Consider the following 71,020-nt stretch of genomic DNA (forward strand, 5'->3'; position numbering starts at 1 on the left):
AATTATAAAAGCAATGTTTTTTTAAACTTTTAAATAAAGCTTGTTAGCATCCCCAGCACACTGTATATGCTGGGAGATGTAGTTCTCAATATGAAAACATTTAATTACTGTATGAACTCTAATCCCACAACTGAAACCTGGATGGTGCTCCTGGCAAGTGACATCCTGGCCAAGGGGTAGATACGCCCCTGAGGGTCAGGGCCAGCAACAGAAATCTTGGGCCCCAGTACACTGATATCTCTGGGGCCCCCTTAAGCCCCCCTTAACTTGGCAGAGGGATCTTTAAAAAAAAAATGGAGCCTTTGACTCGGACCGTCAGTGAGGCCGGCAGGTGGTTTTCATACTGGGCTATCCAGCTCTTCGGTGGCGGTGGCAGGGACATTCAGAAAAGGGCCAGCACAGCAACATGCATAATAATGGCAATACAGTATGGACAACAGGGACTGGACAAAGTGATGGGGTAAAAGGAGGGGGGAGGGTTTAGTTGGCCTGTTGACACTGCAGCATACTTACGACTGCAAGGGATATAGGACTCTTGAGTTCACGGGCCAATTTCATGGCAGTCTCGGATAGGAGGGCATTGTGGATTCACCAAGGGAATGCTGATGCTGACTCCAAGAAGAAAGGGAGTCTCTTCCCTATGAAGGTGAAGCCTTGTTTGGCGACGGCCTAGTTAATTTGATCTCGGCAGCTCCCGCAGGTAAGCCAACCTTCTTGCCCTATGTTCCCTCTCAACGGATGAAGACGCATCATTATCTACCGCAGTCATTTTGGCCCAATAGATATGCAAGAAGTTAAGATTCCCCTTTCTTTGCAGGTAGAGGAAGGAGAAGGAAGAGGTCTGTAGCCTCTTCAAGATCGCAGGAGCAGAGATTGTCCTCTGCTTCTGCCAAATCCACTGCGTGACGCTGGGGCTTTCTTGCAGGAGCCCACACCAGTGGGGGCACGTCTAAAACTCTTCAGTCAGTTCTGGATTCATTCGGACCTGGACTCGTGGGTTTTACAAATAGTGTCCCAAGGGTACAAACTGGGGTTTCAAGACGTTCCCCCTCACCGATTGTTCAAATCGGCCTTAGTCAGCAGGGAGAAGGTTTTTATTCAAGCCTCTTCGTGGTCCCGAAGCCGGACGGCTCAGTCAGACCAATCTAAATTCTGAAATCCCTCAATTTCTTCCTAAAGAAATTCAATTTCAAGATGGAATCTCTCAGGGTAGTGATCTCCAGTCCGGAGGAAAGAGATTTCATGGTTTTGGTAGACATAAAGGATGCCTACTTACATGTTCCCATTTAGCCACTGCATCAAGCTACCTAAGGTTTGCAATTCAGGATTGTCATTACCAATTTCAGACATTGCCGTTTGGTCTGTCCACGGCTCCGAGGATTTTCACCAGGGTGATGGCGGAAATGATGGTTCTCCTTCGCAAGCAAGGAGTCACAATTATCCCGTACTTGGATGATCTCCTGATAAAGGTGAGATCCAGGGACCAGTTGGTGCAAAACATTGCACTCTCCCTGACAGTTCTTCAACAACATGGTTGGCTCCTACACTTGCCAAAATCGCAGTTGGTCCCAATGACGCGGTAGTTGTTTTTGGGAGTCATACTGGACACAGAAGAGGTTTTCTTCCAGGGGAAAGGCTATGGAGATCCAGAGTCTGGTCAAACAAATTCTGAAACCAGCAAGAGTGTTAATCCATCAATGCATTCGGTTGCTGGGGAAGATGGTTGTGGCCTACGAGGCCATTCAGTTTGGCAGGTTCCATGCTAGAGTGTTCCAGTGGGACCTGTTGGACAAGTGGTCCGGATCCCACCTACACATGCACCGGAGGATAATCCTGTCTTCCAAGACCAGAATCTCACTCCATTGGTGGCTGCACAGTTCTCACCTCCTAGAGGGGCGATGGTTCGGGATCCAGCACTGGATCCTACGGACCACAGATGCAACCCTCCGAGGCTGGGGAGCAGTCACACAGGGGGAAAACGTCCAAGGAAGATGGTCAAGTCAGGAAAGTTGTCTCCACATAAATGTTCTGGAGTTAAGGGCCATTTAATAACTGCAGACACAGTACGCACTGGGACGGGTGCCCAGCATCCTCTACAGACTATGAGAAAAGGATTTACCGGTAGGTATTAAAATCCTAGTTTCTCTAACGTCCTAGAGGATGCTGGGGACTCCGTAAGGACCATGGGGATAGACGGGCTCCGCAGAGTTCATGATCTTCACTGAGGTAACGCACAGCACTGCAGCTGTGCGCCATTGCTCCCATACACCTCACATACTCCGGTCACTGTAAGGGTGCAGGGCGCAGGGGGGGCACCCTGGGCAGCAATATAAACCTCTTTTTGGCAAAAATATAACATATATACAGCTGGGCACTGTATATATGTATGAGCCCCCGCCAATTTTACAGTTTAAGCGGGACAGAAGCCCGCCGCCGAGGGGGCGGGGCTTCTCCCTCAGCACTCACCAGAGCCATTTTTTCTCCAGAGCACCGCTGAGAGGAAGCTCCCCGGACTCTCCCCTGCTTATACCACGGTAGAGAAGAGGGTTGAAAAGAGGGGGGGGCACAAAATTCGGCGCAAATTACATACAGCAGCGCTACTGGACAAACATTAAGTTATTGTGTTATTCCTGGGTTATATAGCGCTGGGGTGTGTGCTGGCATACTCTCTCTCTGTCTCTCCAAAGGGCCTTGTGGGGAAACTGTCTTCAGAAAAAGCATTCCCTGTGTGTGTGGTGTGTCGGTACACGTGTATCGACATGTCTGAGGAAGAAGGCTATATTAGAGAGGAGCGGGAGCAAATGAATGTGGTGTCTCCGCTGACACCTGATTGGATGGATATGTGGAATGCTTTAAATGCTAGTGTAAACTCATTGTACAAAAGATTAGACAAGGCTGAAGCTTTGGGACAGTCAGGGTCTCAACCCATGCCTGATCCTATGTTGCAGGGACTGTCAGGGTCTCATAAGCGCCCACTATCCCAGATTGTTGACACAGATACCGACATGGATTCTGACTCCAGTGTCGATTACGATGATGCAAAGTTACAGCCAAAATTGGCAAAATCCATTCGATATATGATTATGGCAATAAAAGATGTTTTGCACATCACAGAGGAACCCCCTGTCCCTGACAAGAGGGTACATATGTACAAGGGAAAGAAGCCTGAGGTAACCTTTGAGGGGGTCACACGAGCTGAACGAGTTATGTGAAAAAGCTTGGGAATCTCCAGATAAAAGACTGCAGATTTCCAAAAGGATTCTTATGGCGTATCCTTTTCCATCAACGGATAGGTTACGATGGAAATCCTCCCCTAGGATGGACAAAGCATTAACACGCACAGCTACAGTTGGAAAATCAAATTTTTTACCTTATGTTCCCTCAAAGCATAAGAAAGCTCCGCATTATCAAATGCAGTCCTTTCGGTCACAAAGAAACAAGAAAGTGCGAGGTGCGTCCTTTCTTGCCAGAGGTAGGGGCAGAGGAATAAAGCTGCACAACACAGCTAGTTTCCAGGAACAGAAGTCCTCCCCGGCCTCTACAAAATCTACCTCATGACGCTGGGGCTCCACTGGCAGAGTCCGGCCCATGTGATGTCATGCAGCTGCTCTGACCACACCTCCTGTTTCTCCGTTGCCGACCCCATTTTGAAACCATGCCCCCGCACCGCTCCATCTCCGACTTGGAAATGGAGTGTTGTTGACCCCCCTCCCACCCCCCCCTTCACCGATTCACAGACAGAGGCGATCGCATTATCTGCGGGGTGTCGCAGAAAATGCAGGCGGATGCGTATGCTCTTAGCAGTTTTTGCAGTTGGATTGCGATCCAACCTGAATCAGGCCCCATTACCTATCACAATGCACTGCGGGTAGTACAAAATGGGGTTAATATAGGAGAAAAAACCCCAACCTTAACTGTCCCTGGTGGCTAGTGGAGCGGCTGCCCAGTAATCAGTGTCCACGCCAGTGCGCACACGGCCCGCCCCCATCAGCGGCCTCGTGATCCCGGAGGGCGGTGTGTGTGTGTGACTGACCTTAGGAAGAAACCGGAGCCTCCGCTGCAGTGACCCAGCAACCGGGGCACGGGAGTATACTGCGCCATTGGGAGTGATGGAGCTGCAGTAAAGAAGTCTATTAGACCTAGCCTGCTGCAGCCCTTGTAGATTCTTATAAAAAAAGTTCTTCTTTTCTTGCCAAAATTAATAGCTAAGAATAGGCTGCCTGAGGCATCCCCCTGTTAAGTGGCCTGCTACTGAAGGCACCAACTACAAACTGAGCTCCCTGTTCATGGAAGCGAGGTTATAGAGGAGGGGGCGCTGAGCATCTTGGGAACAGTCAAAAGCTTTGAGCCTGTTGGTGCCTCAGATCAAGATCCTACTCTACACCCCAATGTGAATCCTTGTGGAGTCCAGTGTACCCCACAGAAGAAATTAATGTGTCACACCCATTGGCAGCAACATTAGAATAGCTGCTGATGGGCACAATTGAGAAAGGAAGGGGGGAAAACATTTGAATCCAGCACATATATGTAATTTGAATATGTAATTTGTACCTTCCTACTTTAAAATGTAATGGATGAACCTCACCCTGTGAGAACTATCTTCATGATCAAGAGACCTCATATGCAAGATAAGTATGTGTTGGGATAGGGCTGTGGAGGGCGGCTGCTCGGGCACACCCCTGTCAAGTTAAGGAGATTCAACAGAGGCAGCACAAGGGAACTCTCATCTGGGGACAACAACTGCAGGGAGAACACATTTTCAGACGAATGTGGGAGGGCAGAAGGCTGCCTAATACTGAAGCACCCCCAAACAACAAACCAAATGCAGCAACTAGTGCAAGCATTCCTGGGGGAAGGCCTGCAGCAGATGGATTTGAATATGGTGATGTCATCCAAGCAGTGGGCATAGTTGGCTGCAACCCTCGTCTGCATATGAAAAGAGAAAAGGGTCACGCAGGGCATGGCGGCCTTTGTGGGGTTGCGCTTGGATGACGCCTAAATCGCTTTATACACCCCCACCCCCCATCAGTGTGGGCTCATGTTGGCCATGCCCCAGCCCCTGAAGCATTCAAGCTGATTTCTTGCAGCAGCTGGACCCAGTAACAGCTCCAGAGTTGCTCTACAAGACAAGTAAAAGGGTGTGAGCCCTGCAGCACCACCTGTAGTTTGCATACACACATATATAGGACAGCATCTCTTATATGCCCCAGGGTCAATAAAATAGTATCCTTATCTAGGGTATCCATCCCCTCAGATAAGGTATCCGTCCATGCCGCTACAGCACTACACACCCAGGCCGACGCAATTGCCGGTCTGAGTAAGGTACCTGAATGTGTATAAATGGACTTCAGGGTAATCTCCTGTTTGCGGTCAGCAGACTCTTTGAGGGTAGCCGTATACTGGGACGGGAGGGCTACCTTCTTGGATAAGCGTGTTAATGCTTTGTCCACCCTAGGGGAGGATTCCCATCGTAACCTATCCATTGATAGGAAAGGATACGCCATAAGAATCCTTTTGGAAATCTGCAGTCTTTTATCTGGAGATTCCCAAGCTTTTTCACATAACTCGTTCAGCTCGTGTGACCCCCTCAAAGGTTACCTCAGGCTTTTTTCCCTTGTACATATGTACCCTCTTGTCAGGGACAGGGGATTCCTCTCTGATGTGCAAAACATCTTTTATTGCCATAATCATATATCGAATGGATTTTGCCAATTTTGGCTGTAACTTTGCATCATCGTAATCGACACTGGAGTCAGAATCCGTGTCGGTATCTGTGTCAACAATCTGGGATAGTGGGCGCTTATGAGACCCTGACAGTCCCTGCAACATAGGATCAGGCATGGGTTGAGACCCTGACTGTCCCAAAGCTTCAGCCTTGTCTAATCTTTTGTGCAATGAGTTTACACTAGCATTTAAAACATTCCACATATCCATCCAATCAGCTGTCGGTGGAGACACCACATTCATTTGCTCCTGCTCCTCTCTAATATAGCCTTCTTCCTCAGACATGTCGACACACGTGTACCGACACACCACACACACAGGGAATGCTTTTTCTGAAGACAGTTTCCCCACAAGGCCCTTTGGAGAGACAGAGAGAGAGTATGCCAGCACACACCCCAGCGCTATATAACCCAGGAATACACAGTAACTTAACGTTTGCCCAGTAGTACTGCTGTATGTAATTTGCGCCGAATTATGTGCCCCCCCCCCCCTCTTTTCAACTCTCTTGTCTACTATGGTATAAGCAGGGGAGAGTCCGGGGAGCTTCCTCTCAGCGGTGCTGTGAAGAAAAAATGGCGCTGGTGAGTGCTGAGGGAGAAGCCCCGCACCCTCGGCGGCGGGCTTCTGTCCCGCTTAAACTGTAAAATTGGTGGGGGCTCATACATATATATAGTGCCCAGCTGTATATGTGTTATATTTTTGCCAAAAAGAGGTTATATTGCTGCCCAGGTGCCCCGCCCCCCCCTGCGCCCTGCACCCTGCAGTGACTGGAGTGTGTGAGCTGTATGGGAGCAATGGCGCACAGCTGCAGTGCTGTGCGTTACTTCAGTGAAGATCATGAAGTCTTCTGCCACCTCTGAAGTCTTCTTTTCTTCTCATACTCACCCGGCTTCTATCCTCCGGCTCTGCAAGGGGGACGGAGGCGCGGCTCTGGGACGGACGGCGATGGTGAGATCCTGCGTACCAATCCCTCTGGAGCTAATGGTGTCCAGTAGCCTAAGAAGCAGGACCTTGCAACTCAGAGTAGGGCTGCTTCTCTCCCCTCAGTCCCTCGATGAGGGAATCTGTTGCCAGCAGTGCTCCCTGAAAATTAAAAACCTAACAAAATACTTTCTGTCAGAAAGCTCAGGAGAGCTCCTGAAAGCATCCAGTCTCCACTGGGCACAGTATCAAACTGAGGTCTGGAGGAGGGGCATAGAGGGAGGAGCCAGTGTACACCAAGAACTAAAGTCTTTCTTAAAGTACCCATGTCTCCTGCGGAGCCTGTCTATCCCCATGGTCCTTACGGAGTCCCCAGCATCCTCTAGGACGTTAGAGAAAATAGGATTTTAATACCTACCGGTAAATCCTTTTCTCTTAGTCCGTAGAGGATGCTGGGCACCCGTCCCAGTGCGTACTGTGTCTGCAGTTATTAAATGGCCCTTAACTCCAGAATATTTATGTGGAGACAACTTTCCTGACTTGACCATCTTCCTTGGATGTTTTCCCCTGTGTGACTGCTCCCCAGCCTCGGAGGGTTGCATCCGTGGTCCCTAGGATCCAGTCCTGGATCCCGAACCATCGCCCCTCTAGGAGGTGAGAACTGTGCAGCCACCAATGGAGTGAGATTCTGGTCTTGGAAGACAGGATTATCCTCCGGTGCATGTGTAGGTGGGATCCGGACCACTTGTCCAACAGGTCTCACTGGAACACTCTGGCATGGAACCTGCCAAACTGAATGGCCTCGTAGGCCGCAACCATCTTTCCAAGCAACAGAATGCATTGATGGATTAACACTCTTGCTGGTTTTAGAATTTGTTTGACCAGACTCTGGATCTCCATAGCCTTTCCACTGGAAGAAAGCCTCTTCTGTGTCCAGTATGACTCCCAAAAACAACAACCGCGTCATTGGGACCAACTGCGATTTTGAATAGAACCTCACCCTGGGAGAACAATCTTCATGACCATGGTATCTCCTATGCAAAATAAGTATGATTTGGGATAGGGCTGGGGAGGGCCGCTGCTCAGGCACATCTCTGTCAAGTAAAGGAGATTCAACTGAGGCAGCACAAGGGAACTCACATCTGGGGACAACAACTGCAGGGAGAACACATATTTTCAGATGAACATGGGAGGGCAGAAGGCTGCCTAATACTGAAGCACCCCCAAACAACAAACCAAATGCAACAACTAGTGCAAGCATTCCTGGGGGAAGGCCTGCAGCAGATGGATTTGCATATGGTTGTGTCATCCAAGTAGTGGGTCAAAGTTGGCTTCAACCCTCGTCTGCATATGAAAAGAGAAAAGGGGCGTGCAGGGCATGGCGGCCTTTTGCGGCGCTTGGATGACCCCTAGTTCACATTAAACACCCCCACCCTCCTTCGGTGTGGGGCTCATGTTGGCAATGCCCCAGCCCCTGAAGCATTCAAGCTGATTTCTTGCAGCAGCTTGGCACTGTAACAGCTCCAGAGCTGCTCTGTAAGGCAAGTAAAAGGGTGTGGGCCCTGCAGCACTACCTGTAGTTCGCATTGTGCGTTGGAAGGCACAAAGTAAGCAGACAGGAGGAGAAGTCAGGATAGTGCACAAGGGTATAGAAGGGAGGGGCTCAAAAAAAAAGAAGTGGAAACAGACAGCAAACTAGGCTGGAGAGAGACCTGAGACAAAGAGATCTGAATTATATGAAAGCCGACCAGTGGAAACACAAATTATGCAGTCAAGTGTCCCACATTTGGGGAAATCGCAGTAGCAGCACACCCAGAGTGCAATGGGTGAGCCTTGCCCTGGGAGAAGCACCTTCCTGATCATAGTATCTCACCTGGCAGGTAAGTAGGAGTTGGGCTAGAGCTGGGGAGGGTCGCTGCTCGGGCACCCCCCTGTCAAGTGAAGGAGATCCAACTGAGGCAGCGCAAGGGAACTCTCGAAAGAAGAACAAGGCTAGAGGAAGATCTGAGACAAAGAAATCTGACTTTTACCAGAGCTGACCAGAGGAAAGCACAAACACAGTCCCCCACTACCACAAATAATGCAGTCGAGTTTCCCACATTTGGGGAAATCACAGGGGTCAGCATACCCAGAATGCAATGAATGAACCTCACCCTGGGAGAAGAATCTTCATGACCATGGTATCTCCTATGCAAAATAAGTATGATTTGGGATAGGGCTGGGGAGGGCCGCTGCTCAGGCATATCTCTGTCAAGTAAAGGAGATTCAACTGAGGCAGCACAAGGGAACTCTCATCTGGGGACAACAACTGCTGGGAGAACACATATTTTCAGATGAACATGGGAGGGCAGAAGGCTGCCTAATACTAAAGCACCCCCAAACAACAAACCAAATGCAACAACTTGTACAAGCATTCCTGGGGGAAGGTTTGCAGAAGACGCATTTGCATACAGTGATGTCATCCAAGCAGTGGGACAAAGTTGGCTGGAACCCTCATCTGCATATGAAAAGAGAAAAGGGGTATGCAGGGCATGGCGGCCTTTTGCGGCGCTTGGATGACCCTTAGTTCGCATTAAATACCCCCACCCTCCTTTGGTGTGGGGCTCATGTTGGCAATGCCCCTGCCCCTGAAGCATTCAAGCTGATTTCTTGCAGCAGCTTGGCACTGTAACAGCTCCAGAGCTGCTCTGTAAGGCAAGTAAAAGGGTGTGGGCCCTGCAGCACTACCTGTAGTTCGCATTGTGTGTTGGAAGGCACAAAGTAAGCAGACGGGAGAAGTCAGGATAGTGCGCAAGGGCATAGAAGGGAGCGGCTCAAGAAAAGAGAAGTGGAAACAGACAGCAAACTAGGCTGGAGAGAAACCTGAGAAAAAGAGATCTGAATTATACGAGAGCCGACCAGGGGAAACACAAATTATGCAGTCAAGTGTCCCACATTTGGGGAAATCGCAGGAGCAGCACACCCAGAGTGCAATGGGTGAGCCTTGCCCTGGGAGAAGCACATTCATGATCATAGTATCTCACCTGGCAGGTAAGTAGGAGTTGGGCTAGAGCTGGGGAGGGTCGCTGCTCAAGCACCCCCCTGTCAAGTGAAGGAGATCCAACTGAGGCAGCACAAAGGAACTCTCGAAAGAAGAACAAGGCTAGAGGAAGAAATGAGACAAAGAAATCTGACTTTTACCAGAGCTGACCAGAGGAAAGCACAAACACAGTTCCCCACTACCACAAATAATGCAGTCAAGTTTCCCACATTTGGGGAAATCACAGGGGTCAGCATACCTAGAATGCAATGAATGAACCTCACCCTGGGAGAACAATCTTCATGACCATGGTATCTCCTATGCAAAATAAGTATGATTTGGGATAGGGCTGGGGAGGGCCGCTGCTCAGGCACATCTCTGTCAAGTAAAGGAGATTCAACTGAGGCAGCACAAGGGAACTCTCATCTGGGGACAACAACTGCAGGGAGAACACATATTTTCAGATGAACATGGGAGGGCAGAAGGCTGCCTAATACTGAAGCACCCCCAAACAACAAACCAAATGCAACAACTAGTGCAAGCATTCCTGGGGGAAGGCCTGCAGCAGATTGATTTGCATATGGTTATGTCATCCAAGCAGTGGGTCAAAGTTGGCTTCAACCCTCGTCTGCATATGAAAAGAGAAAAGGGGCGTGCAGGGCATGGCGGCCTTTTGCGGCGCTTGGATGACCCCTAGTTCGTATTAAACACCTCCACCCTCCTTCGGTGTGGGGCTCATGTTGGCTATGCCCCAGCCCCTTAAGCATTCAAGCTGATTTCTTGCAGCAGCTGGGCACTGTAACAGCTCCAGAGCTGCTTTGTAAGGCAAGTAAAAGGGTGTGGGCCCTGCAGGACTACCTGTAGTTTGCATTGTGCATTGGAAGGCACAAAGTAAGCAGACGGGAGAAGTCAGGATAGTGCGCAAGGGCATAGAAGGGAGCGGCTCAAGAAAAGAGAAGTGGAAACAGACAGCAAACTAGGCTGGTGAGAGACCTGAGACAAAGAGATCTGAATTATACGAGAGCCGACCAAGGGAAACAAAAATTATGCAGTCAAGTTTCCCACATTTGGGTAAATCGCAGGAGCAGCACACCCAGAGTGCAATGGGTGAGCCTTGCCCTGGGAGAAGCACCTTCATGATCATAGTATCTCACCTGGCAGGTAAGTAGGAGTTGGGCTAGAGCTGGGGAGGGTCGCTGCTCGGGCACCCCCCTGTCAAGTGAAGGAGATCCAACTGAGGCAGCGCAAGGGAACGCTCGAAAGAAGAACAAGGCTAGAGGAAGATCTGAGACAAAGAAATCTGACTTTTACCAGAGCTGACCAGAGGAAAGCACAAACACAGTCCCCCACTACCACAAATAATGCAGTCGAGTTTCCCACATTTGGGGAAATCACAGGGGTCAGCATACATAGAATGCAATGAATGAACCTCACCCTGGGAGAACAATCTTCATGACCATGGTATCTCCTATGCAAAATAAGTATGATTTGGGATAGGGCTGGGGAGGGCCGCTGCTCAGGCACATCTCTGTCAAGTAAAGGAGATTCAACTGAGGCAGCACAAGGGAACTCTCATCTGGGGACAACAACTGCAGTGAGAACACATATTTTCAGATGAACATGGGAGGGCAGAAGGCTGCCTAATACTGAAGCACCCCCAAACAACAAACCAAATGCAACAACTAGTGCAAGCATTCCTGGGGGAAGGCCTGCAGCAGATGGATTTGCATATGGTTCTGTCATCCAAGCAGTGGGTCAAAGTTGGCTTCAACCCTCGTCTGCATATGAAAAGAGAAAAGGGGCGTGCAGGGCATGGCGGCCTTTTGCGGCGCTTGGATGACCCCTAGTTCGCATTAAACACCTCCACCCTCCTTCGGTGTGGGGCTCATGTTGGCTATGCCCCAGCCCCTTAAGCATTCAAGCTGATTTCTTGCAGCAGCTGGGCACTGTAACAGCTCCAGAGCTGCTCTGTAAGGCAAGTAAAAGGGTGTGGGCCCTGCAGCACTACCTGTAGTTCGCATTGTGCGTTGGAATGCACAAAGTAAGCAGACGGGAGAAGTCAGGATAGTGCGCAAGGGCATAGAAGGGAGCGGCTCAAGAAAAGAGAAGTGGAAACAGACAGCAAACTAGGCTGGAGAGAGACCTGAGACAAAGAGATCTGAATTATACGAGAGCCGACCAGGGGAAACACAAATTATGCAGTCAAGTGTCCCACATTTGGGGAAATCGCAGGAGCAACACACCCAGAGTGCAATGGGTAAGCCTTGCCCTGGGAGAAGCACCTTCATGATCATAGTATCTCACTTGGCAGGTAAGTAGGAGTTGGGCTAGAGCTGGGGAGGGTCGCTGCTCGGGCACCCCCCTGTCAAGTGAAGGAGATCCAACTGAGACAGCACAAGAGAACTCTCAAAAGAAGAACAAGGCTAGAGGAAGATCTGAGGCAAAGAAATCTGACTTTTACCAGAGCTGACCAGAGAAAAGCACAAACACAGTCCCCCACTACCACAAATAATGCAGTCGAGTTTCCCACATTTGGGGAAATCACAGGGGTCAGCATACCCAGAATGCAATGAATGAACCTCACCCTGGGAGAACAATCTTCATGACCATGGTATCTATTATGCAAAATAAGTATGATTTGGGATAGGGCTGGGGAGGGCCGCTGCTCAGGCACATCTCTGTCAAGTAAAGGAGATTCAACTGAGGCAGCACAAGGGAACTCTCATCTGGGGACAACAACTGCAGGGAGAACACATATTTTCAGATGAACATGGGAGGGCAGAAGGCTGCGTAATACTGAAGCACCCCCAAACAACAAACCAAATGCAACAACTAGTGCAAGCATTCCTGGGGGAGGGCCTGCAGCAGATGGATTTGCATATGGTGATGTCATCCAAGCAGTGGGTCAAAGTTGGCTTCAACCCTCGTCTGCATATGAAAAGAGAAAAGGGGCGTGCAGGGCATGGCGGCCTTTTGCGGCGCTTGGATGACCCCTAGTTCGCATTAAACACCTCCACCCTCCTTCGGTGTGGGGCTCATGTTGGCTATGCCCCAGCCCCTTAAGCATTCAAGCTGATTTCTTGCAGCAGCTGGGCACTGTAACAGCTCCAGAGCTGCTTTGTAAGGCAAGTAAAAGGGTGTGGGCCCTGCAGCACTACCTGTAGTTTGCATTGTGCATTGGAAGGCACAAAGTAAGCAGACGGGAGACGTCAGGATAGTGCGCAAGGGCATAGAAGGGAGCGGCTCAAGAAAAGAGAAGTGGAAACAGACAGCAAACTAGGCTGGAGAGAGACCTGAGACAAAGAGATCTGAATTATACGAGAGCCGACCAAGGGAAACAAAAATTATGCAGTCAAGTTTCCCACATTTGGGGAAATCGCAGGAGCAGCACACCCAGAGTGCAATGGGTGAGCTTTGCCCTGGGAGAAGCACCTTCATGATCATAGTATCTCACCTGGCAGGTAAGTAGGAGTTGGGCTAGAGCTGGGGAGGGTCACTGCTCGGGCACCCCCCTGTCAAGTGAAGGAGATCCAACTGAGGCAGCGCAAGGGAACTCTCGAAAGAAGAACAAGGCTAGAGGAAGATCTGAGACAAAGAAATCTGACTTTTACCAGAGCTGACCAGAGGAAAGCACAAACACAGTCCCCCACTACCACAAATAATGCAGTCGAGTTTCCCACATTTGGGGAAATCACAGGGGTCAGCATACCCAGAATGCAATGAATGAACCTCACCCTGGGAGAACAATCTTCATGACCATGGTATCTCCTATGCAAAATAAGTATGATTTGGGATAGGGCTGGGGAGGGCCGCTGCTCAGGCACATCTCTGTCAAGTAAAGGAGATTCAACTGAGGCAGCACAAGGGAACTCTCATCTGGGGACAACAACTGCAGGGAGAACACATATTTTCAGATGAACATGGGAGGGCAGAAGGCTGCCTAATACTGAAGCACCCCCAAACAACAAACCAAATGCAACAACTAGTGCAAGCATTCCTGGGGGAAGGCCTGCAGCAGATGGATTTGCATATGGTTCTGTCATCCAAGCAGTGGGTCAAAGTTGGCTTCAACCCTCGTCTGCATATGAAAAGAGAAAAGGGGCGTGCAGGGCATGGCGGCCTTTTGCGGCGCTTGGATGACCCCTAGTTCGCATTAAACACCTCCACCCTCCTTCGGTGTGGGGCTCATGTTGGCTATGCCCCAGCCCCTTAAGCATTCAAGCTGATTTCTTGCAGCAGCTGGGCACTGTAACAGCTCCAGAGCTGCTCTGTAAGGCAAGTAAAAGGGTGTGGGCCCTGCAGCACTACCTGTAGTTCGCATTGTGCGTTGGAATGCACAAAGTAAGCAGACGGGAGAAGTCAGGATAGTGCGCAAGGGCATAGAAGGTAGCGGCTCAAGAAAAGAGAAGTGGAAACAGACAGCAAACTAGGCTGGAGAGAGACCTGAGACAAAGAGATCTGAATTATACGAGAGCCGACCAGGGGAAACACAAATTATGCAGTCAAGTGTCCCACATTTGGGGAAATCGCAGGAGCAACACACCCAGAGAGCAATGGGTGAGCCTTGCCATGGGAGAAGCACCTTCAAGATCATAGTATTTAACCTGGCAGGTAAGTAGGAGTTGGGCTAGAACTGGGGAGGGTCGCTGCTCGGGCACCCCCCTGTCAAGTGAAGGAGATCCAACTGAGACAGCACAAGAGAACTCTCAAAAGAAGAACAAGGCTAGAGGAATATCTGAGACAAAGAAATCTGACTTTTACCAGAGCTGACCAGAGGAAAGCACAAACACAGTCCCCCACTACCACAAATAATGCAGTCGAGTTTCCCACATTTGGGGAAATCACAGGGGTCAGCATACCCAGAATGCAATGAATGAACCTCACCCTGGGAGAACAATCTTCATGACCATGGTATCTCCTATGCAAAATAAGTATGATTTGGGATAGGGCTGGGGAGGGCCGCTGCTCAGGCACATCTCTGTCAAGTAAAGGAGATTCAACTGAGGCAGCACAAGGGAACTCTCATCTGGGGACAACAACTGCAGGGAGAACACATATTTTCAGATGAACATGGGAGGGCAGAAGGCTGCCTAATACTGAAGCACCCCCAAACAACAAACCAAATGCAACAACTAGTACAAGCATTCCTGGGGGAAGGTCTGCAGAAGACGCATTTGCATACAGTGATGTCATCCAAGCAGTGGGCCAAAGTTGGCTGGAACCCTCATCTGCATATGAAAAGAGAAAAGGGGTATGCAGGGCATGGCGGCCTTTTGCGGCGCTTGGATGACCCTTAGTTTGCATTAAACACCCCCACCCTCCTTCGGTGTGGGGCTCATGTTGGCTATGCCCCAGCCCCTTAAGCATTCAAGCTGATTTCTTGCAGCAGCTGGGCACTGTAACAGCTCCAGAGCTGCTTTGTAAGGCAAGTAAAAGGGTGTGGGCCCTGCAGCACTACCTGTAGTTTGCATTGTGCATTGGAAGGCACAAAGTAAGCAGACGGGAAAAGTCAGGATAATGCGCAAGGGCATAGAAGGGAGCGGCTCAAGAAAAGAGAAGTGGAAACAGACAGCAAACTAGGCTGGAGAGAGACCTGAGACAAAGAGATCTGAATTATACAAGAGTCGACCAAGGGAAACAAAAATTATGCAGTCATGTTTCCCACATTTGGGGAAATCGCAGGAGCAGCACACCCAGAGTGCAATGGGTGAGCCTTGCCCTGGGAGAAGCACCTTCATGATCATAGTATCTCACCTGGCATGTAAGTAGGAGTTGGGCTAGAGCTGGGGAGGGTCGCTGCTCGGGCACCCCCATGTCAAGTGAAGGAGATCCAACTGAGGCAGCGCAAGGGAACTCTCGAAAGAAGAACAAGGCTAGAGGAAGATCTGAGACAAAGAAATCTGACTTTTACCAGAGCTGACCAGAGGAAAGCACAAACACAGTCCCCCACTACCACAAATAATGCAGTCGAGTTTCCCACATTTGGGGAAATCACAGGGGTCAGCATACCCAGAATGCAATGAATGAACCTCACCCTGGGAGAACAATCTTCATGACCATGGTATCTCCTATGCAAAATAAGTATGATTTGGGATAGGGCTGGGGAGGGCCGCTGCTCAGGAACATCTCTGTCAAGTAAAGGAGATTCAACTGAGGCAGCACAAGGGAACTCTCATCTGGGGACAACAACTGCAGGGAGAACACATATTTTCAGATGAACATGGGAGGGCAGAAGGCTGCCTAATACTGAAGCACCCCCAAACAACAAACCAAATGCAACAACTAGTACAAGCATTCCTGGGGGAAGGCCTGCAGCAGATGGATTTGCATATGGTGATGTCATCCAAGCAGTGGGTCAAAGTTGGCTTCAACCCTCGTCTGCATATGAAAAGAGAAAAGGGGTGTGCAGGGCATGGCGGCCTTTTGCGGCGCTTGGATGACCCCTAGTTCGCATTAAACACCTCCACCCTCCTTCGGTGTGGGGCTCATGAGTGCTATGCCCCAGCCCCTTAAGCATTCAAGCTGATTTCTTGCAGCAGCTTGGGCACTGTAACAGCTCCAGAGCTCCTCTGTAAGGCAAGTAAAAGGGTGTGGGCCCTGCAGCACTACCTGTAGTTCGCATTGTGCGTTGGAATGCACAAAGTAAGCAGACGGGAAAAGTCAGGATAGTGCGCAAGGGCATAGAAGGGAGCGGCTCAAGAAAAGAGAAGTGGAAACAGAGAGCAAACTAGGCTGGAGAGAGACCTGAGACAAAGAGATCTGAATTATCTCAGAGCCGACCAGGGGAAACACAAATTATGCAGTCAAGTGTCCCACATTTGGGGAAATCGCAGGAGCAACACACCCAGAGTGCAATGGGTAAGCCTTGCCCTGGGAGAAGCACCTTCATGATCATAGTATCTCACTTGGCAGGTAAGTAGGAGTTGGGCTAGAGCTGGGGAGGGTCGCTGCTCGGGCACCCCCCTGTCAAGTGAAGGAGATCCAACTGAGACAGCACAAGAGAACTCTCAAAAGAAGAACAAGGCTAGAGGAAGATCTGAGGCAAAGAAATCTGACTTTTACGAGAGCTGACCAGAGAAAAGCACAAACACAGTCCCCCACTACCACAAATAATGCAGTCGAGTTTCCCACATTTGGGGAAATCACAGGGGTCAGCATACCCAGAATGCAATGAATGAACCTCACCCTGGGAGAACAATCTTCATGACCATGGTATCTCCTATGCAAAATAAGTATGATTTGGGATAGGGCTGGGGAGGGCCGCTGCTCAGGCACATCTCTGTCAAGTAAAGGAGATTCAACTGAGGCAGCACAAGGGAACTCTCATCTGGGGACAACAACTGCAGGGAGAACACATATTTTCAGATGAACATGGGAGGGCAGAAGGCTGCCTAATACTGAAGCACCCCCAAACAACAAACCAAATGCAACAACTAGTACAAGCATTCCTGGGGGAAGGCCTGCAGCAGATGGATTTGCATATGGTGATGTCATCCAAGCAGTGGGCCAAAGTTGGCTGGAACCCTCATCTGCACATGAAAAGAGAAAAGGGGTATGCAGGGCATGGCGGCCTTTTGCATTGTGCGTTGGAATGCACAAAGTAAGCAGACGAGAGAAGTCAGGATAGTGCGCAAGGGCATAGAAGGGAGCGGCTCAAGAAAAGAGAAGTGGAAACAGACAGCAAACTAGGCTGGAGAGAGACCTGAGACAAAGAGATCTGAATTATACGAGAGCCGACCAAGTTCAATCCCACCCAGGAACGTAATTGACCTTGTTATCAGATTTTGGTGATCTTTAAGTAGACAAGTCAAAATTTCAAACCCCCTCTTATGGTGTAGGGTACCTGGCCTTCTCTGATGTAATCAGAGTTAGATTTGATTCAGTGATTTTATAAAAACAGCTAGGAAGCACAATTTAGCAGTGGGTTGCAGAGAAAAAGAAATATGCTGGCAAAAAAATCCAATTGAGTGATTAAACAGCTCTTCATTTTCTGGCTTTATTTTTATGCTAACAAATTTGTTCTCCTGAAAAGTGTCCACAAAGCCAAGTCTCTGATTAACACCTTTGTAAGGATGGTTTTTCACCTATTACTAAATTAAACTTGCTTCATTGGAAAGGCAGCAAGATGCATCCTCATTTCAATGTCTACTGAAATAATACGGGTTGACACCAGGAAACATTAACGCCACTGCATCCTTGCTGCTTTCTCATGTGGAAGTCTGTTTAATGTGAAAACAAGGTGATATCTAATTAGCACACAGGTAAGGAATTAAGAAAATCTTTATTTAAGGGTGAAGATGTTGCTAACAAAATCGTTGCCCCAATGCATCATTGAAATTCAAGCTGAAAAGATGATTTTAATATATCACTTGTACATTTTGTATTGCTCTTCTGGTGACAATGTAGTTTGTTTTTGTCAATTACCATTTTAATAATAGGGTAAAGAAAATTAAGTGGATTTTTGAAAGAAAACAATACTGTCAATATACTATTAAAACAAATAAAAATGGTAAAAGTTATTGTACTTTAAGTAAAAATAAAAGAACCAAAATATCAATCCCAGTTTTGGATTACTTTAATTAACAAAAAAAAAATGCATATAGCAAAGGATAGTTTCAATCTGCCTACCTCTGGGTTATGGGCCCAGCATGCTTCCATTGCAGTACTCTGCTGCACATGTAAGTGCAAGAGAACCTGAAGCACTCACTCATCATGGAAAAGTACCAATGTGTTTCTTCGTTGGTTGGTGGAAGAAACATCTTACAAAAACTCTCCAGATTATTGACTTTTTAAAGTTTTTCTAGGAAACGTTCTAGATAAATGCTTATTAGCCTTTGTCAGTATGTACTTTTTGCAAAGTGTCTCTGTGGCGCAATCGGTTAGTGTGTTCGGCTATTAACCAAAAGGTTGGTGGTTCAATCCCACCCAGGGACGTAATTGACCTTTTGATCAGATTTTGGTGATCTTTAAGTAGACAAGTCAAAATTTCAAACCCCCTGTTATGGTGTAGGGTACCTGGCCTTCTCTGATGTAATCAGAGTTAGATTTGATTCAGTGATTTTATAAAAACAGCTAGGAAGCACAATTTAGCAGTGGGTTGCAGAGAAAAAGAAATATGCTGGCAAAAAAATCCAATTGAGTGATTAATAGAGATGAGCGGGTTCGGTTCCTCGGAATCCGAACCCGCCCGAACTTCAGCTTTTTTTACACGGATCCGAGCGACTCGGATCTTCCCGCCTTGCTCGGTTAACCCGAGCGCGCCCGAACGTCATCATGACGCTGTCGGATTCTCGCGAGGCTCGGATTCTATCGCGAGACTCGGATTCTATATAAGGAGCCGCGCGTCGCCGCCATTTTCACACGTGCATTTAGATTGATAGGGAGAGGACGTGGCTGGCGTCCTCTCCATTTAGATTAGAAGAGAGAGAGTGAGATTGAGACAGAGACACTTGATTTACTGGAGCTTAGGAGTACTAGAGAGTGCAGAGTTTACTAGTGACTGACCACTGACCAGTGACCACCAGTGCAGTTTTATTTAATATAATCCGTTCTCTGCCTGAAAAAAAACGATACACAGTGACTCAGTCACATACCATATCTGTGCTCAGCCCAGTGTGCTGCATCATCTATGTATAATATCTGACTGTGCTCACACAGCTTAATTGTGGGGGAGACTGGGGAGCAGTTATAGGTTATAGCAGGAGCCAGGAGTACATACATATTATTAAAATTAAACAGTGCACACTTTTGCTGCAGGCAGGAGTGCCACTGCCAGTGTGACTGACCAGTGACCTGACCACACTGACCACCAGTATAGTATACTATATTGTGATTGCCTGAAAAAGTTAAACACTCGTCGTGTGACTTGTGTGGTGTTTTTTTATTCTATAAAAAACTCATTCTGCTGACAGACAGTGTCCAGCAGGTCCGTCATTATATAATATATACCTGTCCGGCTGCAGTAGTGATATATATATATTTTTTATATCATTATTTATCATCCAGTCGCAGCAGACACAGTACGGTAGTTCACGGCTGTAGCTACCTCTGTGTCGGCACTCGGCAGTCCATCCATAATTGTATACCACCTACCCGTGGTTTTTTTTTTCTTCTTTATACATACTACATCTCATTATCATCCAGTCTATATTAGCAGCAGACACAGTACAGTACGGTAGTCCACGGCTGTAGCTACCTCTGTGTCGGCACTCGGCAGTCCATCCATAATTGTATACCACCTACCCGTGGTTTTTTTTTCTTTCTTCTTTATACATACTACATCTCATTATCAACCAGTCTATATTAGCAGCAGACACAGTACAGTACGGTAGTCCACGGCTGTAGCTACCTCTGTGTCGGCACTCGGCAGTCCGTCCATAATTGTATACCACCTACCCGTGGTTTTTTTTTCTTTCTTCTTTATACATACTACATCTCATTATCATCCAGTCTATATTAGCAGCAGACAGTACAGTACGGTAGTCCACGGCTGTAGCTACCTCTGTGTCGGCACTCGGCAGTCCGTCCATAATTGTATACCACCTACCCGTGTTTTTTTTTTCTTTCTTCTTTATACATACTACATCTCATTATCAACCAGTCTATATTAGCAGCAGACACAGTACAGTACGGTAGTCCACGGCTGTAGCTACCTCTGTGTCGGCACTCGGCAGTCCATCCATAATTGTATACCACCTACCCGTGGTTTTTTTTTCTTTCTTCTTTATACATACTACATCTCATTATCAACCAGTCTATATTAGCAGCAGACACAGTACAGTACGGTAGTCCACGGCTGTAGCTACCTCTGTGTCGGCACTCGGCAGTCCATCCATAATTGTATACCACCTACCCATGGTTTTTTTTTCTTTCTTCTTTATACATACTACATCTCATTATCATCCAGTCTATATTAGCAGCAGACACAGTACAGTACGGTAGTCCACGGCTGTAGCTACCTCTGTGTCGGCACTCGGCAGTCCATCCATAATTGTATACCACCTACCCGTGGTTTTTTTTTTCTTCTTTATACATACTACATCTCATTATCATCCAGTCTATATTAGCAGCAGACACAGTACAGTACGTTATTCCACGGCTGTAGCTACCTCTGTGTCGGCACTCGGCAGTCCATCCATAATTGTATACCACCTACCCGTGGTTTTTTTTTCTTTCTTCTTTATACATACTACATCTCATTATCAACCAGTCTATATTAGCAGCAGACACAGTACAGTACGGTAGTCCACGGCTGTAGCTACCTCTGTGTCGGCACTCGGCAGTCCGTCCATAATTGTATACCACCTACCCGTGGTTTTTTTTTCTTTCTTCTTTATACATACTACATCTCATTATCATCCAGTCTATATTAGCAGCAGACACAGTACAGTACGGTAGTCCACGGCTGTAGCTACCTCTGTGTCGGAACTCGGCAGTCCATCCATAATTGTATACCACCTACCCGTGGTTTTTTTTTTCTTCTTTATACATACTACATCTCATTATCATCCAGTCTATATTAGCAGCAGACACAGTACAGTACGTTATTCCACGGCTGTAGCTACCTCTGTGTCGGCACTCGGCAGTCCATCCATAATTGTATACCACCTACCCGTGGTTTTTTTTTCTTTCTTCTTTATACATACTACATCTCATTATCAACCAGTCTATATTAGCAGCAGACACAGTACAGTACGGTAGTCCACGGCTGTAGCTACCTCTGTGTCGGCACTCGGCAGTCCATCCATAATTGTATACCACCTACCCGTGGTTTTTTTTTCTTTCTTCTTTATACATACTACATCTCATTATCAACCAGTCTATATTAGCAGCAGACACAGTACAGTACGGTAGTCCACGGCTGTAGCTACCTCTGTGTCGGCACTCGGCAGTCCATCCATAATTGTATACCACCTACCCGTGGTTTTTTTTTCTTTCTTCTTTATACATACTACATCTCATTATCAACCAGTCTATATTAGCAGCAGACACAGTACAGTACGGTAGTCCACGGCTGTAGCTACCTCTGTGTCGGCACTCGGCAGTCCATCCATAATTGTATACTAGTATCCATCCATCTCCATTGTTTACCTGAGGTGCCTTTTAGTTGTGCCTATTAAAATATGGAGAACAAAAATGTTGAGGTTCCAAAATTAGGGAAAGATCAAGATCCACTTCCACCTCGTGCTGAAGCTGCTGCCACTAGTCATGGCCGAGACGATGAAATGCCAGCAACGTCGTCTGCCAAGGCCGATGCCCAATGTCATAGTACAGAGCATGTCAAATCCAAAACACCAAATATCAGTAAAAAAAGGACTCCAAAACCTAAAATAAAATTGTCGGAGGAGAAGCGTAAACTTGCCAATATGCCATTTACCACACGGAGTGGCAAGGAACGGCTGAGGCCCTGGCCTATGTTCATGGCTAGTGGTTCAGCTTCACATGAGGATGGAAGCACTCAGCCTCTCGCTAGAAAACTGAAAAGACTCAAGCTGGCAAAAGCACCGCAAAGAACTGTGCGTTCTTCGAAATCCCAAATCCACAAGGAGAGTCCAATTGTGTCGGTTGCGATGCCTGACCTTCCCAACACTGGACGTGAAGATCATGCGCCTTCCACCATTTGCACGCCCCCTGCAAGTGCTGGAAGGAGCACCCGCAGTCCAGTTCCTGATAGTCAGATTGAAGATGTCAGTGTTGAAGTACACCAGGATGAGGAGGATATGGGTGTTGCTGGCGCTGGGGAGGAAATTGACAAGGAGGATTCTGATGGTGAGGTGGTTTGTTTAAGTCAGGCACCCGGGGAGACACCTGTTGTCCGTGGGAGGAATATGGCCGTTGACATGCCTGGTGAAAATACCCAAAAAATCAGCTCTTCGGTGTGGAAGTATTTCACCAGAAATGCGGACAACATTTGTCAAGCCGTGTGTTCCCTTTGTCAAGCTGTAATAAGTAGGGGTAAGGACGTTAACCACCTCGGAACATCCTCCCTTATACGTCACCTGCAGCGCATTCATAATAAGTCAGTGACAAGTTCAAAAACTTTGTCCGACAGCGGAAGCAGTCCACTGACCAGTAAATCCCTTCCTCTTGTAACCAAGCTCACGCAAACCACCCCACCAACTCCCTCAGTGTCAATTTCCTCCTTCCCCAGGAATGCCAATAGTCCTGCAGGCCATGTCACTGGCAATTCTGACGAGTCCTCTCCTGCCTGGGATTCCTCCGATGCATCCTTGCGTGTAACGCCTACTGCTGCTGGCGCTGCTGTTGTTGCTGCTGGGAGTCGATGGTCATCCCAGAGGGGAAGTCGTAAGCCCACTTGTACTACTTCCAGTAAGCAATTGACTGTCCAACAGTTCTTTGCGAGGAAGATGAAATATCACAGCAGTCATCCTGCTGCAAAGCGGATAACTGAGGCCTTGACAACTATGTTGGTGTTAGACGTGCGTCCGGTATCCGCCGTTAGTTCACAGGGAACTAGACAATTTATTGAGGCAGTGTGCCCCCGTTACCAAATACCATCTAGGTTCCACTTCTCTAGGCAGGCGATACCGAGAATGTACACGGACGTCAGAAAAAGACTCACCAGTGTCCTAAAAAATGCAGTTGTACCCAATGTCCACTTAACCACGGACATGTGGACAAGTGGAGCAGGGCAGGGTCAGGACTATATGACTGTGACAGCCCACTGGGTAGATGTATGGACTCCCGCCGCAAGAACAGCAGCGGCGGCACCAGTAGCAGCATCTCGCAAACGCCAACTCTTTCCTAGGCAGGCTACGCTTTGTATCACCGCTTTCCAGAATACGCACACAGCTGAAAACCTCTTACGGCAACTGAGGAAGATCATCGCGGAATGGCTTACCCCAATTGGACTCTCCTGTGGATTTGTGGCATCGGACAACGCCAGCAATATTGTGTGTGCATTAAATATGGGCAAATTCCAGCACGTCCCATGTTTTGCACATACCTTGAATTTGGTGGTGCAGAATTTTTTAAAAAACGACAGGGGCGTGCAAGAGATGCTGTCGGTGGCCAGAAGAATTGCGGGACACTTTCGGCGTACAGGCACCACGTACAGAAGACTGGAGCACCACCAAAAACTACTGAACCTGCCCTGCCATCATCTGAAGCAAGAAGTGGTAACGAGGTGGAATTCAACCCTCTATATGCTTCAGAGGTTGGAGGAGCAGCAAAAGGCCATTCAAGCCTATACAATTGAGCACGATATAGGAGGTGGAATGCACCTGTCTCAAGTGCAGTGGAGAATGATTTCAACGTTGTGCAAGGTTCTGATGCCCTTTGAACTTGCCACACGTGAAGTCAGTTCAGACACTGCCAGCCTGAGTCAGGTCATTCCCCTCATCAGGCTTTTGCAGAAGAAGCTGGAGACATTGAAGGAGGAGCTAACACGGAGCGATTCCGCTAGGCATGTGGGACTTGTGGATGGAGCCCTTAATTCGCTTAACAAGGATTCACGGGTGGTCAATCTGTTGAAATCAGAGCACTACATTTTGGCCACCGTGCTCGATCCTAGATTTAAAACCTACCTTGGATCTCTCTTTCCGGCAGACACAAGTCTGCTGGGGTTGAAAGACCTGCTGGTGAGAAAATTGTCAAGTCAAGCGGAACGCGACCTGTCAACATCTCCTCCTTCACATTCTCCCGCAACTGGGGGTGCGAGGAAAAGGCTCAGAATTCCGAGCCCACCCGCTGGCGGTGATGCAGGGCAGTCTGGAGCGACTGCTGATGCTGACATCTGGTCCGGACTGAAGGACCTGACAACGATTACGGACATGTTGTCTACTGTCACTGCATATGATTCTCTCAACATTGAAAGAATGGTGGAGGATTATATGAGTGACCGCATCCAAGTAGGCACGTCACACAGTCCGTACTTATACTGGCAGGAAAAAGAGGCAATTTGGAGGCCCTTGCACAAACTGGCTTTATTCTACCTAAGTTGCCCTCCCACAAGTGTGTACTCCGAAAGAGTGTTTAGTGCCGCCGCTCACCTTGTCAGCAATCGGCGTACGAGGTTACATCCAGAAAATGTGGAGAAGATGATGTTCATTAAAATGAATTATAATCAATTCCTCCGGGGAGACATTGACCAGCAGCAATTGCCTCCACAAAGTACACAGGGAGCTGAGATGGTGGATTCCAGTGGGGACGAATTGATAATCTGTGAGGAGGGGGATGTACACGGTGATATATCGGAGGATGATGATGAGGTGGACATCTTGCCTCTGTAGAGCCAGTTTGTGCAAGGAGAGATTAATTGCTTCTTTTTTGGGGGGGGTCCAAACCAACCCGTCATATCAGTCACAGTCGTGTGGCAGACCCTGTCACTGAAATGATGGGTTGGTTAAAGTGTGCATGTCCTGTTTTGTTTATACAACATAAGGGTGGGTGGGAGGGCCCAAGGACAATTCCATCTTGCACCTCTTTTTTCTTTTATTTTTCTTTGCGTCATGTGCTGTTTGGGGAGGGTTTTTTGGAAGGGACATCCTGCGTGACACTGCAGTGCCACTCCTAGATGGGCCCGGTGTTTGTGTCGGCCACTAGGGTCGCTTATCTTACTCACACAGTCAGCTACCTCATTGCGCCTCTTTTTTTCTTTGCGTCATGTGCTGTTTGGGGAGGGTTTTTTGGAAGGGACATCCTGCGTGACACTGCAGTGCCACTCCTAGATGGGCCCGGTGTTTGTGTCGGCCACTAGGGTCGCTTATCTTACTCACACAGTCAGCTACCTCATTGCGCCTCTTTTTTTCTTTGCGTCATGTGCTGTTTGGGAAGGGTTTTTTGGAAGGGACATCCTGCGTGACACTGCAGTGCCACTCCTAGATTGGCCCGGTGTTTGTGTCGGCCACTAGGGTCGCTTATCTTACTCACACAGTCAGCTACCTCATTGCGCCTCTTTTTTTCTTTGCGTCATGTGCTGTTTGGGGAGGGTTTTTTGGAAGGGACATCCTGCGTGACACTGCAGTGCCACTCCTAGATGGGCCCGGTGTTTGTGTCGGCCACTAGGGTCGCTTATCTTACTCACACAGTCAGCTACCTCATTGCGCCTCTTTTTTTTCTTTGCGTCATGTGCTGTTTGGGGAGGGTTTTTTGGAAGGAACATCCTGCGTGACACTGCAGTGCCACTCCTAGATGGGCCCGGTGTTTGTGTCGGCCACTAGGGTCGCTTATCTTACTCACACAGTCAGCTACCTCATTGCGCCTCTTTTTTTCTTTGCGTCATGTGCTGTTTGGGGAGGGTTTTTTGGAAGGGACATCCTGCGTGACACTGCAGTGCCACTCCTAGATGGGCCCGGTGTTTGTGTCGGCCACTAGGGTCGCTTATCTTACTCACACAGCTACCTCATTGCGCCTCTTTTTTTCTTTGCGTCATGTGCTGTTTGGGGAGGGTTTTTTGGAAGGGACATCCTGCGTGACACTGCAGTGACACTCCTAGATGGGCCCGGTGTTTGTGTCGGCCACTAGGGTCGCTTATCTTACTCACACAGCTACCTCATTGCGCCTCTTTTTTTCTTTGCATCATGTGCTGTTTGGGGAGGGTTTTTTGGAAGGGACATCCTGCGTGACACTGCAGTGCCACTCCTAGATGGGCCCGGTGTTTGTGTCGGCCACTAGGGTCGCTTATCTTACTCACACAGCGACCTCGGTGCAAATTTTAGGACTAAAAATAATATTGTGAGGTGTGAGGTATTCAGAATAGACTGAAAATGAGTGGAAATTATGGTTTTTGAGGTTAATAATACTTTGGGATCAAAATGACCCCCAAATTCTATGATTTAAGCTGTTTTGTAGGGTTTTTTGAAAAAAACACCCGAATCCAAAACACACCCGAATCAGACAAAAAAAATTCGGTGAGGTTTTGCCAAAACGCGGTCGAACCCAAAACACGGCCGCGGAACCGAACCCAAAACCAAAACACAAAACCCGAAAAATTTCCGGCGCTCATCTCTAGTGATTAAACAGCTCTTCATTTTCTGGCTTTACTTTTATGCTAACAAAGTTGTTCTCTGAAAAGTGTCCACAAAGCCAAGTCTCTGATTAACACCTTTGTAGGGATGGTTTTTCACCTATTACTAAATTAAACTTGCTTCATTGGAAAGGCAGCAAGAAACACTAGACTAATTGGAGGTGCGCCCTAAAGCAAATTACAATGTTAGGATTAGGGGGTTCGGAAAGACCTCTAGTGTATACTGTCACGATCCGGGTATCTGGACGCCATAACTTACCTTTCAGATGCCTCCTAAGGCTGGCTCAGCGCTCCAGGACCGGATCCCATCTGTTATTCTGATGTCCCCATTCCTGCCTCCTCTCCTGTCACTCTGAGACGCTGTCACAGCGGCGCCATGTTACATCTTGAATGGCATCTCCCGCGGCCTCCGCCGCCGTCCCTGAGTTTCTGCATGCAGGATGTCAGAGTGGCGCTTATGTCAGCCGCGGCCTCCGCTGTTGCCCGCGTGGTTCAAATGTGCACTCATCAGTCTGGCGTCTCCTGTTTACTGTGGCCGGCGCCGCCATTGCTGTTAAAGTTCCCACATGGATTATCAAACCAATCTTCCCTCCAAGTGTCTGCATGGGCGCAGCCATGTTGGATTCTGTCACCTGTTCATTTCCACCAATCCGATGTTTCCATTGTAATCTGCATAATTGCCTAGCCAATCCCTTCCTTGCTGCAGGTATAAGTATTCTGTGCCTGAGCAAGGAAGGCGTCAGTGATTTGGTTGTCAAACCTAGTTCCAGTTTGTCTCTCTCCCGTGGTTGTTTTCCAGGTTCCAGTTACCATCTCCAAACCTCCACTAAAGAGACCCGCTCTAGTCTACCACCTGCGGTGCAGCCTGACTCTCCAGTCCTCTGGGACTCATCTGTTTCCAGTTACAGATTTACCTGCTTCCAGCAGAGATCAGCTCTTCTTAAAGTGCCGGTATCATTTCCGCAGATTACCACTCACCACCGGCACTATTATTTCACCGCTCTCAAACTCCATATATCAATCATATTTCATCGCTCTCAAGCTTCATTTATTATTTGGCTGGTTCCATCCAGCAATCCACTCCGTGCTTACATCAGTCTGGTTTCAGCCAGTACCCACAGCAGCCATTTTATCCACAGCAGCCCAGCTTTTCCTGGAACACCAGCTAGTATGATCCTGGGCTATCTCCATTGCTACAGTCGGGCCTAGTAAGGACTTTCCAACTAGAAGATAATAAGAACTGTCTCATACTACCAGAGCCCTGTGGTCCTTGCCCTCCTGTAGTACCCAGGAACTGTATTATTTCTCTGCTGATTTTATGTTTCTCTTTTATTACTGCTGTGATGCATGGAGTTTGTCAAAATAAACATCATTGACTTTTATCCTGGTTGTCGTGGGCACGCCTTCGGGCAATTCTTCTACATTTAACTTACATGTCCAGGGGTCTGATACAACCTCCCAGGTTCCACTACACCTCAGCCCCTACAACTGAGGCTGCCTCCAGTCAGCTCAGGCCCTCAGTTGTGACATATACACTGTATATACATTTTAAGATAGGAAGGTACAAATTACATATTCACATTGCATCTATGGGCTGGATTCAAATGTCCCTTTCCTCCCTCAATCGGGCCCGTCAGCAGCTATTCTATTCTATATAAGGAGCCACGCGTCGCCGCCATTTTCACTTGTGCATTGGAGATGATAGGGAGAGGACGTGCAGCGTTTTCTCAGTTTCTGTGTTCAGTGTGCTGCAAATATCTGTGCTCAGTGTGCTTGCAAATATCTGTGCTCAGTGTGCTTGCAAATATCTGTGCTCAGTGTGCTGAAAATATCTACGTTCTCTGCCTGAAAAATGCTCCATATCTGTGCTGCATTGTATTATATAGTATGAGGACAGGGCAGAATTTTGCTGACCACCAGTATATAATAATTAGCAGTACGGTACAGTAGGCCACTGCTCTACCTACCTCTGTGTCGTCAAGTATACTATCCATCCATACCTGTGGTGTATTTTAGTAGTTGTGCGCAGTATATATAGTAGGACAGGGCAGAATTTTGCTGACCACCAGTATATAATATATAGCAATACGGTACAGTAGGCCACTGCTCTACCTACCTCTGTGTCGTCAAGTATACTATCCATCCATACCTGTGGTGTATTTTAGTAGTTGTGCGCACTATATATAGTAGGAGGACAGTGCAAAATTTTGCTGACCACCAGACTTCTACTTAAGTCCAATGGTGTAGGATGTGCAAAGCTGTTTGGCTGTGCATTTATTGATCTAAGCATGCATTTTTATCAAAGCGTGATAAAATTGACACATAACGCAGCGTTCAATCAGCGTTAATTTATCTTCAGCTGATATCGATTGTGAATTGACGTTTCTTCTCTTCTTGTCACCTACAGGTAATTACAATTGACTACAACCACCAATCTATTCTGCTGCACTATATCTATATATGCAAAGCTAATTCTGCTGGGTAATTACAATTGACTACAACCACCAATCTATTCTGCTGCACTATATCTATATATGCAAAGCTAATTCTGCTGGGTAATGCAAATTGAAACATTATTGCATAGTATGTGATTTTGAAGTACTTTTTTAAAGTTTTGAATGATATAGACCCAGTTTAATCTTTGTGGAATGCCTGGTTGTTGTTTTTAAGGTAATTTATTGCCTGGCATTTGAGGGGGTGGGGTGTGGTTACAGATTTCAATTATTGGTTTCACTTGTAATAGTCTTCTACTAAAGTCCAATGGTGTAGGCTGTGCAAAGCCATTTGGCTGTGCATTTATTGATCTAAGCGTGCATTTTTATAAAAGCGTGATAAAATTGACACATAACAGCAGTGTTCAATTAGCGTTCAATCGAAGTGAAAAAGAAGGAAAACAGAAGCACACCAATCTAACAAAACAAAGAAAACTGAAGAACTAATAACAAATGTGAGTCACTTACTCCTCAGATCACTCACCTCCTGATTGTTGCATCTGATTACATAGCACAGAACTACCTTACTTGGACATTTCATAAACCATCCATTTCACCTACAAATGCCTGTATCTGTATTATTGTAATTTTGTTTTTTAAGCACAGCTGCACCAATGCAATTTTACCTGCAAACACTTAAAACATCTAACATAATTACCATTGCTTCTTAAACCTCACACAATCCTTTCATTTCTTACACTCCAAATACATTTCTGCACCCACTTTATCTACGCTTTTGACTCATTTCATACTAAATCTACACCCCTTGAGCCTACACTGCTTTTCTCACCTGCATTTCTACAATTCTTCTGCTCGGATTCCCTTACAGTCTCCTCTCCTACTTCCACTTTCCCTCAACCTATTTACCTACTTAACACTATGTCAATGCTTTCTTATACTCCCCACATCACTCAGTGTCTACCTAATAATGTATCTTTATCCTTCCCCCCTAGTCTCCTCCACCTCCTCCTCTGTCTCCCCTCCATCCCTCTGTTTCCTTCCCCCACCTTTCCTGTTACCCCACTTTCATTCACCTCTGCCCCATGGTCCTGCTACCCCACAACTCAGCCCTGCTCCCTCTCTCCCTTCCCTGTCACCTCCCCACACCCCCATCCACATCACACTGACCTCCCTCCCTGCCCACCTCCTGCAGTTTCCCCTCCTATCTCAGGCACCCGTACCATCACTACTCTCTCATCCCTGCCCTCAAAGTTAATCCCACCTCATCGCTACAGCAACCCTGAAAATCTAATTCACATCTCTCCCACAAACTCATACCCCCTATCCTGTGCCCTCTGGAATGCCAGATCCGTTTGTAACAAACTGGTCCCCACTCATGACCTTTTCATTTCCAACTCCCTACACCTACTAGCCATTACTGAAACTTGGATTACGCCCTCTGACACTACTTCTGCTGCTGCTCTCTCTGCTGGGGGCCTTACATTCACACACACACCCCCCGACCTGGGGGTCGCCATGGGGGTGGTGTTGGAGTCCTTATACCTTCTAGTTACTCCTACCAACTCATACCACCAGAACCATCCCTTATATTATCTACATTTGAGGTCCACTCCATATGTCTCTTCCAACCAGTCCATCTTAGAGTAGCTGTCATTTACCGCCCCCCTGGCACTGCTTCCAAATTCATCGACAACTTTGCTTCCTGGCTTCCTCACTTCCTCTCTTCTGACATTCCCACCATTATCCTAGGCGATTTCAACATCCCTATTGACATCCCCACACAATCCCCTGCCTCTAAACTCCTTAACCTCACCTCTTCACTTGGTCTCTCCCAGTGGACCTCCTCACCCTCCCATGTGAATGGGAGCTCACTGGATCTGGTCTTCACTCACCGCTGTGATATTTCTGATTTTTCCAACTCCCCATTTCCCCTCTCTGACCACCACCTGCTCTCCTTCAACCTATCTCTCTCGACTTCCCCATCTCAACCTCCTAAGGCTACCATCACTAAGCGTAACATTGAAGCTATTGACACCACATTCCTTTCCTCCCTGTTTGACTCACTTCTCTCTCCTATTCTCTCTCTCTCTCATGCCCTGAACAAGCCACTTCCTCATACAATGCTTCCCTTACTTCTGCTCTTGACTCTGTTGCTCCACCAACCACTGTTCACCCTCGCAAATTAACACCTCAACCCTGGCACACCAAATGCACCAGATATCTGCAAAAATGCTCACGTACTGCTGAGCGACACTGGAGGAAATCACGCTCTAAGGCAGACTTCCTCCATTTCAAACTTATGCTCTCATCCTTCAGTGCTGCCCTTTCTCTTGCTAAACAGTCATACTTCAAGAACCTCATCTCCTCCCAGTCTTCCAACCCCCGGCGCCTCTTTGCCACTCTCAACTCACTCCTCTGCCCACCTCCACCTCGTCTCCCTTCCTCACTCTCTGCTCTTGACTTTGCCACTTACTTCACATCCAAAATTGACTCCATACGTCAGGACATCACATCACACCAGACTATCAGTAACCAGCCTTCTCCCATCCCTTACCAACCCTCCCCATCCCTCGCACCAACTCTGTCATCTTTCTCCCATGCATCTGGAGAGGAAGTCATGGCCCTCATTCGTTCCTGTCCCCTCACCACCTCCCCACTTGACCCTATCCCCTCCCGCCTCCTCTGCCACATCTCTTCTTCTGCTTGTTCCCATCTTTCCCACCTTCTCAATCTCTCCCTCTCATCAGGCACTGTCCCCTCTGCCTTCAAGCACGCTCTCATCTCTCCTATTCTTAAAAAACCTAACCTTGATCCAAACACTCTCTCCAACTACCGACCCATCTCTCTTCTCCCTTTTGCCTCCAAACTCCTTGAGCGTATTGTCTACAACCGCCTTACTTCCTTTCTTTCCTCACACTCACTGCTTGACCCATTCCAGTCTGGCTTCCGTCCTCTCCACTCCACTGAAACTGCCCTTACAAAAGTATGCAATGACCTCCATGCTGCTAAATCTAAGGGACACTACTCTCTACTTATTCTACTTGATCTCTCTGCTGCTTTTGACACTGTGGACCATCCTCTCCTACTGCAAATCCTTCACTCCATTGGTCTGCGTAACACTGCCCTCTCTTGGTTGTCGTCCTACCTTTCTGACCGTCATTCTCTGTCTCCTCTCATGACTCCACCTCCCCCTCACTTCCACTAACTGTAGGGGTACCCCAAGGTTCTGTCCTTGGTCCTCTTCTCTCTCTATACGTCCTCACTAGGTAAGCTCATTAGTTCTTTTGGTTTCCAATATCATCTCTATGCTGATGACACTCAAATCTATCTTTCCTCTCCAGACCTCTCCCCTACTCCTCACTCGTATCTCCAACTGTCTCTCTGCTATCTCTTCCTGGATGTCCCAGCGCTTTCTTAAACTTAACATGTCTAAGACCGAGCTGATCATCTTCCCTCCCTCCCGCATAACCTCACCTCCTACAATCTCATTATCTATTGATGGCACTACTATCTCCTCTACCCCCCAAGTGCGCTGTCTTGGAGTAATCCTTGACTCCTCCCTCTCCTTCAAACCACACATTCAGCACCTCTCACAAACCTGCCGTTTTCATCTAAAAAATATTTCCAGGATCAGACCCTTTCTGACCCAGGATGCTACTAAGACTCTTATCCACTCACTGGTCATCTCCAGACTGGACTACTGTAATCTCCTCCTGACTGGCATTTCTGACAAATACCTCTCTCCACTCCAATCTATCCTCAATGCTGCTGCCCGGCTCATTTTCCTCACCAAATGCACTACGTCCACCTCTCCTCTCTTACTAGTCCTTCACTGGCTCCCCTTCCCATTCAGAATCCATTTCAAGCTTCTCACACTTGCTTACAAAACCCTCACCCACTCCTCTCCCATCTACATCTCTGATCTTATCTCGCTTTACACTCCCACCCGTCCTCTTCGCTCTGCTAATGCACGCCGACTCTCCTGCCTACGGATTACTTCCTCCCACTCCTACCTCCAAGATTTTTCATGCGCTGCACCACTTCTCTGGAATTCCCTACCTCTCCCCCTCAGACTCTCCACCTCTCTACAAAACTTCAAATGGGCTCTCAAGACCCACTTCTTCACCAAACCCAGCCAAATCTCATCCTAAACCTCTGTTCCACACTCTCTATGTACCCCATCTGTCTCACCCCTGTCTTTCTACCCCTCCCCTTTAGAATGTAAGCTCTCATGAGCAGGGCCCTCTTCCCTCATGTGCTTACTCTTTTCTTACTTTAATAATCTTCAGCAGCACCAAATCCAGCAGTCTTCTGCCACCTGATACTTATTCCAGTGTCATCTGCTGATGTAGCTATGTTTATTTACCCTGTACTTGACCTATATTGTCATCAACTGTAAGTTGCTGTTTTCCTGTTTGATTATTTGTTTATGTACTCTGTAATTTGGTGCTGCGGAACCCTTGTGGCGCCATATAAATAAAGGATAATAATAATAAATAATATAATATATAGCAGTACGGTACAGTAGGCCACTGCTCTACCTACCTCTGTGTCGTCAAGTATACTATCCATCCATACCTGTGGTGCATTTTAGAAAAAAAACATATCTCGGCAGAGCAATCTATAAATCCATCATTTTTCAGACAGCAACAGTGGGTATTGTAATAGTCACCCAATCCATCACTTTTATAGGGTTACATGCATCCACATGCTACAGCCTGTCTCAATAATTTTACTGTCACGGTGTGTGTGTTTGTGTTTTTATTTGGGTATTTTTTGTTGTTGTAGAACTACAGGTACCAGCGAGCCCGTTATTTCCCCGCCTGCTGGTACTTGAGGTTCTCCAAGTACCAGCAAGCGGGGGAGGCTTGCTGGGCCTTGTAGTTCCACAACAAAAAAACAATATTCTTTTTTTACACATATGGCTATCAGCCCGTCGCCCACCACCCAGGGGTGCTGGGGACAGCCTCGGGCTTCACCCCTGGCCCTTGGGTGCCTCGAGGGGAGGAACCTCTTGATTTAAGGGGTCCCCACTCCTCCAGGGAACCCCGGCCAGGGGTGACTAGTTGGAGGGGTAATGCCAGGGCCGCAGGGACCTACATAAAAGTGTCCCCTGGCTGTGGCATTATCTCTCTGGCTAGTGGAGCCCGGTGCTGGTTTTAAAAATATGGGGGACCCCTACATCTTTTGTCCCACGTATTTTTGGAACCAGGACCCGTCTAAGAGCCCGGTGCTGGTTGTCTAAATACGGGGAACCTCTGTCCAATTTTTCCCCCAGTATTTAAATAACCAGGACCGGCTCAAAGAGGCTGGTTATACTAAGGAGGGGGGACCTCACACATTTTTTTTAACCCATTCAGACCCTTCTCCTTTAAGTTAATGGAAGCCCTGGACAACAAAATTGCATTCATGTCCTCCTCCCTCACCCTTCCCAGTCCCAAACACTCATTTTTTTTCTTTAAAAATTTATAATATATCACATGAGCAGGCAGGCAGCGGGCATTGGCGGCATCGGACTGAGATAGAAATTAGTGGTGGAGGGCTGGGTCAGTTGATTGTGGGAGAGTTTGTAAGCCATTGGCGGTGGCAGTGGGTATCGGCTCAGAGGCAGTAGCGGGCATTGGCTAAGGGTCATCGGCAGGATTCGGCGGACATTATGGCTGTAGTGCCTCACTAGCCACTGACCTCACCGCACGCCACTGTGGGACAGATGTAACATGCAGAGAGAGGTAGATTTTGGGAGAAGGAATGTCCTAGCATAACTGTTAATTGCAGTGTAATACTGTAATTCAACTGTGCAGCATTTGTGGCTAAATGTCAAAGAAGCCAGTATTTACCCTGCATGCAAAACAATAAATGTATTTGCACATACCTCCCAACTAACCCAATTTTTGCAGGACAGTCACTGTTTTTGGGAATGTCCAGCTAACCCAAACAACCCCCCCCCCCAGTGTCCCATAGTCATGGGGAAGGGGGGGGGGTGGAAGGCTCCCTGTAGCTTGCACATTGTGGGTAATTCAGACCTGATCGCTAGGGTGTGTTTTTTGCATCCCTGTGATCAGGTGGTTGCCGCCTACAGCGGAAGGGAAAATTTGCTGTGCAGGTGTGTGATCACATGTGCACAAGAGCTGCACAGCTCAGCACTTACTCAGCCATTGAGGTGACGTCACAAATCCTCCCACAAAACGCCGGGTCCCTCCAGTGTTATTCCGGACACTCCCTAGAAACATTCAGTTGCCACCCACACAAACACCCTCTTCTTGTCAATCTTCTTGTGATCTCCGGACCGTCGCACCTACGCATTGTGGCGCATACGCATGTGCAGTGCAGACCTGATTGCCCGCTGGGTGAAAATAAATTGAAGCGATCTGGTCTGAATAAGCCCCAATGTCTATTCACGGGAGACAGAGGGGCTGGGGCATGGTCAGCAGCTCACAGAGCACCTATAATGACAAAAATGGGAGACATGGCTCATGATCGCGATATACCTGCGAAGGTACGCCCTCTACTGATTGACAGGCAGAGGCATTCGCATTTTCTGCGGGGCACCCGGAGAAAATGTAGGCACATGCACAGGATGGACCCTGCGTATATGCCCCCATCCTCTTCATAGTTTTTGGGGTTGGAACGAGCAGTGTGAAAACATCAATCGATGGGGGTAATTCCAAGTTGATCGCAGCAGGAATTTTGTTAGCAGTTGGGCAAAACCATGTGCACTGCATTTACGAACAGATGATTTTTTATATAAATTTTAAAATGTTAGTAAATGTGTGTTTTTTTCAACCTGGAAGCCCAACATCGATTAAGATCGATCTTAAATAGACCCCTGGGTTTTAAGGATAACCATGGTTGAGTCCAATGGTTAATTCACATTGACCGAAGTTCTAATTAAGTAGTGATGTGCACCGGAAATTTTTCGGGTTTTGGTTTTGGGTTCGGTTCCGCGGCCGTGTTTTGGGTTCGGACGCGTTTTGGCAAAACCTCACCGAAATTTTTTTGTCGGATTCGGGTGTGTTTTGGATTCGGGTGTTTTTTTCAAAAAACCCTAAAAAACAGCTTAAATCATAGAATTTGGGGGTAATTTTGATCCCATAGTATTATTAACCTCAATAACCATAATTTCCACTCATTTTCAGTCTTTTTTGAACACCTCACACCTCACAATATTATTTTAATTGGTATTTGGTACCGGGGACACAGTACCTCAATCAAGTCTATAGTTGGCTCTGAAATCAGCATTAAACTGGATCCACACTTAGATTATCTGTCCAATTTTTTTTTCTAGTTGAAACAAAATTATGCTAATATGTGGCAGCAAATGACAATTGACCATTTGCTCCCAAACACTGGAAAACATCCAAAAATGGTCATTTAGATAAATTGGTTAAATCCATTTCATTTAGCTAATTTATCCAAACTACCTTTATTGTATCTTTGTGGGTGAATGATGTGTGGGTCAGTGTTGAGGGTGGTGGAGGAGATGGGTAATAGGCACAGCAGGGTGTGAACAGTCAAATAGTGTGCTTAGAGGTGCAGATAAATAGGGATATCTAATAATTCACCCACTATTCTGTAGAATTATTAGATATCCCTATTTATCTGCATTACTCACCTAACACTCAGCATTTATCTACATGCTGATGCTATTCATAGCACTTAGCTTGCAAGTATTTTACCCATAAGGAGACACATTAGATGTTCCCTCTCTTTTCATTAAAGACGTCCCCAGCAACCATACTGTACTATACTACAACAGGAATAATTACTGTGGGGGATTATACCATTTGATCTGGAATAAAGGGAAAATATTGTGGAAAGAGTGCTGTAAGTGTATGATATGTAGAACTATTGCCAGGTTCTGACATTTGTCAAGTGAATTACTAATATACATTCAACTAATATTACATAGTGTCCAGTAATTCAATATCAGACTAATTGATATAGTCAATTTGGATCAATAATAAAGACACAACACAGGTAGCGAACCTTGATATTAATAAATGTATTTCCATTTATTATATATGGTAATTACATTATACAAACTTATTGTACTTTATTTCGTGTTTAGACAATTTTAACAAATTTATTAAAAGTTAATTTTTAAATCATCATTTGTGCGCCAGCAAAAGAGACATTCTTTTCTCTTCTCCTTTCCTGCATAACATTACTTGTCTCTGGTAGCACCCCCGAACGTCCTACAATTAATATTTAATATAACTGATGGACATTTATTGGGGCCTCTTCATACAAATATTTAGAATTTAATAGCTGGTGCAGAACACATCCCCTTCCCCCCATTCCCTGTATATCTGGATTCACCAAGGAAATGCTGATACTGACTCCAAGAAGAAAGGGAGTCTCTTCCCTATGAAGGTGAAGCCTTGTTTGGCGACGGCCTAGTTAATTTGATCTCGGCAGCTCCCGCAGGTAAGTCAACCTTCTTGCACTATGTTCCCTCTCAACGGATAAAGACGCATCATTATCTGATGCAGTCATTTCGGCCCAATAGATATGCAAGAAGTTAAGATTCCCCTTTCTTTGCAGGTAGAGGAAGGAGAAGAGGGAAGAGGTCTGTAGCCTCTTCAAGATTGCAGGAGCAGAGATTGTCCTCTGCTTCTGCCAAATCCACTGCATGACGCTAGGGCTTTCTTGCAGGAGCCCGCACCAGTGGGGGCACGTCTAAAACTCTTCAGTCAGTTCTGGATTCATTCGGACCTGGACTCATGGGTTTTATAAATAGTGTCCCAAGGGTACAAACTGGGGTTTCAAGACGTTCCCCCTCACCGATTGTTCAAATCAGCCTTAGTCAGCAGGGAGAAGGTTTTTATTCAAGCCGCTTCGTGGTCCCGAAGCCGGACTGCTCAGTCAGACCAATCTGAAATCTGAAATCCCTCAATTTCTACCTAAAGAAATTCAATTTCAAGATGGAATCTCTCACGGTAGTGATCTCCAGTCCGGAGGAAGGAGATTTCATGGTTTTGGTAAACTTAAAGGATGCCTACTTACATGTTCCCATTTAGCCACTGCATCAAGCTACCTGAGGTTTGCAATTCAGGATTGTCATTACTAATTTCAGACGTTGCCATTTGGTCTGTCCACGGCTCCGAGGATTTTCACCAGGGTGATGGCGGAAATGATGGTTCTCCTTCGCAAGCAAGGAGTCACAATTATCCCGTACTTGGATGTTCTCCTGATAAAGGCGAGATCCAGGGACCAGTTGGTGCAAAACATTGCACTCTCCCTGACAGTTCTTCAACAACATGGTTGGCTCCTAAACTTGCCAAAATCGCAGTTGGTCCCAATGACGCGGTTGTTGTTTTTGGGAGTGATACTGGACACAGAAGAGGTTTTCCTCCAGTGGAAAGGCTATGGAGATCCAGAGTCTGGTCAAACAAATTCTGAAACCAGCAAGAGTGTTAATCCATCAATGCATTCGGTTGCTGGGGAAAATGGTTTTGGCCTACGAGGCCATTCAGTTTGGCAGGTTTCATGCCAGAGTGTTCCAGTGGGACCTGTTGGACAAGTGGTCCGGATCCCACTTACACATGCACCGGAGGATAATCCTGTCTTCCAAGACCAGAATCTCACTCCATTGGTGGCTGCACAGTTCTCACCTCCTAGAGGGGCGATGGTTCGGGATCCAGGACTGGATCCTAGGGACCACGGATGCAACCCTTTCGAGGTGGGGAGCAGTCACACAGGGGGAAAACGTCCAAGGAAGATGCTCAAGTCGGGAAAGTTGTCTCCACATAGATGTTCTGGAGTTAAGGGCCATTTAATAACAGCAGACACAGTACACACTGGGACGGGTGCCCAGCATCCTCTACGGACTAAGAAAAAAAGGATTTACCGGTAGGTATTAAAATTCTAGTTTCTCTAATGTCCTAGAGAATGCTGGGGACTCCGTAAGAACCATGGGGATAGACGGGTTCCGCAGGAGACATGGGCACTTTAAGAAAGACTTTAGTTCTGGGTGTGCACTGGCTCCTCCCTCTATGCCCCTCCTCCATACCTCAGTTTGATACTGTGCCCAGTTGAGACTGGGTGCTTTTCAGGAGCTCTCCTGAGCTTTCTGACAGAAAGTATTTTGTTAGGTTTTTAATTTTCAGGGAGCACTGCTGGCAACAGACTCCCTGCATCGAGGGACCGAGGGGAGAGAAGCAGCCCTACTCTCTGAGTTGCAAGGTCCTGCTTCTTAGGCTACTGGACACCATTAGCTCCAGAGGGATTGCTACGCAGGATCTCACCCTCGCCGTCCGTCCCAGAGCCGCGCCGCCGTCCCCCTCGCAGATTCAGAAGATAGAAGCCGGGTGAGTATGAGAAGAAAAGAAGACTTCAGAGGCGGCAGAAGAGTTCATGATCTTCACTGAGGTAACGCACAGCACTGCAGCTGTGCACCATTGCTCCCATACACCTCACATACTCCGGTCACTGTAAGGGTGCAGGGCGCAGGGGGGGCGCCCTGGGCAGCAATATAAACCTCTTTTTGGCAAAAATATAACATATATACAGCTGGGCACTGTATATGTATGAGCCCCTGCCAATTTTACAGTTTAAGCGGGACAGAAGCCCGCCGCCGAGGGGGCGGGGCTTCTCCCTCAGCACTCAGCAGCGCCATTTTTTCTCCACAGCACCGCTGAGAGGAAGCTGCCCGGACTCTCCCCTGCTTATACCATGGTAGACAAGAGGGTTGAAAAGAGAGGGGGGGCACATAATTCGGCGCAAATGACATACAGCAGCGCTACTGGACAAACATTAAGTTACTGTGTTATTCCTGGGTTATATAGCGCTGGGGTGTGTGCTGGCATACTCTCTCTCTCTGTCTCTCCAATGGGCCTTGTGGGGAAACTGTCTTCAGAAAAAGCATTCCCTGTGTGTGTGGTGTGTCGGTACACGTGTGTCGACATGTCTGAGGAAGAAGGCTATATTAGAGAGGAGCGGGAGCAAATGAATGTGGTGTCTCCACCGACACCTCATTGGATGGATATGTGGAATGTTTTAAATGCTAGTGTAAACTCATTGCACAAAAGATTAGACAAGGCTGAAGCTTTGGGACAGTCAGGGTCTCAACCCATGCCTGATCCTATGTCGCAGGGACTGTCAGGGTCTCATAAGTGCCCACTATCCCAGATTGTTGACACAGATACCGACACGGATTCTGACTCCAGTGTCGATTACGTTGATGCAAAGTTACAGCCAAAATTGGCAAAATCCATTCGATATAGGATTATGGCAATAAAAGATGTTTTGCACATCACAGGGGAACCCCCTGTCCCTGACAAGAGGGTACATATGTACAAGGGAAAGAAGCCTGAGGTAACCTTTCCCCCCTCACACGAGCTGAACGAGTTATGTGAAAAAGCTTGGGAATCTCCAGATAAAAGACTGCAGATTTCCAAAAGGATTCTTATGGCGTATCCTTTCCCATCAACGGATAGGTTACGATGGGAATCCTCCCCTAGGATGGACAAAGCATTAACACGCACAGCTACAGCTGGAAAATCAAATTTTTTACCTTATGTTCCCTCACAGCATAAGAAAGCTCTGCATTATCAAATGCAGTCCTTTCGGTCACAAAGAAACAAGAAAGTGCGAGGTGCGTCCTTTCTTGCCAGAGGTAGGGGCAGAGGAAAAAAGATGCACAACACAGCTAGCTCCCAGGAACAGAAGTCCTCCCCGGCCTCTACAAAATCTACTGCATGACGCTGGGGCTCCACTGGCGGAGTCCGGCCCATGTGATGTCATGCAGCCGCTCTGACCACGCCTCCTGTTTCTCCGTTGCCGACCCAATATTGAAACCCTGCCCCCGCACCGCTCCATCTCCGACTTGGAAATGGAGTGTTGTTGACCCCCCCCCCCCCCCTGCACCGATTGACAGGCAGAATCGATCGCATTATCTGCAGGCGGATGCGTATGCTCTTAGCAATTTTTGCAGTTGGATTGCTTATTGCGATTGCAATCCAACCTGAATCAGGCCCTATTACCTATCACAATGCACTGCGGGTAGTACAAAATGGGGTTAATATAGGAGAAAAACCCCCAGAGCTGTGCTCCTTAACTGTCCCTGGTGGCTAGTGGAGCAGCTGCCCAGTAATCAGTGTCCACGCCAGTGCGCACACGGCCCGCCCCCTACAGCCACGCTGGATCACGGTATAAAGTGGGCACAGAAGCCCCTTACCACCCTTTCATCAGCGGCCTCGTGATCCCGGAGGGCGGTGTGTGTGTGACTGACCTTAGGAAGAAACCGGAGCCTCCGCTGCAGTGACCCAGCAACCGGGGCACTGGAGTATACTGTGCCGCTGGGAGTGATGGAGCTGCAGTAAATATGTCTATTAGACCTAGCCTGCTGCAGCCCTTGTAGATTCTTATTAAAAAAGTTCTTCTTTTCTTGTCAAAATTAATAGCTAAGAATAGGATGCCTGAGGCAGCCCCCTGTTAAGTGGCCTGCTACTGAAGGCACCAACTACAAACTGAGCTCCCTGTTCATGGAAGCGAGGTTATAGAGGAGGGGGCGCTGAGTATCTTGGGAACAGTCAAAAGCTTTGAGCTTGTTGGTGCCTCAGATCAAGATCCTACTCTACACCCCAATGTGAATCCTTGTGGAGTCCAGTGTACCCCACAGAAGAAAAAAATGTGTCACAACCATTGGCAGCAACATAAGAATAGCTGCTGATGGGCACAATTGAGAAAGGAAGGGGGGAAAACATTTGAATCCAGCACATATATGTAATTCGAATATGTAATTTGTACCTTCCTACTTTAAAATGTAATGGATGAACCTCACCCTGTGAGAACTATCTTCATGATCAAGAGATCTCATATGCAAGATAAGTATGTGTTGGGATAGGGCTGTGGACAGAGCCGGATTAAGGGGGGGTCACAGGGGGTCAGTACCCCAGGCCCTCTAATCTTAGGGGGCCCCCCTGACCGACGATCATCAGCGCTGCTGAAAGATGTTTTTTTTTTTTTTTCATTTCATTCGTTTAAAAAGTCAGGAGCCCGTAGCTTCGACACATTGGTATACCGTGACCTTGTATATAGTTTTTTTTTTTTTTAAATAAAATCTGATTGCCCCTGCCTTTTTTTTTACCAGGGGGAAAAAAAAGTAAAATCTATCTATCATATAGTGGGGGCGGCACTCAATGGACTTCATAACGCAAATACTAACGTATTAGAACTTTATTCCTTCATCAGAGTTCACTGATGAAGGCTTAATGTTCCGAAACGTTAGTGCTGTACATGTGGTTGGTACAGTGATTTTTGTTTGCCTCATGATGTCCGTTGAGTGCCGCCTCCACTATGTCTGCTATTAAATCCTTATGGGCCATTGTAAATATTGTTGAGAGTGCCGGGCACTGCTGCATCTGTATATGTATGTAACTATATATATATATATATATATATATATATATATATCTATATCCTACAGTACATACATGTACGGAAACCCCCAACAAAAATCCTGCGTTTGCCACTGCCCCAGCTAGAGCTGTCCTGCCTCTGACACAACCGCCCCCTGCTGTCTTGCACACTGAAGTCATTCTGCATCGCTGAGTGGCAGCACGAAGGGTTACGCAGCTACTGTACAGTGTACAGCAGTAGCAGACCACACCTCCTCCCAGCGTCTCTCTGAGGAGAGACAGACCAAGCGGATTGAAGCAGAGAATGAACAGACCTCTGACTGCAGCTGATAAAAAGTGGCAAAGGTCAAACAAGTAAAGAAATCTGGATTTTGAAAAGGCGAGTGCCAATCCCACACAGTGTCATCTTCTGTGTGAATGTATGCAGGGCCGGTTCCGGGGCTTCTGGCGCCCCGGGCGGCATTGGGGGTGTGTGGCTTCATACAGGGGGCGTGCATTTACGCCCCCTGTACAGACTGGAATGATGCGCGGTGCGCGATGACATCATCGCGCACCGCACAGTAAAGGACCTCTCCACGAAGGGAAACTAGACGCGTACGCGTCTAGTTTCCCTTCCCAGAGGAAGGCGGCGCCCCGGGCAAAAGTCCTGCTTGCCCGTGGCAAGATCCGCTACTGAATGTATGCCATGAAGTGTGTATGTCAGTAAGTGTGTCAGTGTGTGTTTTTGTGTCAGTAAGTGTGTTAGTGTGTGCATGTCAGTAGGTTTGTGTGTCAGTAAGAGGTATCAGCCAATAAGTGGTGTCTATGTCAGACAGTCAGTCAGTCAGTCAGTCGTATCTGTGTGAATAAGTGTGTTGTGTGTGTCAGTAAGGGGTATCTGTGTTAGTAAGTTTTCTCTGTCAGTAAGGTGTGCCTGTAGATATGTATGATAATGTGTCAGTAAATAGTGTCAGTAGGGGATATCTGTCAGTAGGTGGACTCTGTGTCAATAAGTGTGTGTTTCAGTAAGTGTTTGTGTCAGTAAGGGTTGTCAGTAAATGTTTGTATCAGTAACTTGTATCTGTATCACTAAGGGGTGGCTCTAAGTATGCATATGCCAGTAAGTGGTGTGTAAGTAAGGTGTGTTCGTCTGTGTCAGTAAGGGTGTCTGTCAGTAAGCGGTGTCTGTGTCATTAAGTGTATGTGTGTCAGTGTTTGTATCAGTAAGATGCGTCTGTGACATGTCAGTAAGTGGTATCTGTCAGTAAGAGGTGTCCATGTCAGTAAGGCAGTGTGTGTGTGCAGCTATGGGGGCAGTATGTATGTGTTCAGCTATGGGGGCAGTATGTGTGTGTGTGTGTGTGTGTGTGTGTGTGTGTGTGTGTGTGTGTGTGTGTGAAACTGCATTCAATCGAGGGAGGGGGGACCTACACTGATGGTCTAAATCTGGCTCTGGATGTGGGTACAGCGAATTGCTGTAGTGGGAGGAGCAGGCACACACATAATGGACATTACCAGGGGGGTAGTTCTGATAAGAGGGCCCCCCTATCTAAAGTACCCCAGGCCCCCTGAAGGCTTAATCCGGCCCTGGCTGTGGAGGGCGGCTGCTCGGGCACACGCCCGTCAAGTTAAGGAGATTCAACTGAGGAAGCACAAGGGAACTCTCATCTGGGGACAACAACTGCAGGGAGAACACATTTTCAGATGAATGTGGGAGGGCAGAAGGCTGCCTAATACTGAAGCACCCCCAAACAACAAACCAAATGCAACAACTAGTGCAAGCATTCCTGGGGGAAGGCCTGCAGCAGATGGATCCAATAACAGCTCCAGAGTTGCTCTACAAGACAAGTAAAAGGGTGTGAGCCCTGCAGCACCACCTGTACTTTGCATACACACATATAGGACAGCATCTCTTATATGCCCCAGGGTCAATAAAATAGTATCCTTATCTAGGGTATCCATCCCCTCAGATAAGGTATCCGTCCATGCTGCTACAGCACTACACACCCAGGCCGACGCAATTGCCGGTCTGAGTAAGGTAGCCGAATGTGTATAAATGGACTTCAGGGTTATCTCCTGTTTGCGGTCAGCAGACTCTTTGAGGGTAGCCGTATCCTGGGACGGGAGGGCTACCTTCTTGGATAAGCGTGTTAATGCTTTGTCCACCCTAGGGGAGGATTCCCATCTTAACCTATCCATTGATGGGAAAGGATACGCCATAAGAATCCTTTTGGAAATCTGTAGTCTTTTATCTGGAGATTCCCAGGCTTTTTCACATAACTCGTGTGAGGGGAAAAGGTTACCTCAGGCTTCTTTCCCTTGTACATATGTACCCTCTTGTCAGGGACAGGGGGTTCCTCTGTGATGTGCAAAACATCTTTTATTGCCATAATCCTATATCGAATGGATTTTGCCAATTTTGGCTGTAACTTTGCATCATCGTAATCGACACTGGAGTCAGAATCCGTGTCAGTATCTGTGTCAACAATCTGGGATAGTGGGCGCTTATGAGACCCTGACAGTCCCTGCGACATAGGATCAGGCATGGGTTCAGACCCTGACTGTCCCGAAGCTTCAGCCTTGTCTAATCTTTTGTGCACTGAGTTTACACTAGCATTTAAAACATTCCACATATCCATCCAATCAGCTGTCGCAGAGACACCACATTAATTTGCTCCCGCTCCTCTCTAATATAGCCTTCTTCCTCAGACATGTCGACACACATGTACCGACACACCACACACACAGGGAATGCTTTTTCTGAAAACAGTTTCCCCACAAGGCCCTTTGGAGAGACAGAGAGAGAGTATGCCAGCACACACCCCAGCGCTATATAACCCAGGAATAACACAGTAACTTAATGTTTGCCCAGTAGTGCTGCTGTATGTAATTTGCGCCGAATTATGTGCCCCCCCCCCTCTTTTCAACCCTCTTGTCTACCGTGGTTTCAGCAGGGGAGAGTCTCGGGAGCTGCCTCAGCGGTGCTGTGGAGAAAAAATGGCGCTGGTGAGTGCTGAGGGAGAAGCCCCGCCCCCTCGGCGGCGGGCTTCTGTCCCGCTTAAACTGTAAAATTGGCGGGGGCTCATACATATATACAGTGCCCAGCTGTATATATGTTATATTTTTTCCAAAAAGAGGTTTATATTGCTGCCCAGGGTGCCCCCCCTGCGCCCTGCACCCTTACAGTGACCGGAGTATGTGAGGTGTATGGGAGCAATGGCGCACAGCTGCAGTGCTGTGCGTTACTTCAGTGAAGATCATGAAGTCTTCTGCCACCGCTGAAGTCTCTTTTCTCATACTCACCCGGCTTCTATCTTCTGGCTCTGCGAGGGGGACGGCGGCGCGGCTCTGGGACGGACGGCGAGGGTGAGATCCTGCGTACCAATCCCGCTGGAGCTAATGGTGTCCAGTAACCTAAGAAGCAGGACCTTGCAACTCAGAGAGTAGGGCTGCTTCTCTCCCCTCAGTCCCTCGATGCAGGGAGTCTGTTGCCAGCAGTGCTCCCTGAAAATTAAAAACCAAACAAAATACTTTCTGTCAGAAAGCTCAGGAGAGCTCCTGAAAAGCACACAGTTTCCACTGGGCACAGTATCAAACTGAGGTATGGAGGAGGGGCATAGAGGGAGGAGCCACTGCACACCCAGAACTAAAGTCTTTCTTAAAGTGCCCATGTCTCCTGCGGAGCCCGTCTATCCCCATGGTCCTTACGGAGTCCCCAGCATCCTCTAGGACGTTAGAGAAACTAGGATTTTAATACCTACCGGTAAATCCTTTTCTCTTAGTCCGTAGAGGATGCTGGGCACCCGTCCCAGTGCGTACTGTGTCTGCAGTTATTAAATGGCCCTTAAATCCAGAACATTTATGTGGAGACAACTTTCCCGACTTGACCATCTTCCTTGGATGTTTTCCCCCTGTGTGACTGCTCCCCAGCCTCGGAGGGTTGCATCCGTGGTCCCTAGGATCCAGTCCTGGATCCCGAACCATCGCCCTTCTAGGAGGTGAGAACTGTGCAGCCGCCAATGGAGTGATATTCTGGTCTTGGAAGACAGGATTATCCTCCGGTGCATGTGTAGGTGGGATCCGGACCACTTGTCCAACAGGTCCCACTGGAACACTCTAGCATGGAACCTGCCAAACTGAATGGCCTCGTAGGCCGCAACCATCTTCCCCAGCAACCGAATGCATTGATGGATTAACACTCTTGCTGGTTTCAGAATTTGTTTGACCAGACTCTGGATCTCCATAGCCTTTCCACTGGAAGAAAACCTCTTCTGTGTCCAGTATCACTCCCAAAAACAACAACCGCGTCATTGGGACCAACTGCGATTTTGGCAAGTTTAGGAGCCAACCATGTTGTTGAAGAACTGTCAGGGAGAGTGCAATGTTTTGCAACAACTGGTCCCTGGATCTCGCCTTTATCAAGAGATCATCCAAGTACGGGATAATTGTGACTCCTTGCTTGCGAAGGAGAACCATCATTTCCGCCATCACCCTGGTGAAAATCCTCGGAGCCGTGGACAGACCAAACGGCAACGTCTGAAATTGGTAATGACAATCCTGAATTGCAAACCTCAGGTAGCTTGATGCAGTGGCTAAACGGAACATGTAAGTAGGCATCCTTATGTCTACCAAAACCATGAAATCTCCTTCCTCCGGACTGGAGATTCCTACCCTGAGAGATTCCATCTTGAAATTTAATTTCTTTAGGTAGAAATTGAGGGATTTCAGATTTCAGATTGGTCTGACTGAGCCTTCCGGCTTCGGGACCACGAAGAGGCTTGAATAAAAGCCTTCTCCCTGCTGACTAAGGCCGATTTGAACAATCGGTGAGGGGGAACGTCTTGAAACCCCAGTTTGTACCCTTGGGACACTATTTGTAAAACCCACGAGTCCAGGTCCAAATTAATCCAGAACTGACTGAAGTGTTTTAGACGTGTCCCCACTGGTGTGGGCTCCTGCAAGAGAGCCCCAGCGTCATGCAGTGGATTTGGCAGAAGCAGAGGACGATCTCTGCTCCTGCGATCTTGAAGAGGCTACAGACCTCTTCCCTCTTCTCCTTCCTCTACCTGCAAAGAAAGGGGAATCTTAACTTCTTGCATATCTATTGGGCCAAAATGACTGCGTTAGATAATGATGCGTCTTCATCCGTTGAGAGGGAACATAGGGCAAGAAGGTTGACTTACCTGCGGGAGCTGCCGAGATCAAATTAACTAGGCCGTCGCCAAACAACGCTTCACCTTCATAGGGAAGAGACTCCCTTTCTTCTTGGAGTCAGCATCAGCATTCCCTTGGTGAATCCACAATGCCCTCCTATCCGAGACTGCCATGAAATTGGCCCGTGAACTCAAGAGTCCTATATCCCTTGCAGTCGTAAGTATGCTGCAGTGTCCTTGATATGATCCAACGTAAGGAGCATCCCATGTCTCCAGGATATCTATATCGGATGACAAGGTATTCGACCAATTCTTGAATACTACTACTCACCCATGCGCATGTAATGGCAGGTCTAAGTAATGTACCCGTGGTTACATAACTAGAAATAATGTAGCTTCCTGCATACGATCCGCTGGATTTGTGACAGGGCCCCGTGCAGAACAGGGGGTGATTCCCACTTTATTCTGTCCGCAGCAGGAAATGAATAAACAACCGGAAACCTTTTGGGGATTTGAAACCATCTTGTCGAGCTGGCCCAGACTTTCTCAAACAGAGATGGAGGAACGTTACATCAGCTTTCATTATATATCTATATATACATACATATAGACCCCTTTGTCAGGAACAGCAGGGTCCTCAGTGATGTTAATATGTCCTTAATATCCACAATCATGTACTGAATGCTCCTTGCCAATATTGGATCTAATCAGGAAATATTATGGTCGACATAGGAATCAGTATCTGAGTCAGTATCAGTGTGTAGTAACTGGGCAAAATAACATTTTTGCGGGGCCTGAGGGAAAAGAAGCATAGCCATGAACATCACATCTTTTCTCTACGTCTGTGTCTGGGACACAGATTTATCCAACCTCACTCTGATATTACTGAAACTTTCACCCAGTCAGTTATTGGTGGTGCCAACAGGGCCACCATCATATGTCTGCATTCCTAATATAGTTTCCTCTTGGGAAAAACATTCAGCCACCGACATGTTGACACACATGTACCAAGTACCCACAGACACATCGGCTTATGGGGGATAGACCTACAGTAAATCTGTCAGAGGGACAGATGGGATTTTTCAGCTCACAACCCAGCGTCAAAAGTACACAGTCTGGGAAATAATAAACTCTATAGTGATAGACTTGTAACGCTCTATAGATGTGCTGGTGAGGTGAGGAAGAAGCCCCGCCGCTGTAATGGCACGCTTCTGTCCCGCTCAGAAACAAATAATTAATTACGCTGGTGGGGTAAGGACAGTGCCCAGGCACTAATGTCCACTTTTGCCAGCCTTTTGTGAGGAATTTATGCTGCCCAGGGTGCCCCCCCCCCCCCCAACGCCCTGCACCCTGCAGTGCCTGTGTTTGTGTGGGAGCATGGCGCACAGCATTCCGCTCGCTGCGTGGTACCTCAGAATGCCATCTGTTCTTCTGCTACTCGCCTGTCTTCTGACTTCTGGCTCTGTAAGGGGGTGACGGCAGGCTACGGGAGTGGGCATCTAGGCGTACCCAGCGATCAGCACCCTCAGGAGCTAATGGTGTCCTGTCAGCCAGAAGTAGAGCCATTGAACTCACTAGAAGTTGGTCATACTTCTCTCCCCTAAGTCCCACGAAGCAGCCTCCCTGAAAATAAGAAAAACTAACATAAGTCTTTTCAGAGAAACTCAGTAGAGCTCCCCTGTAGTGCATCCAGTCTCACTGGGCACAATTCTAAAACTGGAGTCTGGAGGAGGGGCATAGAGGGAGGAGACAGTTTACACCCTTTGAAAGTCTTAAAGTGCCCATGTCTCCTGCGGATCCCGTCTATACCCCATGGTTCTTAATGTGATCCCAGCATCCTCTAGGACGTATTAGAAAACAAATAACGCACACACGAGGAGGAGAGAACAAAGGAAGCTATAAGGAGGGGAGGGGAGGGGAGGGGGGGGGGGGGGGAAGGTAAGGTAGTAAAGGCATATTGGATAAACTACAACCTTATACATATTCATTAATGTACCAGTAGTTAGAAGTAGAAGAGCTCTAACAGAAACCACAAAGCTTATCTAAAGCCACACCACACTGGATATGCCCAATCTCATTTGATCTTTGAAGCAAAGCAGTATTGGACTTTGTTACTACCAAGCAGTCTCCCATCCATGTATTATCAGATTCTTTAGGTGTTTTTAAACTACCAACACCCTTTTCTTGGTACATTTAATTTTTACACGTATTCTTTTATGTACCAGAAGTTAGAAGTAGAAAAGCTCTAACAGAAACCACCAGCTCATCTACAGCCACAGCACACTGGATTTGCCCAATCTCTCCTGATCATGGAAGCTGAGCAGTATTGGTCCTGGTTTTAGTACTTGGATGGGAGACCACCAGGAAATACCAGGAGCTGTGTGTATTTTTACAATACCAACACCGTTCTCTTGATGCATTCCATTTTGAAACATTGGGGCAGATCTATTAAGCCTGGTGAACTGATAAAGTGCAAGGTGATAAAGTACCAGCCAGTCAGCTCCTAACTGTCATTTTTCAAACCCAGCCTGTGACATGGCAATTAGGAGCTGATTGGCTGGTACTTTATCACCATGCAAATTATCATTCCACCAGGTTTAATAAATCGGCCGCTTATTCATTTATGTACTAGTAGTTAGAAGTAGAAGAACTCTAACAGAAACCACTAAGCTCATCTACAGCCACACCACACTGTATATGCCCAATATCACCTGATCTTAGGCCTGGTTTGTTCTTGGATGTGAGACCACCTGGGAATACCAGGTGCTGTAGGTAGTTTTATACTACCAACACCGTTCTCTTGATGCATTCTATTTTGAAACTTATTCATTGATGTAGAAGTTAGAAACAGCAAAAATCATCTACAGCCGCATCACACTGAATATGTCCAATCTCATCTGATGTTGGAAGCTAAGCAGTGTTGTGCCTGGTTAGTTTTTGGATTTCAGGTCCTGCCTTCTGGTTTGGCCACGGCACCTCGGAATTTCACCAAGGTCATGGCCGTGATGACGACCCTTCACCATCGGTGGACCAGGGAGGAATCTCTCCTCCCGATAAACATTCTGGAATTGCGGGCAGTGTTCAATTCATTGATACTGGCCCTGCCTCTAGTACAGAACAGGCCTGTTCAAGTACAATCGGACAACGCCACCACGGTAGTGTACACAAATCATCAAGTCGGCACTCGAAACTGCATGGCAAAGCTGGAAGTATAAAAAAATCCTCAGTTGGGTAGAACGTCATCTGCCAGCAATATCGGCAGTGTTCATTCCCGGAGTCCTCAACTGGGAAGCGGATTTCCTCAGTCGTCAGGACGTTCACGCTGGAGAGTGGAGAGGCTGCAGCAGAAATATCTGCACTGGTGTCAGTAGGTGACTGAGGCAGGGATGACTGGGAGATAGTGGGTGACTGAAGCATGTATGAGTGGGATATAGTGGGTGACTGAAGCCGGGGTGACTGGGAGATAGTGGGTGACTGATGCAGGGGTGACAGTGATAGTGGGTGACTTAGGCAGGGGTGACAGGGAGATAGTGGGTTACTGAGGGAGGGGTGATAGGAAGGGGTTGGGTAAGTATGGGAAGAAAGTGGGTGACAGGGATAATAAATGAATAAGGCAGGGATGATAGGGAGATAGTGGATGACTGTGGCAGGGGTGACAGGGACAGTAAGAGACTGAGGCAGGGGTGACAGGGATAGTGGGTGACTGAGGCAGGGGTCGCAGGTATAGTGGTTGACTGAGGCAGCGGTGACTGGGAGATAGTGGGTAACTGAGGCAGGGGTGACAGGGAAAGTGTGTGACTCAGGCAGGGGTGATAGGGAGATAGTGGGCAGCATATCTCTGCCTCACTGCAGCAGCACATTCCTGATTCACTGACAGCAGCACATCCCTGCAACGTTGACAGCAACACATCCCTGCAACATTGACGGCAGCACATCCCTGCCTCATTGACGGCAGCACATCCCTGCCTCACTTATAGCAGCACATCCCTGCCTCGCTGACAGCAGCACATCACTGCCTCGCTGACAGCAGCACATCACTGCTTCACTGACAGCAGCACATCACTGCTTCACTGACAGCAGAACATCCCTGCCTCACTGGCAGCAGCACATCCCTGCTTTACTGACAGCTGTATATAGGGCCTAATTAAGACCTGATCCCTGCTGTGCATATTCACACAACAGGAGATCAGGTCTGAAGTGCGTGTGTGCTGGTGCCACAGTGCACCGGCACATGCCAGAGATGCGATCAGCATCTCTGCCCAGTGAGCGCCTCTGCCTGATTGACAGGTAGAGGCGGTCACTGGGCAGGAGGAGTCGGGCCAGCGGCGTTGTGCCGCCATTTTGGGGGCACAGTCAGGACAACGCAGACATGACCGGACCGTATGGGGGCGGGGCCGTGACGGCTGTGTGACCCGGACAGCAACGGGCCTTATTTACTAAAATCTCAGATAAATTTTATGGCATTTATGTGCAGTCTAGTTTGCACAGTTGATAGAGTGTTGATCTTGCACTATCAATGTAAGCCTCACATAGGTTTGATACACATGTAAGTTTGTTTTTATTTTACTACATTGTGGTTTGTGGCTCTATACCATGTAATGCATGTCTTTTAACAGTAGTCAAGTCTTCCAATGTGCTTGTTAGTGAAACCCAATACATAGCTTTATTTTATTTTGTTTCTTCAAATATTACATAGTAACATAGTAACATAGTAACATAGTATCTGAGGTTGAAAAAAGACAATTGTCCATCGAGTTCAACCTATTTGTGGTGTCCTATGCATGATGATTTTACTAAAATTTCTGACTGATGCTGCTGTCAGCCATTACATTTTATCCCTATTTATAGTAACTATAATGCATTACTATGCACCATACCCCTGGATATCCTTATCCAATAGGAATTTATCTAACCCATTCTTAAAGGTGTTGACAGATTCCGCCATTACAACTCCCTCGGGCAGGGAATTCCAAACACGTATTGTCCTTACCGTGAAAAAGCCTTTACGCTGTATTGTGCGGAATCTCCTCTCCTCTAACCTGAGCGAGTGTCCACGAGTCCTCTGTGTTGATCTAACCAGAAACAGGTCCCGCGCAAGCTCTGTGTATTGTCCCCTTATATATTTGTAGATGTTGATCATATCCCCTCTTAGTCTCCGCTTTTCCAATGTAAACATGCCTAGTCTTTCAAGCCTTTCCTTGTATTCCATCATCTCCATGCCCTTAATTAGTTTGGTCGCCCTCCTCTGTACCTTTTCAAGCTCCAGGATATCCTTTTTGTAGTACGGTGCCCAGAACTGTACACAGTATTCAAGGTGTGGCCTCACTAGTGATTTATATAACGGGAGTATAATACTCTCGTCCCTAGCATCAATACCCCGTTTTATGCATGCTAATATCTTATTAGCCTTCTTTGCTGCAGTCCTACTTTGGGTACTACTGCTTAGCTTGCTATCTATGAGGACACCTAAGTCCTTTTCCAGTACAGAATCCCCTAATTTTACCCCATTTAGTAGGTAGGCATATGTCTTATAACTTTTTTTTTCAATATATAAACATTTTTATTATAAGATTTTCAATGACACAAGTACATCCAAGTTGCAGATTATGGATTGTGAAGGACAAATCAACCATATAAACAATTTAAGCAATTTAAATTGCATGCAGGTAGTAGAATATCAAACTCCTTGGATGAAAGTTGGTCGTAATAAACTAGGATAGAAAAGAATAAAGTAGAAAATAAGATTTTAAACCTACCGGTAAATCTTTTTCTCGTAGTCCGTAGAGGATGCTGGGGACTCCGTAAGGACCATGGGGATAGACGGGCTCCGCAGGAGACATGGGCACTTTAAGAAAGACTTTAGTTCTGGGTGTGCACTGGCTCCTCCCTCTATGCCCCTCTATGCCACAGTTAGAGAAACTGTGCCCAGAGGAGACTGACAGTATGAGGAAAGGATTTTGTTAATCCAGGGCAAGATTCATACCAGCCACACCAATCACACCGTATAACTTGTGATAAACTACCCAGTTATGAGTACGAAAAAACAACATACTGTGCAGGACCGATGCAACTATAACATAACCCTTATTGAAGCAATAACTATATACAAGTATTGCAGAAGTAGTCCGCACTTGGGACGGTCGCCCAGCATCCTCTACGGACTACGAGAAAAAGATTTACCGGTAGGTTTAAAATCTTATTTTCTCTAACGTCCTAGAGGATGCTGGGGACTCCGTAAGGACCATGGGGATTATACCAAAGCTCCAAAACGGGCGGGAGAGTGCGGATGACTCTGCAGCACCGATTGAGCAAACATGAGTTCCTCCTCAGCCAGGGTATCAAACTTATAGTATTTTGAAAAGGTGTTTGAACCTGACCAAGTAGCAGCTCGACACAGCTGTAGTGCCGAGACCCCTAGGGCAGCCGCCCAAGAAGAGCCCACTTTCCTCGTGGAATGGGCCTAGACCGATTTCGGTAACTGCAATCCAGCCATAGAATGCGCTTGCTGAATCGTGTTACAAATCCAGCGAGCAATAGCCTGCTTTGAAGCAGGGGCACCAATCTTGTTGGTTGCATACAGGACAAACAGCGCTTCAGTTTTCCTGACTCTAGCCGTCCTGGCCACGTAAATTTTCAAAGCCCTGACCACATCAAGTAACTCGGAATCCTCCAAGTCACGCGTAGCCAAAGGCACCACAATAGGTTGGTTCATATGAAAAGATGAGACCACTTTTGGTAGGAATTGAGGACGGGTCCGCAATTCCGCTCTATCCACATGGTACACCAAATATGGGCTTTTATGTGACAAAGCCGCTAATTCCGACACTCGCCTAGCCGAAGCCAAGGCTAATAACATGACCACCTTCCATGTGAGATATTTTAACTCCACCGTTTTAAGTGGTTCAAACCAGTGTGATTTTAGAAAACTTAACACCACGTTAAGGTCCCAAGGTGCCACCGGAGGCACAAAAGGAGGCTGAATATGCAGCACTCCTTTTACAAAAGTCTGAACTTCTGGAAGAGAAACCAATTCTTTTTGAAAGAAAATGGATAAGGCCGAAATCTGGACCTTAATAGAGCCTAATTTTAGGCCCAAATTCACTCCAGTTTGTAGGAAGTGAAGGAAACGGCCCAGATGGAATTCTTCCGTAGGAGCATTCCTGGCCTCACACCAAGAAACATAATTTCGCCATATACGGTGTAATGTTTTGACGTTACATCCTTCCTAGCCTTTATCAGCGTAGGGATGACCTCAACCGGAATGCCTTTCACTGCTAGGATCCGGCATTCAACCGCCATGCCGTCAAACGCAGCCGCGGTAAGTCTTGGAACAGACAGGGCCCCTGATGCAACAGGTCCTGTCTTAGAGGAAGAGGCCACGGATCTTCTGTGAGCATTTCCTGCAGATCCGGATACCAGGTCCTCCGTGGCCAATCTGGAACAATGAGGATTGTTCTCACTCCTCTTTGTCTTATTATCCTTAACACCTTGGGTATGAGAGGAAGAGGAGGAAATACATAGACCGGCTGGAACACCCACGGTGTCACTAGGGTGTCTACAGCTACTGCCTGAGGGTCTCTTGACCTTGCGCAATACCTCTGTAGCTTTTTGTTGAGCCGGGACGCCATCATGTCTATCTGTGGCAGTTCCCACCGACTTGTAATCTGTGCAAAGACTTCCTGATGAAGTCCCCACTCTCCCGGATGTAGGTCGTGTCTGCTGAGGAAGTCTGCTTCCCAGTTGTCCACTCCCAGAATGAACACTGCTGACAGTGCGCTTGCGTGATTCTCCACCCAGCGAAGAATTCTGGTGGCTTGTGCCATCGCCACTCTGCTCCTTGTGCCGCCTTGGCGGTTTACATGAGCCACTGCGGTGACGTTGTCTGACTGGATCAGAACCGGTTGGTCGCGAAGTAAGGTCTCCGCTTGACGTAGGGCATTGTATATGGCCCCTAGTTTCAGGATGTTGATGTGAAGACAAGTCTCTTGACTTGACCAAAGACCTTGGATATTTCTTCCCTGTGTGACTGCTCCCCAACCTTGGAGGCTTGCCTCTGTGGTCACCAGGATCCAGTCCTGAATGCCGAATCTGCGTCACTCGAGAAGGTGAGCACTCTGCAGCCACCACAGGAGTGATACCCTGACCCTGGGGGACAGGGTGATCAACCAATGCATCTGCAAATGTGACCCAGACCACTTGTCCAGTAGGTCCCATTGGAAAGTCCTCGCATGGAACCTGCCGAATGGAATGGCTTCGTATGATGCCACCATCTTTCCCAGGACTCGAGTGCAGTGATGCACTGACACAAGTTTTGGTTTCAATAGGTTCCTGACAAGAGTCATGAGTTCCTGGGCCTTTCCTATCGGGAGATAAACTCTCTTCTGGTCTGTGTCCAGAATCATGCCCAAGAAAGACAGACGAGTCGTAGAAACCAACTGCGACTTTGGGATATTGAAAATCCAGCCGTGTTGCTGTAACACTTTCAGTGAAAGTGATACGCTGTTCAGCAACTGCTCTCTTGATCTCGCTTTTATGAGATCGCTCAAGTACGGGATAATTGTGACACCTTGCTTACGCAGGAGAACCATCATTTCCGCCATTACCTTGGTGAAAATTCTCTGGGCCGTGGAGAGACCAAACAGCAACGTCTGAAATTGGCAATGACTGTCCTGTACCGCAAATCTGAGGTACGCCTGATAAGATGGATAAATGGGGACATGAAGGTATGCATCCTGTACACAAATGCGGACAACAGGTGTCAAGCCGTGTGTTGCCTTTGTCAAGCTGTAATAAGTAGGGGTAAGGACGTTAACCACCTCAGAACATCCTCCCTTATACGTCGTCTGCAGCGCATTAATCATTAGTCAGTGACAAGTTCAAAAACTTTGGATGACAGCGGAAGCAGTCCACTGACCACTAAATCCCTTCCTCTTGTAACCAAGCTCCTGCAAACCACACCACCAACTCCCTCAGTGTCAATTTCCTCCTTAGACAGGAAAGCCAATAGTCCTGCAGGCCATGTCACTGGCAAGTCTGACGAGTCCTCTCCTGCCTGGGATTCCTCCGATGCATCCTTGAGTGTAACGCCTACTGCTGCTGGCGCTGCTGTTGTTGCTGCTGGGAGTCGATCGTCATCCCAGAGGGGAAGTCGGAAGACCACTTGTACTACTTCCAGTAGGCAATTGACTGTCCAACAGTCCTTTGCGAGGAAGATGAAATATCACAGCAGTCATCCTGCTGCAAAGCGGATAACTCAGGTCTTGTCAGCCTGGGTGGTGAGAAACGTGGTTCCGGTATCCATCGTTAATTCAGAGGCAACTAGAGACTTGATTGAGGTACTGTGTCCCCGGTACCAAATGCCATCTAGGTTCCATTTCTCTAGGCAGGCGATACCGAAAATGTACACAGACCTCAGAAAAAGAGTCACCAGTGTCCTAAAAAATGCAGTTGTACCCAAGGTCCACTAGTCCACATGTCCGTGGTTAAGTGGAGCCAGGCAGACTCAGGACTATATGACTGTGACAGCCCACTGGGTAGATGTATTGCCTCCCGCAGCAAGAACAGCAGCGGCGGCACCAGTAGCAGCATCTCGCAAATGCCAACTCGTTCCTAGGCAGACTACGCTTTGTATCACCGCTTTCCATAAGAGGCACACAGCTGACAACCTCTTACGGAAACTGAGGAACATCATCGCAGAATGGCTTACCCCAATTGGACTCTCCTGGGGATTTGTGACATCGGACAATGCCACCAATATTGTGCGTGCATTACATCTGGGCAAATTCCAGCACGTCCCATGTTTTGCACATACATTGAATTTGGTGGTGCAGAATTATTTAAAAAAACGACTGTGGCGTGCAAGAGATGCTGTCGGTGGCCCGAAGAATTGCGGGCCACTTTCTGCATTAAGCCACCGCGTGCCGAAGACTGGAGCACCACCAAACATTCCTGAACCTGCCCTGCCATCCTCTGAAGCAAGAGGTGGTAACGAGGTGGAATTCAACCCTCTATATGCTTCAGAGGATGGAGGAGCAGCAAAAGGCCATTCAAGCCTATACATCTACCCACGATATAGACAAAGGAGGGGGAATGCACCTGACTCAAGCGCAGTGGAGAATGATTTCAACGTTGTGTAAGGTTCTGCAACCCTTTGAACTTGCCACACGTGAAGTCAGTTCAGACACTGCCAGCCTGAGTCAGGTCATTCCCCTCATCAGGCTTTTGCAGAAGAAGCTGGAGACATTGAAGGAGGAGCTAAAACAGAGCGATTCCGCTAGGCATGTGGGACTTGTGGATGGAGCCCTTAATTCGCTTAACCAGGATTCAATCTGTTGAAATCAGAGCAATACATTTTGGCCACCGTGCTCGATCCTAGATTTAAAACCTACATTGTAGCTCTCTTTCCGGCAGACACAAGTCTGCAGAGGTTCAAAGACCTGCTGGTGAGAAAATGGTCAAGTCAAGCGGAACGTGACCCGTCAACAGCTCCTCCTTCACATTCTCCCGCAACTGGGGGTGCAAGGAAAAGGCTAAGAATTCATAGCCCACCCACTGGCGGTGATGCAGGGCAGTCTGGAGTGAGTGCTGACATCTGGTCCGGACTGAAGGACCTGGCAACGATTACTGACATGTCGTTGACAATGCTAAATTCCTTTGTCGTATAAACAACCCTTTATGAAGTCTAAGAACACTGTACGCTGTTTGCTTAAGAAGTACCGTAATGGTACGCTAGTTGCGTAACGATCGCTCAGCCGTAGGCGAGACGCTCAAGCGTCACGTTCGCTCACGGCCCAGTGATCACAGGACACGTTATTGGCTATGACTAGAGTAATGATTCGCTATGGCGTAGCATACGCTCGAGACCACGAGGAGGTCACCAGCGGCGCAGACGCTCACAACGCTATACCTTAATGTTTAAACCTTATACCAATGAAATACACGGAATACCTTAATGTGAGTACAGGGTGTAAGTGCAACCTTGTGTAACCTGACTAACTACAAAGCTGCTTGAGCGTCACCGACGCTCAAGTGAACACTTAACACTATAGAAAATACACAGATACTGGTTTAGGTTCCAAAGCCTATTAACTGTATTATATCTAATATATTTGAAAAAGGGGATAACAGTACAAATGATACACTACAATATAACAGAGACTTCCTAACCACAGAACTAAATAATAAATACAAAAAGACAATACTACACTGACCTAAATGCAATATAATACAATACTATCTAATACAATACAATACTAGCCTAGTCTAGGGGAGATATGAGAGAACAGAACAGAGAGAGAGAGAGAGAGAGAGAGATAGAGATGAGAGAAATTGGCTCACAGAAAGACAATGATTACGGAGAGAAACTTACGCACAAGGGGAAACGATCGCATGCGCCTGGACATCCAGCACCCGATTTTCAGCAATGAGAACCGTTGAAGAGTGAGAGCTGGATGTGGTCGGCCTGCCTATTTATGCCCCACACACAATGCAATCTCATGGTCCTACAATCCCATTGTCCATTGGCCGAAGGAATCCGGCCCTGCATCATAACAAAAGGTCATAGGGTGATTCATACAGGTGGGCTGTGACGATTTCCAACAGCTCAGGTGGGTGGGAAACTGGGTTTCCCGCCGCATACCTGAGTATGTGTAAATAATAGAAATGGACATAAACTTCTTATGTCCATAACTATTCGCACGAGCGATTAATACGCTCCAAACCAACACCGGAATATTGCTAATTAAATACTCTTCCGATGGGTACCAAACACTGCTGTATGATTCCTGTTAGACCCTTCGTACGATGCAAAGAGGGATTCCTCAGCTCAGGGACATTCTATGTTAACTAAACTTTCAGAAATCATTAAAGGGATCATGATCTATAAACTACATTAATTGTGAAAATATGTAACGAATGAGTCGCACGCTACGACTACATAAACTCTACCGTAAATACGCATACTGCGCCTGCGAGTGCACGCTATTGCGGGTATGCGCCTTCACGGGAGAGCGTACGCATGCGCAGCGCGGACCAGTGTGCGGTGCAAATATGGCAACGTGCATAGAGACATTTTTCTGACTTTGACAGTCCACCCTTTGGCAGTCAATAATAACTGCCACCTTCTAAAATATTTAAGGAGAAAAATGTAAGTCAGGGGTTAATTGATTTCCATGGTTGGGTAGGGGAGAAGAGTGGAGTAGGTGTGAAGAGGGTATGACCTAGTGAGAAAGCAGAAGCATGTGTGTATGAGTCCATGTTTGGAGGGTCATGTATCATCGTGCCGTACGTGTGGTAAATCAAGCTTCGAGGTATTGCGAAGTATACATTTGAATTCCTTCTTATCCTGTGGTACAGGTCTGTGGATGGGCTGTCAAACTCTACCGAGCTCATTTCGGCTGTGGTTGTAACAAAATGGGGATGCACATTTTAGTTGATGATACATGAATGGGGGAGGTATGTGGTTGCTGCTATCTGTGCCTGTATTCCCTATCGTCTATGTGTGTCGTTACCTGAGGGTTGTAGAGATGAAGATAAAGAACACTTACGAAAAATGCAATGATATTCTATGTCAGGGAAATGTACATCTGTTGTTGAAGTTGTGTTCGGTATCTGTTGAGAGTCGTCTTCTTTGCGCTGTTTTGCTCCTTGGGCATGAGCAAATAGCTTTGTCTGAGCCATCAGATTTACAAAAATGTTGGGCTAGCGTGAGTTTAAAAATACTAGGGAAACTGGGGATCCATGGCAAAGTTCATCAAGTGTCCATATTTAAAGTTGTCAAATCTTCTTCTTTGGTGCTTGTCTGTTGTCTGTATAGCGTCTCGTCAACTTCCTCGTCCAAGGGGGTCTTTGTATCTTGGAGAAAAGCAGAAAAACAGGTGAAAGAAACGGACCGTATAATCGCATTTTCATCACATTCTGGTTTCTATCATTGGGTCATAAATCAAATCCAGGTTAATTACGGTTTCCTCACTCCTCAAGCTCATCACTTTTGTACTTGGTTTGCACCTCATTAAAGCCTGCCCGCATCTAAATATCAATCCAATCGATATAACGACACCCAAGATACATAGTAGAAACTTTCCAACATCCATTATGACTCCTTGAGCCCAGTCTCCTAAACCGGAGAACCAATTTCGCGGGTTCAACCATGACACCCAACCAGTCAGCTCATTACCTACAGCAGCAAGGGTGAGATTGTGTTTTCGACGAAATTCCCACTTTAATTGCAGAATATCATCCATCTTTTGGCCTATGACCTCTACCGGGTCCTCGGTGCTATTTGTGATATACGTGCAACACTTTATGCCGTACTGTGTTGCCAATGTAACACAATATCCGCCTGTTACTGCTGTAAGATAATTAAGAACCATCCTATGCTGAACTAGTTCTGTTTTGTAAGCTTGAAGTTCTCTTCCAGTGTATCTAAACGTGTCATCATACATTTCAGTGATATTATCTAACAAATTGGCGAGTGCGGAAATGTATCTAAAATTCATCACACCTCGAGCGGTGCGAGTGAAATCTAACGCTACCAGAACCTGAATCCCGGTGGATTCATGGATAAGATCAGAGGCCGGATGCGCTAACCTTTCTGACAGTTGTCTTTTAACTCGGTGCTCGTAATGAGTGTGAGTATAAGGAGCTTGGGCACCACGGTGTATGTCCTTCATTTTGTCATGTGTAACAGTCATCACTTCAGGCAATACTTTTCCAATATAACACAATCCTTCAGAGTTTGGGGCAAGCCACTTGTACGCCTTTCTCCCGCATATGAAATATGCGTCATCGGGGAGAACATAAGGGACGGAGAAGGACATGACCATGTTACAAACCTTCCAGGTGAAATCTCCTGACCCTAATTCTTCCATCTGCTTAATGCACGTATCAGTTTGTACGATGTGTGCACAGTATCCTGGTGATACCTCTCCAACTCTAGTAATCCTATTTCCTAAGGTATATCGATACCGAAAAGATTTTCCTCTACTGGCTATATGGCGTACGAGCTCTGTATCTGTAGGCATTCTATCTGCTCTGTGTGAAAAGGTCATGGTAAGGTTGCTCCATGACACTTCCCAATTTCCCGGTTTTCTGGGATTGGAGATGTTAAAACATAATAGGGACCTATCCACATGGTATTGGTGGAGCTTCAAACTAGGAGGGCTGGAGATGTTAAACCTCCGATCCACCGGTCTCCCACCACTTAGCTCAAGTACCTCCCCTAACGTTAAAGGAAATGGTACTAGCCCTGATTTGCTGTGACCCTGAGGTACTTGAGAGCATACCCAACAATCTGTTTTATTTAACACGTTACCCACTAAGGAGTGATGGTCACTCAATGGATGCTGGTCCATATGGTTATTAAAACTGGATTGGCATTACTTTATGCATCCATCTTCAACCATTGTCACAGAGCCTACAGATACAGTTTTTCTTTTTGAACTAACAATCCTTCAAAGAAAATGTTTACAGATAACATGGTTGTTAGATCGTGCCCGGTACTCGCCTTTGCTTGGTGATTGGGTTGCTATTGGAAATTTACACCTCCGTCTCAGTCATCAGGACCTTTCTGGATCCTTTCTCGACCTCACTGGTACTCTCACCGAAACAGACTGCTCTGGTCAACATCATGGTTAACGGGAAAATCCATATCACAGTCTCTTGGGGCAAGTCCATCTTACAGGAGGAGAAAAGAAGAAATTTGTAATGGGGGTATAAGAAAACAGTTTGAGGGGGAGAGAACTTGTTACGATAATAAGTTCTCTCGTCTTGTTGTTCTTCTTGTTCTGCTATCCTCTCAAAGGTGCTGTCTCTCAGTCTTCCAAACGAACATTCTGGTGATACAATATTCCTTCCTAACCGGCGATCTTTCTGTAAGGAGCAAAAATCTGGCATTACCATTGGTCCAACTGAGGGGTGACATAGCATCTTTAAACCATGGAAACATGAGTGGGAAGAGAGAGACAACAAAAAAAACAAAAGAGATAGAGAACAATTCATGTGCATATATACATTACATAACTCGACAATAACCACAAATAAGAAAAGAGAAACAAAGCATTTTTAAACATTGTCAACATTAAGAAAACATTGTTAGCATTAGAAAAACATTGTCAGACTTATTAGGCTGTCATATCTATGTGTCTACTGGTCTCCTTGAGCAGTCCCTCCCCACCAGCACCTGCATTACTCCACTGTCTGCATCTGGCCAGAAATACATTGTGGCGGAGGTCATGCTGGGGTTTGGTAGACTTCTGCAAGGACCAAGTGGATATGCAATGTGTGAATTCTTACCACTACTCGTCAGAGATGGGGATAGAGAGAGAGAGGAAAACATTTTTCACAAATACATTTACAACTTTTCACCTGGTCATTCCTGTGTCTTCAGTGAATGACCTCCCACCTTATTAACCGTTACCTCAGGCTTGCCTCCATTCCTAATGTTCACCTTTCCTGACTACATACCATGAGTGTGGGCCTGAGTTCTTCCTGTCGGATCTCTGATTATAATGGTGTGTGTGTTGTAATTTTGCTCATTTCTTGGTCTAGGGGGTCTAACTTTATGTGGGTTATTACAGTTGCTGGCATAATGCCCTTCTCTCCTACAATGATAACAAATCCTGGGTTTCCTCCACGTGTCAATGACCTGAGGTTTTGGTTGATTTGATGCCTCCTCAAACGCTCGGATGCTCATCATCATCAATCGTTTCCCTTGTACTTCCCTGATTCCTTGGATTTTATGATTATGGTGTTGTCTTTCTCTTGATCTACAATCTCTTGCAAAGTGTCCCTTTTTATGACAATTGTAACAGACTTCCATATCTGGATTTCTCGCAGGGGTGTGGGGCTTTTGTTGGGGTGGTCTTGTGGTTTGGGCCTGTATATTTGCTGCCATTAACTTATCTCTTTGTGACTCTCTGTATCTGGTGATATTCTGATCATGATTGATGACGGCCTCTCTTAGTGCGGTCACCGAGATATCTCTCCAGTTTGGGTTGGTGGTCTGTACCCTTGTTTTTAATTCATCTTTTAAACCATTCATCAATACCTTAACCGCTATTCCTTTATGTTGTGCATTTGTCTTGATGTCTGCGATCCCAGTGTTTCTAGCCATTATTTGCAGTGCTCGATTGAAATAATTAGAAACATTTTCCCTTTCGTTTTGCCTTATGGAAAAAATGTCATTCCACTTGACAGCAGCTGGGAAATATATTCCTAACTGTCGGTTAATCTGCCTAATACATTCCTGATTGTGTTCCTCCATACAAGGTACCTCCGTGTTTAATTTACAATCAGCAATGAATTTTTCAGGGTCAACCCTGGAGGGCAAACATGCCCTCAGCACTGTCCGCCATTCTTTGTTGGTGGGTTCTGTGGCGTTTCCTAGTTCTTTAATAAACCTTTGACATTTGGCTAGATTTTTCCTAGGATCAGGAAATTCAGACATAATTGATCTCAATTCGGTCCGGGACCAGAGACAGCGCATTGCACTGTCCTTGACGGGAATGATTCCCTGATCGTCAGTCTTCCCATTGGGGACTGAGATCACCCTGGCCAGATCGAGCTCAGTTACATCATCTGGTGTTGGTCTTACATTTTGGGGTACATCTGTTTGTGCGTGATATGAAACATTGTACGTACCTGTGGACACGACCTCACCTGACCCTCCGTTAGGGGGTTCGATTATTGCCTTTACCAATTTGGTCGCGTCCACCTGGATGGCTTTTGTGATGGTTGCTGGAAGAGGTGCTGACATCGTTCTGGGTTCACTTTCTTGTTTGTATTCCTTAGGGAAGTTTGACATGGGGTGCAACTTGCACAGGTTAATAGTTATACATTCAACAGTATTACAATAATCATTGTTACAGTTATTACACTTATTCTTATAATCTATACTACAGTTGCTAAGAGCGTTTTTATTGTTCAACCTTGTGCTTTTCTCTCCGCAATCAACTCCTCCCCCGATGCCATTATCTCTCCTCTCAGAAAAGTCAATTGAATCTCTTTGTAATTCACCTTCCTGTTGCCCTAACTGCAAATAATCATAATGTTTACTTCGTCCCTTTGTTGGTTCAATGGGACATATCCTCCTCCTTAAATTTTGTAACACTTCTGGACTGGAGCTACCTATTCTTGGGAATTTGTCCCTGTCTTGTACAGTCATTCTCTCCCATTCATCACATAAAATTTCAGCGTGATTTCCATATTTCTCACACATCACATATCGTGCCGACCCGACTGGCCGGTTCCCTGAATCAACCCGAACCGAGGTTGATCGCCCCCTACCTGAACAAATGGCCCCCATAATCTGCAGGTGTTGCTTATTCCTCCTTGGATCTTTATCTCAAGGTTTTCAGCGAACCCTTACAAACAAACCAAGATGTCCAGGGCAGGCCGGCGGTGGTGGTTTATCAAGTACCCCACTTACTTCTCGCCCACGTTGGCCAGTACTGCAATAACTGTAACCAGAGCTGCGGTACCCAACCCAGGGCCCCTGTGAACCTTTATTTACTGGGGCGTGCTGGACCTACCAGTCCCCAGCAAGTATCGGTTGTTGGATAGTTCCCGAGTGACCAGCGAACTTCCCTTTAAAAATAAAAAATTACACAAATCACGTCAGAGTGTACAAATAGCGTTTGTGACCACTTTACTCTAATGGTATTAGGTCAGATTACTAACTACTGCACACAATTACGTGCGGTCCAATCGTTCAGTACACAAGCACTACTTGTCATGTACTGAAAGATCAATGGAATCGATGTTTCCGGCCGCGATTCCTTCAGCAAGAGCTTATGGCCTATATGGGTTCTGCACCAACACCCCAGGCGTTGTGCCACTGGACTTTTATAGCGGACCTCTTTAGTACCTTGTGACCTCCTGGTCTTGTTACCTTATGACCTCCTGGTCTTGTTCCTTATGACCTCCTGGTCTTGTTACCTTATGACCTCCTGGTCTTGTTACCTTATGACCTCCTGGTCTTGTTACCTTATGACCCGCTATACTCTAATGCTCAAATATTATTTAACCAGGGATGCCTCCCTAGCCACCGTATATGTCACTTACACGTATGTCCCTTGACGAGTACCCGACTTTCCTTTTGGTTCAACCTCTAAAGTTGTATAAACTTATGTGATAAAAACACACTCACTCAACACATGTACACTTTTGTTTCTATATCTATTTCTGCGCAGAAATTGCCTTCAGTCCAACAGTGTTACCAATTAGGAGCAGGATCTGTTAAACTAAATTTCAGATTTTTCCAAAAAATAGATTTGCGTTATTTACCGCGTCGCGTTATCTACCGCTGTGCGTTACTTATCGCCTTTGCGCTAATTCAACTTTTCGTGACGAGCTACGTGGGCGTAACCAGATGCTACGTTGCGTAATGTACGCTGCGTGCGTCTGCCTTTGGATTGCGTACGCAAGTCTTTTGTTAGGGACACGTGTACGCAAAACAAAGATCCACCGTAACACAATTTCTATTTTTATCAATGTAGATGATCCCTGATCATCTACCGCACACCACACTGACTGCCTTATCTCCCAGACAAGCCGTGTGTTGGTCTATATTTTAACTATTACCTCTACTATGAAATAACAGCAAATCTCTTTTAGCACTTTCTATCAACTATAAAAATTTGGCAAACAGGAATAGTGATATACGAAAATGAAACGGAAAATGCAGATATGTGTATGCGTGCGTGTATACGCAAGATAGAAGGGAAATAAAACAGTTTTAAAAGACACAAGCGTTTTGTTCTTACTTCCGGTTCCCGGATTCCTTCAGCACTCTTTATCTAAGCGAAGCAGACGCTTATCCCGTCAGCACTGGGAGACAACCTCCCACCCTTTGCTGGGGGATAATGTCTGCTGATCTACCTAGTGCAGATATGAGAAGGATAGGACGAGTCCCCAATTGACAATGCTAAATTCCTTTGTCGTATAAACAACCCTTTATGAAGTCTAAGAACACTGTACGCTGTTTGCTTAAGAAGTACCGTAATGGTACGCTAGTTGCGTAACGATCGCTCAGCCGTAGGCGAGACGCTCAAGCGTCACGTTCGCTCACGGCCCAGTGATCACAGGACACGTTATTGGCTATGACTAGAGTAATGATTCGCTATGGCGTAGCATACGCTCGAGACCACGAGGAGGTCACCAGCGGCGCAGACGCTCACAACGCTATACCTTAATGTTTAAACCTTATACCAATGAAATACACGGAATACCTTAATGTGAGTACAGGGTGTAAGTGCAACCTTGTGTAACCTGACTAACTACAAAGCTGCTTGAGCGTCACCGACGCTCAAGTGAACACTTAACACTATAGAAAATACACAGATACTGGTTTAGGTTCCAAAGCCTATTAACTGTATTATATCTAATATATTTGAAAAAGGGGATAACAGTACAAATGATACACTACAATATAACAGAGACTTCCTAACCACAGAACTAAATAATAAATACAAAAAGACAATACTACACTGACCTAAATGCAATATAATACAATACTATCTAATACAATACAATACTAGCCTAGTCTAGGGGAGATATGAGAGAACAGAACAGAGAGAGAGAGAGAGAGAGAGAGATAGAGATGAGAGAAATTGGCTCACAGAAAGACAATGATTACGGAGAGAAACTTACGCACAAGGGGAAACGATCGCATGCGCCTGGACATCCAGCACCCGATTTTCAGCAATGAGAACCGTTGAAGAGTGAGAGCTGGATGTGGTCGGCCTGCCTATTTATGCCCCACACACAATGCAATCTCATGGTCCTACAATCCCATTGTCCATTGGCCGAAGGAATCCGGCCCTGCATCATAACAAAAGGTCATAGGGTGATTCATACAGGTGGGCTGTGACGATTTCCAACAGCTCAGGTGGGTGGGAAACTGGGTTTCCCGCCGCATACCTGAGTATGTGTAAATAATAGAAATGGACATAAACTTCTTATGTCCATAACTATTCGCACGAGCGATTAATACGCTCCAAACCAACACCGGAATATTGCTAATTAAATACTCTTCCGATGGGTACCAAACACTGCTGTATGATTCCTGTTAGACCCTTCGTACGATGCAAAGAGGGATTCCTCAGCTCAGGGACATTCTATGTTAACTAAACTTTCAGAAATCATTAAAGGGATCATGATCTATAAACTACATTAATTGTGAAAATATGTAACGAATGAGTCGCACGCTACGACTACATAAACTCTACCGTAAATACGCATACTGCGCCTGCGAGTGCACGCTATTGCGGGTATGCGCCTTCACGGGAGAGCGTACGCATGCGCAGCGCGGACCAGTGTGCGGTGCAAATATGGCAACGTGCATAGAGACATTTTTCTGACTTTGACATCGTCTATTGTCACTACATATGATTCTGTCACCTTTGAAAGAATGGTGGAGGATTATATGAGTGACCGCATCCAGGTAGGCACGTCAGACAGTCCGTATGTATACTGGCAGGAAAAAGAGGCAATTTGGAGGCCCTTGCACAAACTGGCTTTATTCTACCTAAGTTGCCCTCCCTCCAGTGTGTACTCCAGAAGAGTGTTTAGTGCAGCCGCTCACCTTGTCAGCAATCGGCGTACGAGGTTACTTCCAGAAAATGTGGAGAAGATGATGATCATCAAAATGAATTATAATCAATTCCTCCGTGGAGACATTTACCAGCAATTGCCTCCAGAAAGTACACAGGGATCTGAGATGGTGGATTCCAGTGGGGACGAATTAATAATATGTGAGGGGGGGCGATGTACACAGTGAAAGGGGTGAGGAATCGGAGGATGATGAGGTGGACATCTTGCCTCTGTAGAGCCAGTTTGTGCAAGGAGAGATTGATTGCTTCTTTTTTGGTGGGGGCCCAAACCAACCAGTCATTTCAGTCAGCCGTGTGGCAGACCCTGTTGCTGAAATGATGGGTTCGTCAATGTTTTTCTTTTCAATCTAAGCCCCTGCAGTTTTCTGTAAGAATCTGCTTCGCTATGATGATCAACAAGTCACAAGGGCAAACACTCAGGGCTGGAGGCGTAGATCTTAGGACCAGCTGCTACAAGCATGGCAAAGGTGTCACTATCATTGGTGACACCCAGAGAGGCAGCGAGGGAGATTGTAATGCAGTGCGCGCAGATAAGCAGCGCAATGGTAAAAAGGAGGCATGGTCTCATAGGTAGGGGTGTGGCCTGTTTTCCTGAATCTCCATTTTGTTGCTCCGGGTATCCCGGGGGTTGAGTGCTGCACCCGGGGACTAGTGTGTGAGTGGTGCTGGCTCCTGCACAGTGACAGAAACTGGGTGTTGCACGTAATGTTACAGTGAAACACCCATATTCTGTCACTGAAGAGGAGCCGGCACTTTGGTGTCACCCCCCTTGGCGGGTGACACTCGGGTGTGGGCCGCAACCCCGTTGTGATGCCACTGACCCATGGGAAGCTTTACGTGGCTTACCCATGTGTTAGTAGCCCCAAGCATCTTTTGTGTTAGTCCCTGAAGAAAAACTTCAAATATTTACAAATACATTTTGTAATCAATGGGCCTAATTCAGTAAGGATTGCAAATTCTGCTAAGTAACAGAATTTGCAATCCTTTGGTTCGCATGCTGGGGCCACCCAGCATGCCGCCTCCCTTCTTGACCACGCTGAAATTGCAGTCTCAGTGCAGTTCAGCGTGATCATAAAAAATGGGTTAGCCTCCTGTTGGTGCAGACTGTATGTGTGCGCAGGAAGCCGCCACCATTTTTGTGATCGCAGCTGCTGCATGTGATGTCATGCAGCAGCTCTGACCACGCCTCCTGTTTCTCCGATGCCGACCCCATTTTGTAGCCCTGCCCATGCACCGCTCCATCTCCGACTTGGAAATGGATTGTTGCTGACCCCCCCCCCAGCACCAATTGACAGTCAGAAGCGATCGCATTATCTGCGGGGTGCCGCAGAAAATGCAGGCGCATGCGTATGCTCTTAGCAATTTTTGCAGTTGGATTGCTTATTGCGATTGCAATCCAACCTGAATCAGGCTCTATTACCTATCACAATGCACTGCGGGTAGTACAAAATGGGGTTAATAGAAGAGAAAACCCCCCCAGAGCTGTGCTCCTTAACTGTCCCTGGTGGCTAGTGGAGCGGCTGCCCAGTAATCAGTGTCCACGCTAGTGCGCACATGGCCCACCCCCTACAGCCACGCTGGATCACGGTATAGTGTGGGCACAGAAGTCCCTTACCTCCCTTTCATCAGCGGCCTCGTGATCCCGGAGGGCGGTGTGTGTGTGACTGACCTTAGGAAGAAACCGGAGCCTCCGCTGCAGTGACCCAGCAACCAGGGCACGGGAGTATACTGCGCCGCTGGGAGTGATGGAGCTGCAGTAAAGATGTCTATTAGACCTAACCTGCTGCAGCCCTTGTAGATTCTTATAAAAAAAGTTCTTCTTTTCTTGTCAAAATTAATAGCTAAGAATAGGCTGCCTGAGGCAGCCCCCTGTTAAGTGGCCTGCTACTGAAGGCACCAACTACAAACTGAGCTCCCTGTTCATGGAAGCGAGGTTATAGAGCAGGGGGCGCTGAGCATCTTGGGAACAGTCAAAAGCTTTGAGCCTGTTGGTGCCTCAGATCAATATCCTACTCTACACCCCAATGTGAATCCTTGTGGAGTCCAGTGTACCCCACAGAAGAAATTAATGTGTCACACCCATTGGCAGCAACATTAGAATAGCTGCTGATGGGCACAATTGAGAAAGGAAGGGGGGAAAACATTTGAATCCAGCACATATATGTAATTTGAATATGCAATTTGTACCTTCCTACTTTAAAATGTAATGGATGAACCTCACCCTGTGAGAACTATCTTCATGATCAAGAGATCTCATACGCAAGAAAAGCATGTGTTGGGATAGGGCTGTGGAGGGCGGCTGCTCGAGCACACCCCCGTCAAGTTAAGGAGATTCAACTGAGGAAGCACAAGGGAACTCTTGTCTGGGGACAACAACTGCAGGGAGACCACATCTTTTCAGATGAAAATGAGAGGGCGGAAGGCTGCCTAATACTGAAGCACCCTCAAACATCAAACCATATGCAACAGCTAGTACAAGCATTCCTGGGGAAAGGTCTGCAGCAGACGGATTTGCATACGGTGATGTCATCCAAGCAGTGGGCCAAAGTTGGCTGGAACCCTCATCTGCATATGAAAAGAGAAAAGGGGCGCTTGGATGACCCCTAGTTCGCATTGAACACCCCCCACCCTCCTTTGGTGTGGGGCTCATGTTGGCCATGCCCCAGCCCCTGAAGCATTCAAGCTGATTTCTTGCTGCAGCTGGGCACTGTAACAGCTCCAGAGCTGCTCTGTAAGGCAAATAAAAGGGTGTGGGCCCTGCAACACCACCTGTAGTTCGCATTGTGCGTTGGAAGGCACAAAGTAAGCAGACGG

The 71,020-nt window shown here is 47.2% G+C and overlaps 15 non-coding genes and 1 pseudogene across 15 annotated transcripts; all 16 read right to left on the reverse strand.

The window, feature by feature from the left end:
• Positions 1 to 8,370: 8,370 nt before the first annotated feature.
• LOC135001969 (U1 spliceosomal RNA) lies at positions 8,371 to 8,533 on the reverse strand. Its single transcript, XR_010203273.1, has one exon. It is a non-coding gene; the product is annotated as a U1 spliceosomal RNA (small nuclear RNA).
• Positions 8,534 to 8,685: 152 nt separating this feature from the next.
• Positions 8,686 to 8,849, reverse strand: LOC135001960 (U1 spliceosomal RNA). Its single transcript, XR_010203265.1, has one exon. It is a non-coding gene; the product is annotated as a U1 spliceosomal RNA (small nuclear RNA).
• Positions 8,850 to 9,520: 671 nt separating this feature from the next.
• On the reverse strand, positions 9,521 to 9,683 carry LOC135001967 (U1 spliceosomal RNA). The gene has a single exon (XR_010203272.1). It is a non-coding gene; the product is annotated as a U1 spliceosomal RNA (small nuclear RNA).
• A 152-nt stretch (positions 9,684 to 9,835) lies between these two features.
• LOC135001963 (U1 spliceosomal RNA) lies at positions 9,836 to 9,999 on the reverse strand. The gene has a single exon (XR_010203268.1). It is a non-coding gene; the product is annotated as a U1 spliceosomal RNA (small nuclear RNA).
• Positions 10,000 to 10,670: 671 nt separating this feature from the next.
• LOC135001965 (U1 spliceosomal RNA) lies at positions 10,671 to 10,833 on the reverse strand. The gene has a single exon (XR_010203270.1). It is a non-coding gene; the product is annotated as a U1 spliceosomal RNA (small nuclear RNA).
• Positions 10,834 to 10,985: 152 nt separating this feature from the next.
• LOC135001961 (U1 spliceosomal RNA) lies at positions 10,986 to 11,149 on the reverse strand. Its single transcript, XR_010203266.1, has one exon. It is a non-coding gene; the product is annotated as a U1 spliceosomal RNA (small nuclear RNA).
• A 671-nt stretch (positions 11,150 to 11,820) lies between these two features.
• LOC135001971 (U1 spliceosomal RNA) lies at positions 11,821 to 11,983 on the reverse strand. The gene has a single exon (XR_010203275.1). It is a non-coding gene; the product is annotated as a U1 spliceosomal RNA (small nuclear RNA).
• A 152-nt stretch (positions 11,984 to 12,135) lies between these two features.
• On the reverse strand, positions 12,136 to 12,299 carry LOC135001964 (U1 spliceosomal RNA). Its single transcript, XR_010203269.1, has one exon. It is a non-coding gene; the product is annotated as a U1 spliceosomal RNA (small nuclear RNA).
• Positions 12,300 to 12,970: 671 nt separating this feature from the next.
• On the reverse strand, positions 12,971 to 13,133 carry LOC135001966 (U1 spliceosomal RNA). Its single transcript, XR_010203271.1, has one exon. It is a non-coding gene; the product is annotated as a U1 spliceosomal RNA (small nuclear RNA).
• A 152-nt stretch (positions 13,134 to 13,285) lies between these two features.
• LOC135001956 (U1 spliceosomal RNA) lies at positions 13,286 to 13,449 on the reverse strand. Its single transcript, XR_010203261.1, has one exon. It is a non-coding gene; the product is annotated as a U1 spliceosomal RNA (small nuclear RNA).
• A 671-nt stretch (positions 13,450 to 14,120) lies between these two features.
• Positions 14,121 to 14,283, reverse strand: LOC135001973 (U1 spliceosomal RNA). The gene has a single exon (XR_010203276.1). It is a non-coding gene; the product is annotated as a U1 spliceosomal RNA (small nuclear RNA).
• Positions 14,284 to 14,435: 152 nt separating this feature from the next.
• Positions 14,436 to 14,599, reverse strand: LOC135001957 (U1 spliceosomal RNA). The gene has a single exon (XR_010203262.1). It is a non-coding gene; the product is annotated as a U1 spliceosomal RNA (small nuclear RNA).
• Positions 14,600 to 15,270: 671 nt separating this feature from the next.
• On the reverse strand, positions 15,271 to 15,433 carry LOC135001970 (U1 spliceosomal RNA). Its single transcript, XR_010203274.1, has one exon. It is a non-coding gene; the product is annotated as a U1 spliceosomal RNA (small nuclear RNA).
• Positions 15,434 to 15,585: 152 nt separating this feature from the next.
• LOC135001958 (U1 spliceosomal RNA) lies at positions 15,586 to 15,749 on the reverse strand. Its single transcript, XR_010203263.1, has one exon. It is a non-coding gene; the product is annotated as a U1 spliceosomal RNA (small nuclear RNA).
• A 693-nt stretch (positions 15,750 to 16,442) lies between these two features.
• On the reverse strand, positions 16,443 to 16,584 carry LOC135001972 (U1 spliceosomal RNA; annotated as a pseudogene).
• Positions 16,585 to 16,736: 152 nt separating this feature from the next.
• LOC135001959 (U1 spliceosomal RNA) lies at positions 16,737 to 16,900 on the reverse strand. Its single transcript, XR_010203264.1, has one exon. It is a non-coding gene; the product is annotated as a U1 spliceosomal RNA (small nuclear RNA).
• Between the last annotated feature and the right edge of the window lie 54,120 nt (positions 16,901 to 71,020).

The sequence above is a fragment of the Pseudophryne corroboree genome, unplaced genomic scaffold (genome assembly GCF_028390025.1).
Source record: "Pseudophryne corroboree isolate aPseCor3 unplaced genomic scaffold, aPseCor3.hap2 scaffold_1686, whole genome shotgun sequence".
Taxonomy (NCBI): domain Eukaryota; kingdom Metazoa; phylum Chordata; class Amphibia; order Anura; family Myobatrachidae; genus Pseudophryne; species Pseudophryne corroboree.